The following is a 71,475-nucleotide window of genomic DNA, read 5'->3' as shown; positions in this document are numbered from 1 at the left end:
ACACACATCTTATAATATTTATTATATCTTATTTGATCACTTAATTAGGCCTTCTTGTTTTTTTTTTTTTTTTTTTTTTTTACAAAAACAGGCCTTAATTCACCTATTTAATTTTATCTAACTGAAAATGTATTTATAGTTACAGTGATTATTTTTAGACTAGAACTAATTTTACAAAATAATACTCGAGTCTATTTTATTGATTTACATTTTTTTATCCACTAGTTCAATTTTTGTGTGATGAGATTAATATACATTTCTTTTTTTCCTAAAAAACTAAGTTTTTACTTAATACAATTAATCAAAAAATTTAAAACAACTTAATTTTATTTAATATTAAATTTTATGTCATGAAAATATTACATTGCAACGATAATATAATCTTAGGTCAAAGTTATCCATCTCCTCTTTTATTTTGTGCTGTCCCTCCATATCAACATCTTTGTCTTCCACCAGATCTAATAATTTTCTTCAAAAATTTTCCAACTCGTATCATATCCTATTATTGATTTGCCATGGTCATGCACTAAAAAGTGTGGTGTAAGTGCTCCCTCTTTACTAAGAAAGTCGGCAAGTTTACAAACATTGTTAAAAACTTAATAAATAAAAATTAAATATATATATATGGACTGTGCTCAGTAACTAGCTTATATTATGTGAGCAAAATTTGATTATTTGACCAACATTAGCTTATTGACTATTAAATAAGCTAATTCAAGGTGTTTGGTAGGAAACTTACTTAAAGAGCTTATTCCACTAAATAAGATCTTTTCCAAAAAGGTCCTTTTAGAAGCCTTTTCAATTATCTTATTCAATTGTTATGGTGAAATGACACTTATATCCCCATTTAATTAAAAATCGTATATGAATTACCTACCCCACAATTAGCTTATTGAATTGATCATTTCACATAATCAATCAGCTTTAAACAAGTAGCTATTTACCAAACACTTTTCTACAATAAGCTAATAATATAAGGGCCTAATTGTTAACATTTACTGAACTGAGCTGAACTGAACTGAACTAATTGGAGCTAAACTGAACTGAGCTGAAATGAATATTTTATGAGAGAAGATAATTAGGAGCTGAACTGAAGTGAACTGATTGGAGCTGAACTGAACTGATTATTAGAGCTGAACTGAAATGAACTGAAATTAAGTAAATGTGAACAAGCCCTAAGTCAGTCAAATTAGTTAATACAATCAGCTTCTTTAAATCAGCTAACACAATCCGCTTAACATTTCAGATTTTCCCCAAACACAGCCATGGGCTAGTTATTAATAATCCATCAATTTCTTTTAAAATCTTTTCCCTCCATATTAAATTTGTTAGATAATTTGTACATCTTACTCCATATTATATTTTGCATTTAGGTATTCATTAAAAAAAATATTATTTATAAATCAAATAAAATAATTTATTAAGAGGTATATATGTATAATTAAACTAATAGTCCAAATTTTTTATTAATATAATTAAATTAGTAAATATAATCATTTTAGAAGTACTAAATATCAATTGCCACTCACTTGTCTAATCAGCTACGGAGTAGTGAATATTGAAGATTGACTTTGTGAGTGAAGAGGGAAAAAAAAAAAAAGAGAGAGAGAGAGAGAGAGACTAATATCAAATTATCAATGTCCCTTTATAGATGTCTTCGGTCTTACCCTCGTAGACTCATAGTTAGATACATATTATTAAGTACGGAATGAACAAACATAATATTGCCATTTGTTGTACTGCCATAACGTAATATTTCTCCTTAACATGCATGTATGCATGTTTGTGCTAAAAAAAATACTCGTATATTTTACTCTCTTTTCTTTAGGTATTTTAAAGTTAAAAAATACGTTTAAAATAATTGTGTTATAGATGATTTAGGTGCAAATAAAATGCATCAATAGTTAACTTATAAAATAGAGCATAGATGTAACAATGTCATCATAGTGTATATAATTTGGCATATTTTTTTGAAAGGTTATGTGAATAATAAACCAATGTATACCACACAAGTCCATTAAACAAATTACATATTACTACCTTTGTTTAGTTTATACTTTAAACGTATTTCCTTTTGTTTGTTTCAAATTAAATTGATGTTAATCATACTAAAGTTTAAGAGACAATCACATCACACGAATGGTTTCTCTCACTATCCCAAAATCTTATCGCATGGATGAAGAATCTATATTAATTTTTTCAACCTCACTTTTCATCACCAGAGCTTTCTGAATAAACGTGTCAGTGATAAAGCTTGAAGTATAAAGTAAAGAATCTAATCTATATCTTCGATGTTTATACTTATTCATTATTTTTTAAAAAATAAAAAATGAAACAATCCATCTTTGTAATATAAACACGTGATTAGTTTGAAACCATACTCTAATAATCATCCTGTTTTATGGTAGATTGGTAGTGATGTAGGTGTAGTAAAATAAAATTTAATAAATAAAAAAAAAATAAAAAAAATTGTTTAGTTTTCTCACTAATGACCACCACAGAGTATCATTACCCAACAAAAGAGTGGGACCCACAATCTCATGTCATGCATATAAAAAAAGAATGGGGCCATCCAAACTTCAACCCAACCCAACGAACATTTTAAGGCTCTTTCTCTCCTCTCTTTCTCTTCTTTTCAACATCATCTCTCTTATTATCAAGTACAAGTACAACCTCCCCTGAAACCCATACAAATAAAATATCACCCAAATTATTATTACACTTGATTACAAATAATTCCAAGTAATCTGTTTGGTTCATATATATATTTTTTGTGATATTATCAATGGATAACACCCACTCACCGGTGGCGGCGGCGGCGGGTGGCGAGCCACAAGAGACGTTGTCGCAGTCGCAGTCACAGCCGCCACCGCAGCCGCATCTACCGCCAGGATTCCGATTTCACCCTACCGATGAAGAGCTCGTTGTTCATTATCTCAAGCGAAAAGTCCAATCTACCCCTCTTCCTGTCTCCATCATAGCCGAGATTGATCTCTATAAGTTCGACCCCTGGGAACTTCCTGGTAATTTCCCTCCCTTTTTTTTTTCCTTATGTTAGATAAATATATAAATAAATAACAATCATGTATAAATGATTGAATCATAATCTTAATTTATTATTATTATTATAATAATAATTATGTTAATAGTTATTCTTTATGTTGTTTGATTAATGAACAGCTAAGGCCGTGTTTGGGGAGCAAGAGTGGTATTTCTTTAGCCCAAGGGATCGGAAATACCCGAACGGAGCACGGCCGAACCGTGCGGCGACATCGGGTTATTGGAAAGCCACCGGAACAGACAAGCCTGTATTAAGCAGTGGTAATCAGAAAGTGGGTGTGAAAAAGGCACTAGTGTTTTACGGTGGTAAACCTCCTAGAGGTGTCAAGACCAATTGGATCATGCACGAATATCGTTGGGTTGACGCTTCTAAACCCAACAACAACAAACCCCCTGGTTATGATCTTTGTCATAACAAAAAAGGCGGTTCATTGCGGGTAATCTATTTATTCAATTCTTACTAATTATGTGCAACAAAGGAATATTATATATGTCACGAATAATTAACATGTTTTCTTTAGTTTATTACTGGAAAGATAATATATGTATATGGTGTTTTTAGACAAAGGTGTTGATGATGTGTTTTGTTATTACATGGTTGTAGTTGGATGATTGGGTGTTATGTCGAATATACAAGAAGAACAATACAACCCGGCCAATGGATCACGAGCGAGATGATTCCATGGAGGATATGATGATGATGGGAGGTTTGTCGTCGTCGTCCATGTCGATGTCATGTAATCCAACCTCAATAAACAACGTTGGACTTCATCAACCAAAGGCAAACACGAACTCTTTAAACTACGGGTCGTTTCTCAATACTTCTCATGTTGTTGATCAACAAGGTTTATTTGAAGGAATAATGGGCGGTAGTCAACATCATGGTATGGTGGATCATCATGGAGCTCCCTCCTCGCCGCTGTTGCCTCTCAAGAGGTCTATGCCGTCCCTATTCTGGGGCGACAATACTGATCCTGAATCGGGATGTGGTGGTAGTCCTGGCAAGAGATTGTCGATGCTCCAGATGAGCATCGACAATAACAACAACAACACTACTATTGTGGGTAATAACAATAGTAGCGAGGAAAGTGGAGCAAGGAGTGATCATCATGACAACAACAACAACAACAACAACCTCAACAACATCAATTCCATGTCTAGTCTTCTCAACCAACTTCCGTCTCAGACAACACCGCCGTTGCACCAACAACAACCGATGCTAGGGGGACTTTCCGACGGGGTGTTCAGGCAACAATATCCTCTTCCTGGATTAAACTGGTACTCGTAATTGCCTCCGAGTTCCGGTTTAAGTAATCATTATTATTGATTATAGTTAAGATATATATATATGATGATTATTCATATCTTTATGATTCTTAACCATGAATTATATGCCTTACTACTCGTATATATTATACACTTAGCTTAGTCATATATATATTATACACTTAGATTAGGCATCATATATGTAGGTATATATATATTGATTAATTTCGAGTTTTTCGGTTGTTGAAGAGAGATTTATAGAAGAGGCAAGGGGGGTGTTTAATTAATTAATGGGCCTCTTATAGTGTTTAGCAATAATTGCTTGATTATCTAGTTGATAATCAAGTATTAACCCCCCTAAACCTCTCTTCTTCACCAGAAACAGGGATTTAAAAAAAAAAACATATAGTTTACATAAAGTACATATATTTGTATACAATATATTCAACAATAGTTCTATATTATTGAACATTATTGTAGAATTAATAAAAGACAATGATAATTTTGATAATTTTAATTTGCATTAAGTTATTACATATGGATCTTTAATTAGGCCTTTTGTGTAAAGATTGTAATGTATCATTATTATTATTATAAAAATAGAGTTAATAACTTTTGTGGCTACTATATATTGTCGAACATATATATAAATGAATAATTTCTTGTTTATATATATTTGGTTAATTGATTATCATTAACTTTGATGTGAATGGGTTATTTTATGCTAATTCGAGTTCAGATTTCTTGAAATGGTATTGGGTGCAAGCATCGTCTCATCATGCAGCTAGCGCAACATTCACTTAAGAAGTTTTAATTTTCTAGTCCCTTTTAAAGATTTTCTCTCACATATTAACAATTTTTTCATCAATTATTAAAGGTAACATTTTATATATTTTATTTTATTAATCATTTACTAATTTTTTTTGTAGTATTTTTATTACTCCAAAAGTTTTTAAATGAATTTAAAATTTGGTATCACAAAATATATCATTTCTTTGAACTGTTAAATAATCACAATTTGTTTTAAATTTTTATTTACACTCTTGTAATTTCTATAAAAATTAACTAATTACCGTTTTTAAGTTTTTGTTCATTATTTATTGAAAGCTTTTGCTAATTTATTAAATGAGGATGTCCATCTTACATTTGATTAGACGTGAATTAAAATCACGCTTTCTTATTACATCCACTTTTCTACACCAATTAATATTTTTTTTAACTCTGTATAAGTTTGTGATTGAATTCAGAATATTTTTTTTCTACTTGATTTGTTTTTCCGTTTTGGAAGCATACGTACAAAATAATTATCAATTATTTTGAAATGAATAAGTAATTAAAATTTTATTCAATAGCAGATGAAGGGTTGTTAAATTAGTGTTAAGTTGTTGTTGCATGTGTGATTATTGTACCCCAACTCTTTGATTTCTTGAGCTATACTCTTGAGCTTATTATTTTGATCAAGAATTATATATTCAAAGCTTGAGAAGATACATGGAATGTAAGAAAGCACCATGCAATTTGCCTTAAATTTGGTTCTTGTGATTGAAAACCAAGCATAGCTTTGGCCTCTCAATTATGGGAAACTTTATCCCTTCAGAAACCCTAGAAAGGTAAGAATCTTATTTCTATCTATATGTACATGCACTTTGGACCATAAAGTCACATTAGCATGATTAAAGAATATGTCGATAAATTAAAGATAATACTAACTATTAATGTCCGTGACTAATGTAATTAGGCAACAAATATATCCAATGGAAATTTTGAAACCCGTACTTTAATTTGATGCATATAATCTTCGATCACAACACTAATTTTACATTTCTACCTAGTTTTATATATAAAAAAAGGTGGTAATTAAATATCTTGTTGTCTCTTCATGAATAATGATACATGTGAATATTGAATTATCATCACTCTATTATCTTTTATTTTTTAATTTTCTTGAAAAGAAGTACGAGTTTAAGGTTATGTTTGGTTGGGAGGAAAGTTACTTTCTAAACAAGTAGCTTTTCAATTTCCTTTGTTTTCTTTGTAAGAGGGTGACTATAATTTACTTTGGTTGAAAAAACCTCAATTTTGAAAGAAATAATGCTCCATTTTTCTTCTTATCCCTCATCTCCATTGTCTTCATCATATCTTCATCTCTCCATCCCTTCCCTCTATTTCACTTTTCCCTTTTTTATCTTATCTATCTAGCAAGGAACTAGATAAAAAGGAAAAAAAATTCCAAATCTTTGGTATAATAAGAATTACATATAATATTAAAATCAATCATAAGTTTTTCTCTGAACAAAATACAACGTAGTTACTATTCCATTTTATTTTTATTTTTTTGTTTAATCTGTTTTCTTTTTTCACAATTTTCAGTTCAAACTTCAAAGTAATTATCTTTAATTATGAGTTTGCAAATATTAAACTCAATCCAATAAGATGATATTTACAAAAGTAATGCAAACTTCAATTATTCTAATCCTATCTTTAGTAATGTGTTTGCAAAATTTAGAATCAATCCAATAAGTTGATAATTACAAAATACAAATTGAAATGAATATATTCCAAATAGAAACAACAAGAAAGACAAAGCTATAATTTATTATTCTCGACAGTTTTATAGACTTATAGTAAGCTATAAAAGAATTTTTTCGTATGAGCTACAAAAGTATAAAATGATGTTGCAAGTTATATCATAATAAATCATTTTGTGCAATTTATAAATTTAAGCATTGTACAACATACCTGGATCCTTTAATTTTCTCTTCTCCCAAGATCAATAATCTTTGAACACTTTTTACTCTGTATAATCATAACTGTTAAAATTTGATTAATAATTTAAATGTAATAATAAATACTTGTATTATTTTAATAATATTTTTACTTGGACAAGTACTAGTTTTATAATTTTTTTTTTAAAAAAAAATTAATACTGATTTTTTTCCCTTATAATTACAGAGTATTTGATAACTATTACGGAGCACAAAATATAAGCATATTCATGTAATTATATGTGTAATATTGTTATATGAGTCTCGATATGTAGTATTGAATGTGTATTAGAGCATACTAGTATTAATTTTCAAATGTGTGTAATCGAAATTATGAAACATATACAAATGAGATAAATAAAAAGGAACAAATAATAGGAGTTAATATACGTATTACTCCATGTTACTGTACATAAATACGGAGCACGTACTTCATATACAAAAGGTTCAACATCAAAGTACAAATGGGAGGAATATATTTGTTTTTAGGGTATAATAAAAATAACTCAAATTACTACATAAATTTGCATGAACAGCTTTCATGCCTTCATTAGTTTTGTCGAATGAGAACAGGTGTCGAGCTGAGAATCGACGATGGATGATTAATGATATCCATTAGTTTTATTGTATGTGTCAAGAATCGTAATTAAGGCCTTATCTTTGACTATTTTATGAAAGTAACAAAACAGAACGAACGTATCCATTTATAATGGTACTCGTATTAATAATCACATCATTTAATTTAATTTAATCTAATTTACAGCTATCTTCTATTCATCAAGATATTTATGTTGTTCATCAAAAACTGACAAAAATCAAAGTATCTAACCTTTAAGAATTGAAGTACTGAAAATGACAAAGATTTTATACCCTTACAACGATTATATACTTCATAGTCCGTATATAAAGGCTGTCCTACAATCTTGTAAGATACTTTTTCTACCCATAAAAATAAAAAATAAAAAATAAAATAAATAAATAAATAAATAAATAAATAAATAAAACGGATGGAGATTAGATCAAGATCATATTTCTTATCGTTTAAAAAATTATCTAAGAGAATCGGAAATGAAAAATGCAAATTTAAAGTGTAACGTAACTGTTGCCCTGTTTATTTTATGTGTCACATCCAGCTAATCGCGTTTAAACAGTACAAGAAATCCTATACAACTAATTGTACCATACGTATGTTAAACCAAAACCAATTTTACAACACTAGTGACATTATCGTTGTATCATGCGTATTATATAATCGGTTGTACCATAATTACCCTCCTAACATAGTGCAATTGTTAAAAAAACCATTAGCGGATAAGCCGAGGAGGTAATTAAACTCCTAAGCACGCAACTCTTAGCTTGTTTTTATCTTTGTAGTATAATGTAATATTTTAAGTTATTTGTGGGAAAGTTGATATCTTTCTTCATCAAACAATAGTACATAAGAGTAAATAGTAGATTTGTACTTTAAAAAATCAAAATTGAACAGCGAATTTAGCCTCAAATGTCATACTTGATACTTAAGTGGGAATTCAAAGAATCCATCAGTATATGTCTCATTTATTTTATCATTCTTTGTCATGTTTTATTCCTTTCCATTAATGTATATACCATGCACATTATTTACATATCGCCTCAAAATCTTACATTTGCTAACAAATGCTTAGACAACAACTCATTCCCTTCAAAGTACTTATAGATTCTGTACTAGGATTTATATATATGCATAAATTTTTTAAATAAAAAAATAAAAGGAGTAAGAAAAGAAAAGTGTTGTCGATCACCTGCCTTAGCCTTTAAGGCCACTTGCTATTAAAAAATATTTTTGGAAATCATTTAATAACTTTTACTTTTTATGTTGTGATACTATCTATTTAGGGTCTGTTCCGATTGACTGAACTCAGCTGAACTGAACTGAGCTGAACTGAACTGAACTTATTAATTAGTGATTTTTAACTACGGATTAGTGATCTTTGATTATTTATTGATTATTTATTACTATACATATGTGTATATACAAATGTACATATTATTATTATTATTATTATTTATTACTTATTGATTATTATTATTATTATTATTATTATTATTATTATTATTATTATTATTATTATTATTATTATTATTATTATTATTATTATTATTATTATTATTATTGTTAATAGTATTATTATTATTGTTGTTGTTGTTGTTGTCGTCGTCGTCGTCGTTGTCGTTGTAATAAGAGCTTAAAAGAATGAAATTTGGCTTTATATCATTAGCAATATAATTAGACGTAAATTAAGAGCTGAACTGAACTGAACTGAATTGAACTGAGCTGAACTGAACTGAATTGAACTGAATTTCAACGGAAAAGAATAGGCCCTTACATCATTAACCTTTGCAATTTTATGTGAACAAAATAAAAAATTAAGGGCTTCTTATTACATGCATTGTGATTAAACTTTTGAATTAGTTTGGTGGTCAATTCAACATTAGGAAAATGATAACATAGCCCTGATAAATACATATAAAAACTAAAAGGCTACTCTTTATGTATTACAAATAAATAAATAAATATTAATTATATCAATTTATACGTATTTTACTCATATAAAAATTCATCAGTAAGCTATTCATCTTATATTTAGACAAACAAGCAAAATATAATGGTTGATACTTTGTACTCCGTAATACATTGATAATGAGAACATTTATGTCATGTTAATTGACTTTAAAAATAAATAAATAAATAAAAAGGCTATATTTATCAAAATTGATTTTACATATTTGCTACGCAATCACTATTATTTGTTATGTAAAGTGACAAATTTAAAACTAAAGCTTATTTTTACTAAATATTTCTCTTTATACATAGGTAGGAGTAAAATGAAGAGAGTACTCGGACAATTTAAAAATAATACCAGTAAATAAAATGGGGACTAACAATGGAAGACAACGAGTAAGGGATATCTCAATTGGTTAGAGTTTCCCTCTTGATCGGTCACAGGTGATCCTGGAATCAATTCTCATCATCTGTCCTTGTGGCTCTCTAAACACCCAAATAAAAAACAATGGAAGACATCCACTCTTTTTTTCATACCAAATTAGAGTAGCTTGTATATCATTGGACTAATTATGCTTATTTATAGAATATGAATCTGGCCGGATGCTTCCTCCCCCATAAAAGACATCAAACTTTTTAATCAAATATAATTAACTCTATATTTATGTTTATAACAATGACTTAATGCTCATCAAAGTGTTCAATTTTGAAATGATTGGAAGTTTATTAAAAAGTACAGTAATTTACTTAGTATGCTAATTAACACATTACTTATAGATTGTCTATGAATTTTGTATAAATTTAGCAACAAATCATTTAGAAAAACAAAGTCTCATAAACATTATAATTAAGGTTTTCTGTTTGAAAGGAACATGTTATTTATGGTTTATCTTTATTGGAAAAGCTACCACACAAATCGTTAAGTGATTGTGAAGAGATAGGGTGTTACTTGAAGACTCTTGAAAGAATGGTACTAAATTCAAGTTTTGATACGGTTATTTATTAAAGAGAATGCAATAACCTTAAGCTTGAAGGGTTACATCTATTAAAGTTTAAGAAAATGAAACTTTTATTTGTTTTTTCTAACAAATAACCTTAACTTAAGCATATCTTTGATGATACATATAAAAAGGAATACATACACTTGGTTTTCTTTCATAAATCATGGATTTTTTGTTTCCTAAGATGAAGAACTTGATCTTTTTACACTGTTCACACAATCTCTATTTTTTGGTTAATTTAATTTTTGTGAGGAAAAATGATCAATGTCATGTAAGGTCTTGTACTGTAAATTCAATTCATCTTGATTATATTTATTCATCTAAAATATCAACAATTTATAAGTAAATATATTAATGGTTGAAGGTATATTGAGGATGTAAAAAGTGCATGTAAATAAAGTTTTATCCAAAAAATACAAAGGAAGTATGTCATATTTCAAAATTAAATTGCTTACATACCACTTTCTAAGTTTATAAACTTTTTTAAATGTTGTAAAATCCTTTTCACCCAAATAAAACAAAACTAATTCCATTATTAATTATAAATCATACCAACATTCACAATTGAAAACTAATTCTAATAGATATATAACTTCACCCCTAAGCATCATCATGAGCGTGCACTCGACAACTGTTGATTTTTAGCTACGTGGATTAACCATGATTTTTTAAAAACAAATAATTTCCCCACTAAGCATCATCCTGAACGTGCTATCGACAACTGTCGAATTTTCAATGTGCGATTTTATAATAAAATCTGAAAGCATCAATAAATTCAAAATGACCTATAATCAAATGATATCAATTAAACTGAGACGGATGGAATAATAAATCGTCGTCGAAAAGGAGATCCTAAAACTACTTGAGAGGTAGGGACTAGCAGGGATCGATTCTCACCCAAGGGGTAGGGGGTGGGGAATGACTAAATAAGGTTGATGTGGAGTGACTAAATAAGGTTGATGTTACATCAACCATGAAAAATAAAATAAATCTAAATTGTCTATGAATTAAAAAAAAAAAAAAAAAAAAAAAAAAAAACCAACACGTAGGATAATTTGATCTCCAACCAAATCATATCTTTAGGAAGCAAAATTACTTTATCCTCCCTTTTGTGTTAGAATATGTTCTGATTAACTTATGAAAGTTGACGGCCTTTAATCTATCTGTCTATATACAAATATCTATCCATGAGTATTTAATTAGCATTGCCTTTGCTTTTCTCTTCACCATCCTCTACATTTACATGTGCCACTCAAGAAAAAAAATTACTTATCTATTATTTGTTGAGCGTAACACAATTTGACTTTTATACTACTGTAATTATATACACCATATTAATATTGACCAATATTTGACTAATGTTTGAATATCTATCTTATCTTATTAATATACTCCCACCTTTTCATAATTGACAGTTTGAGAAATTAATAATCAAACTTGCGTGCTTTCTAATGAAATGTTGAGATGGTGGTAATATTAAGGAGACGGTATATATTTTTATTTGTAGATATTTACGTGGGGTTTAAGATATTTACTTGATTATGAGCTTTTTGCTTCGATCTTTAACTCTTAGATATAATGGTGAACGGGGTTTATAATTATACAAATGCTAAAAGTAGATTTTATTGCGCTTCCTTGTCTTATTATTAGTCGTTCAAACCGTCTGTACTTCATTTGAAAAGTCGATTTAAATTTCCAATGAAGATATTTATGTAAGGTATGCAAGTCCTTTTAAATTTTATTAGCTAGGATGAACTTGATAATTCATAGCTTTAAGTATATTCCATGACCAAAGAGATCATACAAGTTGACAACAACCAATACAATTGGCTTTACCCTTTGCTGACTATATATAGGTGGGTCCATCTCACTATCATAACCAAGGAATCATTATCCTAAAACCACACAAATTAATTCAACTTTAATCACCTTCCTTTCCTGGGAAAATGTACAAATCAACTTTATCATTTTTCGCATCATTTATTTCTTATTATAGTAATTCATTTTCATTAAATGAAATGCACTAATTTTTTCCTTTTTTCTTTTTTCTTTCACCTCCTCTTGTGGAGGAAGCTTTTTTCATAGCCTTGTATTATTTGATAATATTAGAATTTTTTTAACAGGTGTTAGTTTTTTAGAAGGTCTAGAAATACATATGTTATACGTATGTGACTACATCATAGATTATAAATAGGGTTATATACGTAAATTTTGTATTTTTGTGACCACTAACCTTGAATCCATAAACGTTAAAGTTGTTAACAAGTTCAATTTGACTAGTTTATTAGAAGTGCTATTTTTTTTCCTAGTTTATCACTAATGTTATTTCTTACAAACTAAAAGGGGAAAATACAAGTTAATCTGTCAGATAAATGAATTTTTGTTAATCTGATGACATTTTTGTAAATATATTGAAAAAGCAGGGTCATTTATTCGGTACTTTTGGTGAGCTGTCCAATCACTATTTGCCTTTTGCTTTTACTGTTTGGTGAGGAAATTACACATGTACCCTTTAACTAGTACATGAAAAGACGCATGTACCCCTCCATTGGTAATTGAAAAGACAATTATACCCCCAGATAAACAAATTTTGTTTATCTGGGGAATTAACCGGGTATAGCCCAAATAAAAGTAATAGTACAAAATGAGATAAATAAAAGAGGAAAAGACTTAATCAATTGGTATTGGTGATAAAAGTCAAAGTACTAAGGATCAAGCATGGTATGATTCACCAATAAATATTACTCAAAGAGCATCATTATAAATCCAACAATCCATGTATATTTGTATTATCATATCTATACTTGTATATCAATATATGGCACCTTGTTTGTCCATTTGTCAGATTAATGTTCCATAATTAACTTGCTACTAGCTAAGAACCCATGCAATGTTCGAGTTTTTGTAGGGGTTAAAAAGATCTATATATATACAATAGCTTTCTTTAAAATTCATTTCATATAACTTGTAAATTAAACATACTAAAATTGAAATTATATTATGTATTGATAAATTATATAAGTTGTAATACCTTAATTGAAAATATATTTTATATTAATAAATAATTAAATGATACTTTAAGTAGAAAAATTGCAAACGTAAGAGAAAATATATTTAATATAGAAAACCATATATAATACGAGTACTGTAATTTTGTAAATTGTATACACAAATAGGCTTATTTCATCAACATTATTGGTAAAAACTTTTGGGTTTTTGAAGTTAATTATGTTCGTTTTTGTTGTGATAAATTATACTCCGTATTACAACAAATATTTTGGCCAAGCAACCACCAATTCAAGCTTGTGCATTGCTACAAGTATGTCTAACACATCGTTGCTTCAATTCAACGATCAAACTAACACTTATAGTGTGACTAATATCGAGCTCAATAAACTCTTACTCCTTTATAAATATGACCCTTTTCTCGCGTATTTATAAATAGTAAATAATGTAAAAACACTGTATTCTAACTTTTTTACGTCTACACCCTACAAACCTCTCTTTCAAATACAATATAACTCTTCAAGCTATTCAAAAGCCCATTCATGATGTTTTCTTGAGTTAAATGTAGATTTTATAGACCACAGGGTGATAGGGATACTTCTTCTGACTTTTTTTTTCTCTAATTAAAGTGTAAGTAAAAAAAAAAAAAAAAAAAAAAAAAACTCTTCTATCTCAAATACTTCTAACCATTTCAAAGATACAATGGTCGATCAATTTTCATGTGTGTTTCTCGGTTCCTCGAAATTTCATCATAATTCATGTTATTTGTCAATTACACAAAAAGTTAATAGTATATCTTCCCTCTCTTAATTTTTTTTTACTTTTTTCTATCTTTACTCTCTCTACTATTCCTCTTTTTCACCCTAAATCTATAATTAATCAAAGTAAAAAAAAAAAAAAAATTATTACTATCAAGATCTAATTAGACTTCAAGACACAATAGTTGTATTGAATTTAAGGGAATAGTCAAAGGTAAATTTTCTCAACTTTTTTTAATAGTTCTTTTTTTTACATTTTTTTTAAGAATATTTTCATTACATTTATATTGTATTTTATTTTACTAAAAATTGTAATTCATATATAATAGATTTTGATTTTTTTTTTTTTAAAAAAAAAGAACAAAGAACAATAATCCAAATACACAATAATAATATTATCCAAATACACAACAATAATCCAAATATAATAATAATAATAATAATAATAATAATAATAATATATAAGCTAAAAAATAAACCTTATTGCATCGTGCTATTCGTAAGGGCTAAATATTACTAGTATGTTTTAAATATCAATATTTTATATGGAGTGTCTATTATAGAGATAGACGAGACATAAATTGTGAAGCATATATGTTGAAGATCCGTACATAATGCAAGTGTAATGACCATTTATGAGGATAGGACATGGTATACCCGGCCAACAACTAATAGTCTAGATTAGATTTGAGGATAAGACATGGTTTATACCCACAATTAATAGTCTTTAAGAGATGGGGATCCAATATTAACATCAACAACTAATGTTTGTTAATTGTCTAATGTATGCAATGAGTAGATGTATGTATCTATGTTGATATATAGTCCACGTCTCTACTACAATAACTAAATTTTATGACATTGATAGCTTAGTACTTCCTTGCCCCCAATATATTAATTATAATATCTTTTTTTTTTAATCAAATATGTTCCAACAATAAGCACGATTAAATACATACTTATGCTAACTGTCTCTTCAAAGGTATTATCTAGGCAAATCAACTTAAATATTCTCATATTCTTGTAAATGTGGTCTTTATAAAACCTGTTTTTCTATGTTATCTTTTGCAAACAAACGATCAAAATGTAATAAATGACAATATGAAAATAAAAATTTAATTTGACTAAGGGTCTGTTCTCATACAATTATTTTCAGTTCAGTTCAGCTCCAATAAGTTCAGTTCAGTTTAGGTTCTAATTTCCTTTTCTTATAAAATATTCTGTTCAGTTCAGTCAATGAGAACAGACCCTAAGAAATGATTGTCTCGTGAACTACATGTATTATTGTTAATTGAGGTATTGCCTATTCCAAATAATACAATGTAGTTAATAATTTAAATTTGAATTATTTAACATTCAAACAAATAAAATTATCTAAACATTGAAACAAACAATATACCAAACCAAGTATTTTCGAATCAAACTTTAATCGAACCGAATTTTGAAATATTCACTAGCCAAGTAGCCAGTCTATTCTTGTCCACCATATTTATTTGGAATAAATAAAAATGAATAAATAAAAATAATACTGTAATAATGGATGAAAAGTTAGTACTGACAAGTACACAACAAACAGAAGTGAAGTAAGGGAATAATTGGTAAAAAGTAAAGTCCATAAAAAGCTGCAGCTGTCGTAAACATGTACTTGGGATTTCGTAGCCCGGCCCTATTTATGAGGCTTTAAATATTATTCTTATTCTCACTTTCATTTCATGTGTCCACCTCCGAGTATAAAGCTCATTTGGCCCATTATTATTGCCTTTTTGTCTATTGGATCAGAAATTTAGCCCATTAACTTAAATTATGTAATACTTTGTTACATATTAGGGCCTGTTCTGATTAACTAAACTGAATTTACTGGAGCTGAACTAAATTGAATATTTATGAGAGAAGGAAATTAAGAACTGAACTGAACTTATTAGAGCTGAATTGAACTGAAGATAATCTGAAGAGAAAAGACCCTTAATTATGGAATACTTCGTACAACTTTAGAATATTTTATGTCTGAGAGTGAGGAATAACTCAAATGGTTAGAGCTTTTCTTTTGATTATAGGAGGAGATATTGGAATTAATTCTCACCCCCGCCCTTGTGGCTCTCTACACACCAAAAAAATAAAAAAAAATAAAATAAAAAAAATAAATAAAAAAAAAAGAAAATAATATTTTATGTCTTATAATAAATAATACCTACAATTGCAAATACGGAGTAATATATCACTGAGATAGTAAAAGAAGTTTTGAGTAATGCACATTTAGCGATTAGTGAGTGGATCACAATTTAGTACATAGGACATAGGGTGATTACTAGCACATTATATTTTTAGTCCCAAAGAAATCAAGAAACCGTTCCACTCCTTTTAGATTCAACTCGATATCAAACCAATCAGAATTTTGTTAAATTATACTCTCTCTGTTTCGTAATCGCAACACTTTAATTGGCACACATGTAGATTTTAGCAGAGTAGAACAACTCTAAACAATGAGGCCTAAGCGTATAAGTAGTACAAAAGTCGAAGTGTTGCAATCATTACGAAACGGAGGGAATATATGACAGCTCGTAATCTGTTATGCACGGATTGTTTACTGCTTGTGATTTGTTGAACTCAAAAGTTTACAGCCTGAATTTGATTTAAAGCTGAGGAAATGTAGAATAGACATACCAGTTTCAACCCAGCCTAAGCATTTACAATCCATTATAAACTAACCAGAACCATTTACAACATGAAATTGTTTCTACCAATATTCAATAAGCATGCCTTCTTATTCTGTTCCGTCAATACAAAAATATATCAAATTTTGAGTGACAAACGAGATTTATGCAAACACTAATGAATCAAACTTGAAAGTATTTGTGTAACGCTTGTTTAGTTAATGGGCCGTAAATGCTTGCTTAATGAGTAAAGCTAGCTTGTTTTTGTTTAGTGACCGAGCAAAAATAGTGGGCCTTCTTTTCATTTACTACGTATAATTTTAATGGCCGATTCTTTTCTCTTGAAATGATGATATGACCTAAAAATGCATTGGCATCTTTGAAATAGAGCTACTAATTAAGTTAAAAAAGTGGTATATATGTTTGTTTATATGTCAAGACTTGTTCACCAAAATTTTAATTTATTATGTAAAAATCTATGATGATTTTTTAATGTCACAAAATTGTCTAATAGACTATGATACGAATTCATTCATATCTTATCTTGTTGGTTTGAGATACTCTTAATTGAATTCAGTTCATGTCATATTTATTGTACACTGTTAGCTAATGTTATCTCTACCTTGAAGTTTGCTCCTATCATACAAACCAATTGTGGCCAAACTTGAAAGAATAATATACGACAGATATTTTAGATATTTTTGTTATAGAAGGATATTGTTAGGTGTAAGTGTGAGTAGAGTTTGTCCCACGTTGAAAAAGAAAGCAAAGAGATTTCACTTTATAACCCAAGTGGGCTACTTCTCCTATGCAAATTAGTTTTATGATGGAATCTCGTTGTGGGCTCTAGATTTCTTTCCCTTGTGTTCACCCCCATCTGTTATATTCCAAATTAAGGAGTTTAATATTATATAACATGGTATCAGAGCTTAGATTTAGAAGCTTAGAGCTTTCCTTTTGACTATAGGAAATCATGAGATCGATTTTCACCCCGCCCTTGTGGCTTTCTAAACACACACACAAAATGTCTTATAATAAATAATACCAACAATTGCAACTAGTTTTGAGTAATGCACATTTAGCGATTAGTGAGTGGATCACAATTCAGTACATAGGACGTAGGGTGATTACTAGCACAATATTTTTTTAGTCCCAAAGAAATCAAGAAATCGTTACACTCCTTTTAGATTCAACTCGACATCAAATCAATTAGAATTTTGTTAAATTATATTTCTGTTTCATAACAATTGCAACACTTTGACTGGCACACATGTAAATTTAGCAGAACAGATTTCAACATAGCAGAGCAGCTCTAAAAATCAAGGCCTAAACCTATATATAGGGTAAAAGTTAAAGTGTTGTGATTATTACGAAACGGAGGGAGTATATGGCTTGTACCAGAAAATGAATCAATCGACCAATTTCAACTCGTAATCTGTTATGCACGGACTGTTTATTGCTTGTGACTTGTTGAACTCAAAAGTTTACGGTCGAAATGTCGAATAGACATACCTTTTTCAACCCAGCTGAAGCATATCAAGCATTTACAATCCATTAAAAAATAACCAAAACCATTTACAAGCTTTTTTTTTTAAAATAATAAAACAAAATAAACTTGTCTTTTTAAGGTATGTTCTATTTGACTGAAATGAGGTAAATTGAACTAAACTTATTGGAGATGAACTAAACTGAACTGAGCTAAACTGAATATTTTATGAGAGAAGGAAATTAAGAACTGAACTGAAGTGAACTAAACTTATTGGAACTGAAAATAATTTGAAGAGAACATGCCCTCGTTCAGTTCCGTCAATTCAAAACTTTATCAAATTTTTAGTGACAAACGAGATTTATGCCAACACTAGAAAGTATTTGAGTAATGTTTGTTTAAAATGGCTCGTAATTGCTTGCTTAATGAGTAAGTTGTTTGTTGAAAGCTAGCTTGTTTAGTGACCGAGCAAAAAAGTGGGCCTTCTTTCCAGAACTCATATTTTTAATGGCCGATTCTTTTCTCTTGAAATAATGATATGACCTAAAAATGCATTGGCAACTTTGAAATAGAGCTACTAATTAAGTTAGACAAGTGGTATATATGTTTGTTTATATGTCAATTTCGACTTGTTCACCAAAATTTTAATTTATTTTGTAAAACCTATGATAATTTTCTAATGTAACAAATTTGTCTAATAGACTATGATACAAGTTCATTCATATCTTATCTTGTTGGTTTGAGATACACCTAATCGAATCAAGTTCATGTCATATTTATTGTACACTGTCAGCTAATGTAATCTCTATCTTGAAGTTTGCTCCTATCATACAAAACCAATTGTGGCCAATCTTGATAGAATAATATACGATAGATATTGTTAGGTGCAAGTGTGAGTAGAATTTAATTGTTTCAGTTTTTTACCCAAGTGGAGTACTCCTCCTATTGTCAATTGATTTTATGATGGAACTTCGTTGTGGGCTTAAGGTTTCTTTCCCTTGTATTCTCTCTCCATTTGTTATAACAAACTGGTACCAAAGCTAGGTTTGATCTGGTCACACCATTTGCGTTAGGTTTTATGGCGTTAAAAACACTATGTCGGTACTGCATTGCCTTAGAGCTGGGCTATGTAGGTTTTGGGTTGGGTGTACTTCTGTCCAAGGGGAAGTGTATAGTCTCACAGTTGAGGGGGGAGATTGTTAGGTGCAAGTGTGGATTGAATTATTTTTCAAATTATTTTTCCCAATTTTTCTTTAGCATTTAGCCATAATAATTACAGCATCCATGATTGTGTGGGATGGAATTTTGCCAACCAAAATCTGTGGGGCAACTTGGCCTTACTACGGAGTATTATGTAAGTCGTGACATAATATACTCGACATTTAAAATTATTTTGGAAAGTTTTTAGATTGAGTTGTTTAAAGTTGGTGTAACTGTATAAGCCTATATTAATTTTTAAAATATACGAAATTTACAAATAAAATTTGAGTATGTACTTTTCTAAGCACTTCACTAACTCATAACAAAATTAAACGAAAGATGAATTTAATCAAGTACTCCGTACGTTTGTTTTTATTCTTTGACTTTTAATTTTCATCTGACTCATAAAAAAATTTAAATTAGGAACAAAGGTGTCAGGTGATATATTACCTCGTTTCATATTTTTTGCAACGATTTGACATAATGTAGAAAGAAAAAAATGTCTAAGGACCTGTTCACATTTACTGAACTGAGCTGCGCTGAATTAAACTGATTGGAGCTGAACTGAACTGAACTTATTGGAGCTGAATTGAACTGAACTGAACTAAACTAAACTGAGCTGAAATGAATATTTTATGAGAGAGGGAAATTAGGAGCTGAATTGAACTAAATTGAACTGATTAGAGCTAAAGGCCCTAATTGTTGCAATCATATGAAACGGAGGTAGTAGTTGAAAAACCAATCACATAATTTAACTATAAGCTTTACTTTCAAGTAAATTATGGAAGGCTTATACTGTATGTATCCATATTTTAACTTTTTAAGTACAAAAAGCTCTATTATTAACAAAGTGTTGACTCACTTGTTAAAATTTATACTTCATATCCTAAAGATATGGGATTCGAATCCTACCAAATGAAGGCATTTAGGGATAGGGATTCCCTTCCCTCCCCTCTACTTCCAAATGAGACCAACAAATATTGACCAAAAAAACCGTGAGGATTAAGGTCTGTTAAAAAAAAAGGTCCAAAAAACTTCATCTTATATAAGATGATGTAATAGAATATAAAAACCATTTCTTTGACAAAGTTTGTGATTTTAATTGAGTTGGTCCTTTAACACAAGGGAACACTATGGGCTAAGGGTCTGTCCACTTCAGCTTAATTTCAGTTCAGTTCAGTTCAGCTCCAATCCGTTTATTTCAGCTTCTAATTTTCTTCTCTCATAAAATATTCATTTCACTTCAGTTCAGTAAATGTGAACAAACCCTTAGAATCGCTACATCTATAACACGTTTATGGATTAGAAAGCTAATTGTTAATTAGAAGGGATGGAGATCATAATGATAGCATGCGTTGGCAAAGTCCAGTTGTCAACCACTATATGAAGTGAAAGACACAAACTGGCAAAATGGGCCCATAAAATTTGAAACTGTAGCATATGGATGGGGTCACCATTTTTGGTTGCTGGAAATGTGGGCATCTTATTTGTGTGCTCCTCTTACCTGGAACCAGCTTTCAGCCTTCATTTTATTTGCTTGGACTATATTTCTACACCACTACATACTCAAACCTTAAGTAACGCTCACGATATGCCTCATCATACATTCAATATTGTTATATTAATTATTAAATAATTTAATAACATAGTCTTATATAGTTACACCCACTTTAATCAAGGTTGTGTGATTAATTAATCAAGTCAATAACTTAATATACTTCATCCTAATTCTTTCGCTATCTTATATGTGTCATTAGAATTAATTTAATTTGTTGATTCATACAATCAGCAATGATTCGTTACTTTTTTAACGTATTGCTTACAAATTTACGGAGTATTTTTTAAAATTATGTGTCACTTATTTTGAGTTTCCAGCATTCCCTTAGAAAAAGTTAAATCATTATAAAAGAGGTCACAATATTACCAACTATAATGAACTCTTTTTTTTTTTGCTGCTTTCAGGCTTAAATATAGGCATGAGTGATGCTAATTGTGATATCTCAACTAAAAACTATTATTACACACTTCTTTGATCGTCTTTTATAATTTATGCATTGGAAAAAAAGTATAATGATGTAGGATTTTGTTAGATTTGCCTGGTGATATATATATCTTCATAATAAACTAACTTTTTCGAATGTACAACATGATTTAAGATATTTAAGTTATAAAATGGGCATTGACAAAATGACAAGTATAAGATCCATAATCCCAACCGAAAAAGGAAGAAAATTATAGCATAAATAATACTAAAAAAAAAAAAAAAAAACTTAGGCAAACTAAACTGTTTTATGTGGCCATATTTTATTTTATTAAAAAAAATGTAAAAGACCATTACCAAACTCTGCGTTACTCTTCTGGAGTCTTCTAATCCAATAATCCCTATAATTAAATACTGTACAATCTCAACTAATTACAAATCACCTGCCTAAGATTTTCTGACAACTAACTTAAGCTAGACAGCTATTTTCCACAAGCGGAAAAATTAATAAATTGATAACTCAAAGTCAAAAGTGGAAAAATATCTGAATTTCATTACTCTGTAGCTGTATACTTTCATGTACCATCCGATGTAGACCATGGTAGGCATAGTTGGTGGACCATTAGCAAAAATTTGTACTCACTTTAGTATTTCATACACATTATCTGCAACGATTTGACATAAAGTAGAGAGAAAAAATGTCTAATCGTTGCAAATAATGTGTAACGGAGGTAGTATTTGCTTCATTTTTTCATGCACGGAATTTTTAGAAAAGAGTACTAGAAAGTAATGAAATACTCTGTATAATAGGAGTGGGTTGATTACAAAATAATAAAATCTAAAAAAGTAATGTAGAGAGGAGAGAGAATATGAAAATATTATATGAGGGAACCACTAGTGGGGAGAAAAACATTAAAATATAGTTAAAAGTTTTCAAATAGAACAAGTAATAAAATATAGCCGCAAAAGAAAAATGAAGCAATTAATAAAAGGATCTTGCTAACGAGCGCCCCCGAGACGTTAGATAAACATTTAAAATATTTAAAGTGGTACGAAGTATTAATTTGGGAAAGCATGACAAAATCACACGTCAATCGGTGTAATTAATGCTAATTTTAGTTTAATCTTTCTAATTTTAGCTAGCTTATCTAACGCCCCGAGACGTTCGTTAGCTTTTGCCTTAATAAAATAAGGAAGAGTAATGTTTTATCATTTTATATTTTTATGCACTTCAATTTAATTATTCCAATTGGATTTATATATGCTAATATTGTGATCGTGATTATGTAATAACATGTTTTGCATGAAATTATGGTGTATTTGAAATGCGTTGAACATAATTTGAACTAAAAGATGTATGATTAATTTTTATTAGATTCAATTGAATTTATATATGCTAATACTATGATCTTGAATATGTAATAGCACGTTTTTCTTGAAAATATAGAATTTGTTATATTACCCAGTTGTATCGTACTAAGGATAGTTTTTGTTTTTCATTTTATAATCATAAGATTGAGAACAAATACTCATAGGTGTATGGTACACCCGGGTGTATATAACAACCGCTCTTGAAAATATGGAGTATTTGAAATAAGTTGAACATAATTGAATTTAAAAATGTAGAATTCAATTGAAAAAAGAGTTTTTTTTTTTTTTTCCATTCCAAACAACCCTATTCGGCTATTCATGACAGATTTAGCCTACTTAGATGAAAGTTGAGCCGAGTTGACTTGTATAAAATATGGGTCAAATTAGACGCATCTCCCTATCTTAATAGAAAAAAAAGAAGTATGGAGTAAAAAATATGTTGAATCTCATTCTTCTAATATCCGTCAAATGTAGTGGCTTCGTCAATTAGGTGTTGAAAACTTCCAAATGTAAATTACCAAGTGGATTCTTACCTGTCAAACAAGCTACAATCTCCCAACTTTAATTGCATTCAAATCTATTTCAAAATCTTCTTATTTCATGACTTAGTCCTTTTGCATTTAGCATGCCTTACATACACAATTTCTCAACCAAAAAAAAAAAAAAAAAAAAGAGATTTTTTTATTAAGAAAATTGAAAAATCAAAATCAAGCATATAGTCATATACACACTCATATATAAAGCAGCCCAACAAGACCGAAAGAAAAACCCAACAACTCAACAACAACAAACCAAAATCAAAACCAAAACAAGAAACACAACATCAAGAGAATATGCAACACAAATCTAGGTTGCTATCAAAGCCACCAGTTGGCGGAGGAGTACAAATGCGGATCAAGAGAAGAAATATACCGGCCGCCTCGGCCGCAAAAGGAGGATCACAAGCACCCACATCAACCCCTTCTCCTTCATCAAAAGGGTTGGCATTATTATACTATGGTAATCAAGATTACTCTACTTATGGAGACAAGTTGAGAAAACAACAAATGATGAAAGAGATGTTGATAAGAAGAGCGTTATCACCGCCACCGAGACGGCTCACGTTACGGTGGCGGAACTTTCAGCCTACGCCGAGCCGCCTTTCGATGATGTCAACGGCCTCATAATATAGAAGAATTCTATTAGTTAGTTGTTCATCATTCATAACATGTAATTTTATTTTATTTTTCAGATTAGAGGTAGGAAATTAAACATTGTTTGTTTTACAGTGTATATAATATTGTACCAACTTTAAGTTAAGTAATGTCTTATACTACCTCCGATTTTTTTTAGTTGGAAACCAAAGTTGCAACTAAAAAAAACGGAGGTAGTAGTTCAGATTTTAACAGAAAACTACAAAATTTTCTGAAGCATATATATATATACAGATCGGTTAGGAGAAAATTATACAATACAGACCTTGGTGCATCTAGTTGTGCCGCCGGCGGCTCGGCCGTGGATCAAGTACGATCATTGGGATTATTGATGGATATCAACAAAAAAAACTCCAGGTTTGATCATAGATTATTACAGGATTTGTTAATATTATGGTGACGTTAATGTTTGGAAAAAAAAAAAGCTAATTTCTAATGACTTTAATCTGGAAAGTTAACTGGTTGATAAGGGGTATACTCGAATATCAATTTTATTATACAGTAGAACCAAATGGTATACAAAATCAAATTCTTTTAGACAATTCTTCGTTTTTTTTTTTTTAAAAATTGATGATATTAATTTATTTGACTGTGTATCTTATTTCATCTCTCTCCCTAGATTCCCTCCGTTACATGAAAACTATGTACCTTTCTCGTTGCAATTAATTGACCACAGAATTTCATAAGATTGTGTTTTTGTACTCGAACTTTTTCTTTTGCAGCCGTATTTAAATGAATAAAATGTTTTATTTAGTGACTTTTCTCTATTTTTTTTTAAAAAAATTCTCAAAATTCTCTATTTTTTAAAAATAATACTATACTCCGTACTAATTATTTAATTAATGGTATCAATAAACCCTCTTATTTTCTTCTTTCTCTTCAAACTTATACCCTCTTACCTATTACTCGTCTTTTATTAAATTAACTAATTAACCTTTTTAAAATTCCGTGAAAGTCAAAACCTCATTTATTAAAACATGGAGGGAGTAAAATGCATGATATGGTTGTTGATTTCTTTTTTTCATCATAAATCAGTGAAATTAATAAAAGAATGATTTGGGAAGTACATTAAAGTAAAAAATAAAATAAAAATGAAGAGTTTTCATGCTATATACTTGTATAGATGTACATTATTTAGGCAAATTAATTGTCAAAATTTAGAGGAAAAGTATTTATGATATGTCTTGTTATATGTCTTAGAAAAATAATTGCTAGTGTTAACACGATTTGGAAGAGGTTACTTTTCTTTTAAGATTCAAGTTGTAGTTGTTCTTTTCTTTTCCTAGAATTGTTGCTTCAAGTGTTTTTACAAGAGCAAATTATGAGTCACGTCCTTGCCAATAATGAAATACTACTATAATGTACTACTTCCATTCTCGTTCTTTATTTATTTGGTTAATGATTGATTTAGATTTGGGTAAAATTTCTCATCTCATATACTTGTATAGTTGTAATGAAAGCGCTTCAAATTCGATCTCTTTAATACTCATATCCAGGCTATTGTCAAAAATCATAAAAAACCAGTTAATATTAGTCATATTTCATTGAGTACCTTAGTTTCGAATTAATTTGGGTCAAAATCAATTTATCTAGCTTCACATATAAGGTGGCATCGACTGTGTCAGATCCGCGGATGAAATACCAAACAGATGAATATCAGCAGCAAAAATGTAATGTAATCTTGTAGAAGTAACTACAATTATTTGCATACTGATGTATGTAGTCTACATACCATTCAATGAGTAAAATAGAACACAGGATTAGAAATTATGTTAATGCTCTTTTACTTGTATATGTATGGTTATTTACCTCAAAAAAAATAAATGTAAATATACAGGAATAGCTATAGCTGAAAATACCAATCGGTGTAGAATGCTACGTATACAGAAGCTATGTTGTCGCTTATACTCCTTTTGTACATCTTATATGTTATGTAGAAGCGACGTGACCACAATTATCCTTTACAACTAGATCTGGCAAGCGTTGCAACACCACAATTTACCAAAGCCAAAACCCTACCAGCTCACCATACGACTTGACAGATTCAACCTTCATTAGGATCACTAATAGTAGGAAAAATCTCAGACTGTTGTCCTCAATGGAGTCACATCTTCCTCACTCCTGGGAAAAAATAGCACATTAATAACCAGAAGATTCAGATCACAGGTTGCCTCACAAGATGATGATTCAGATCCTTGATTATCACACAATTATCATTTATTAGCTTGCAATTGGTAATATTATCTCAGAATATATTAAGCAATGGAATGAAGGGAATGCAAATAAAGATTTCATGGAATTTGATATCAACACAAACAGATCATTTCTGCTAATAGCCAGCTGCCATTTACCAACATCTAACATAAATCTGGATCCTTAGCAACCTATTTGGAAGAAAATAAGCACCAAGTGCAGCATATATAGACCATTAGACACTGTCATACTTCAAGTTTAGCATATTTATAACTATTGAATGTAAATGATAGAAAGGGCAATTGGTATATTTAGGAACAGGATTGACAACAGACACAAGTGTTATTGTTCACTTCATGAAAAGAGCTGGTTGGGGGTGCGCGTCAAAAACAGAAGACAAAACAACATTCAGGATAGCAAGTAATTCTTAACTTACGTCGATAGTATTGTCACCCATATGAGCTCCACACAATCAACCCAAAGCAGTCTTTGTTCTATAGGAATGACGCCATATGTCACAAGGTGTGCAAAAGGCCAAAGCTTCCATCCTGCCTGCAAAGCAATAATGATACAATAATTATTAAAAAGTTATTTCCAATAAACGGTTCTTACAGTTATAATTAGTTATCAAGAATATCAAAGTGACTTCACAATTTCAAGCACTCATTCTCTTCCAAAAACAAATCAATAGCTAACAGTTCAGATTTTTACCCACTTCTAGTAGACCTTCTACATCCTCAAAGTATGGTTATAGTTTTGCCTCTAATTACCTTTATGTCTCAACATGGTCCTAGATGTATTACTTAACTTTCTTACGCCCCATATGTGGCTGCTCAACTAATCAATTCAAGAGGGCCTCAGAAGGCCTCTTGAAATACAACATCGTAGAAAGGGGGCTGGAACTGTAATGGATCTTTAATGTAGGAATGTCAGTTCAAGACAGGTTTACCTCATGGATAAGATAAGAAAGACAAGGCAAGAGGAAACTGAGACATTGGAATGGAATGCAAATTTAGAATCAGCACACATTTCCTAAAGACCAGACACTCATTCTGTAATGTTTTAAGGTCAACCCTTGTACTCTGTATATGCAAGTATCAAATGCTATGTTCAAGATAGAAAAGATCTAGAGAAACTACTTACAGTGAGCATAGGCAAGAATGTTCCCTTCAGTTCTTTGAATATACTAACGGGTGATTCCAATCTCAAGAGCCCCAGAACTACAAAATAAATACTATTCCATATTCCTGACCAAATAGTTTGATCAAAGGCAACTTTAATAGGAACTGCCCACCAGTCTTGGAATGGAAATAATGCCTGAAAGAAACAGACTAGTTAAGACTACAATCATTTAAGGAACAAAGACAATAACTACAACAAAAATATATTAGAACAGTGGACAGTATTTTCAGTAAAGAATACCTCACACAATTCATAATAGTAATGAGAAAGAGAACCATGTAAAGCGAATCCAGCAAGTCCAGATCTCAACATGCGGGTACGATCAAATTCAAAAAGTGGTTTCCCTTCATAGCACTGCAATTAGATAATGTAAGAAATTTATAGGAGGCATATTGGAAGCATCCAATTAAGAATAAACAACAATCACCACAGTGGCTAACCTGCGCTATCCAATCCCCTATTGAGTACACAACTCCACTAATCACCATTTTTGCTAATACAGGATTGGTTTTAAGAATCTCTTCATAAGCACTCCAGTTGTGTTGAGGAGCATATCTCAGTATTTCAAAAATTGTCCATCCCTGAAAGCAAAACACAAAGGTAGTGAGCCAGAGGTTTTTAGATTCTACAATTTTTTCTCGATAAATAGTCCAATGTATATGACTTCAATGGAAAACATATATCAAGTTAAATAGCAAATGCAATTCAGCAGAGTTTCCATGAACTATATGACATGTTTAAATAAAACCACATATATGGATTACTGTTTCAAAATATGATTCAATTAATTACACAGGTGGAAAATATAGCGCTTAAGACTTAACCATCTTTTTGACAGGAAAGCATTGAAACAAAGCTTAAAATCATAGAAAAAGTCATGTAAATAACCAGCAACCAGTAAAAACACAACTATTAAGACGTGATTCGTGTTCAGCTTCAGCCAAAATCAGTATAAGGCTATATGCAACCGAGATGCCATATAGCTACTTGATAACTGTTCATATCACAATCTCAATTTCAGCAAGAATTAAATTCACATACACTCAACCCAATTTTCTCATCTGTCATGAGCTCATAAACAGCATATATGAACAAAACTACAATTTAAAAATAAAAAATTCCCTATACTTCCATAAACAAGCTAATGAATTTACTAGTACAGTACTACAATGGCTTTGTTCCTCCCACCATAAAGCCATAAGTTCGAGATAAAACAAGTTAACAATAGTTCCTATAAGTTCAAATAACTGCTACCTAAGTTCAATTCATAACTAATTAAGCTCTAATGAGTTCAGATAAGTTCCGTAAAGTTCAGATAAAGATTTCCAAGACAAAAGAACAACATATAATTACTAATTACAGCTCCATAACCAGAAATCATAATTCTTAGTCTTAGAATAGTTTTTTCTTAGGTTGAGAGCTTCTCTCTCTAGATTAGGCTAAATTAGGAGTAGTTTTAGAGAGAGAAAGTGAAGAATTTCAATGGTGATTGAGAGATTGAAGATACAAGGGTGACAATTGTGTTCAAGATCTTCTCTATTATCAATGAGCATTCTTAACTCTATCTCACCTTAATGCTTTGTTTAATTTCATGTTTGTTTGGATTTATTTTGATGTTTGATGCTTAATTAGTGTAGTTATTCTTGATATATTGTTGATTCTTGATTTCCATAGTTGTTAGTTGATAGATGATGATTCTTGAATAGTTGTTTGGCTAGGAATTGGGTGAAACTTGTATGATTGATTAATTGTGATTAATTTGGAAATTGTTTTGATTGATTGTTGAGATTAAAGTGATTAGTGAAGGTTTGCATGTGTGTAATTCAATAAAGCCCTGAGAATTATGCAAGATTGCATTGTAATTGCTAATGACATGAACAATTGATTTAGGAATTGCAATTATCGATTGGTTTTGATTGTGATTCTCTTAGTTTGTTATTCGTAGTGAAACCTAGCTTAACAATTAGGAGATAGCTCTTCGATTCCTATTGATTGCTCTTATCATTAGTCCTCACAACCTTTGATTGGCATGCTCTTCCCAAGTTGTTGCAATTGACATGATTACTTGTTGATCCCCGTTCCTAGTGTTTTATTTCCTTGGTTACTTATTTTGTTAGTTGTTAGTATTCTCCCTTTACCCTTTGATTTCGACCTAGTTTAGGCGCATAATTGAAAGTGCTTGAACATTACCGTTCCTTTAGGTTCGACCCTTGACTTGCCTCTATACTCGTATTTAGGTTTGTTAAGTGTTTATAAATTTAGTTTGACCGAGGGAAGATTAGATAATGACAGGGTAAAGTCGTATCCCCTAATAAAAAATAAATACCTAAATCACTAACTAAGGTAGATAGGGAAGTAAGGTCGATCTCCACAGGGAAACAAGTCTTTTTACTTCCAATTAATTATTATAATCTAAATTATTTAAGTAACCAATATTTATAATTAAGTATGAGACTAAACAACAAAGAATAAGAGTAGGGAGAAAACAATATATAAAGGGATCTAGGGTATAGGTTCACCAATAAATAATACTTCAGGGTAAAATAGGGTATCAATCATTGACATTGCATAAATAACATGATCAACAGGCTCTCGCAATTTATTAATCAACATAGATCTAACAGGCTCTCGCAATTTACTAGATCTAAGTCCTCATTGAAAATAGCCTTTAATATCAAATTAACATCTGCTCGATTCATCAATTTAATATTGCTATACTTTTACAAGCCGCAATTGTAAAACATTAAAACAATCCAATAAGAAATTATCATGCAATACCAATAATCAATAACAGTCAATCATCAATGCATCAATTAACCAGATTGTAAAGGGCTCTCGCTACTTATTACAATCACACAATTAATTTATCGGTATTAAATCTCATCTCTCAAATCTTGACTTAACCATTTATAAATTAACTTGCCTATTGAAACTAGACCTAAACATTAATCCTCATCTCTCGATTCTTGAATCAATATTGTCAAACTCATGCATAAAAGATCGGCCTAATCTAGTCACAGAGCATTAATTCAATCAATAGAAAATTAATCTAGCATTGATAATCAACAACAATAATTTACCCCTTCATATTATTTATTAGATCCCCATAAACCCTAGAAATTGAACTACTCACACATACTAAAAACTAAACTAAACAAAGCAATAAAATAACTCATGATCAAAGGAATAAAATAAATAACTAAGATTAAGGGAAAAGAAATCGTTACCAAAATAAATCTGAAATTAATCAAAGAAATAATAACAAAGGTTTAGAGAGAGAGTTTAGAGAAAGAAGTCTAAGTAGAGAGAAAAAAAACTAAGAGAAAAGATTAAGAGAAGAAGAAGAGGAAGAAGATAGATTCCTAAAAATCCGTACAAAAACGTATTTAAACAAAACTAAGAACAACTCCTAATTAGAAACTAATTGCTCGTCCAAAAAACACCTCTCCAGAAACACGCGCCCGATCGGGCGCGCCTTTTTGCCAGTACTCCTTCTAAGTTGTCGCGCCCGATCGGGTGAGCCCGATCGAGCTAGCAGCTCACCCGATCTGGCGCACCTTCCCTTGATGGCACTCCCACACATCCGCCCGATCGGGCGATTGCTTGCCCGATCGGGCCCGGTCTTTATCTTCAAGGCTTTGGACTTCGATTGGGCTAGATTTCTCGGCCCAATCCATATTTCCTCTCGGGTCTCGAATACATGGTCCAATTGCCTCGCGATCCAAATAACCGAGCCCTTAATCACCGCTCGATGGCTCTAACCGGCCTTGGGCTCCATAAGTGGTCGTGTTCTTCCAATGCTCGTAGTCGCTTCATAAAAATCCCGGGAAAATGCTCCAAAGGTGCAATTCCCTGCAAAACTCAACCAAAACTACGAAAACACTAGAAAACACACATTAGTAATAAAAGTGGCCCTAAAGAGCCAAAAACACTACTCATTATGACCAAGGGACGGGGGTAAAACATTATATAAAATAGACATATCAGATAACGACCTAGTTTTCCCCTCGTCAGAATGATTGCTTGAATAGGGGGGTATCGCTCAGATGTGAATATCGTAAAATGGTACTTTTTATTATTTGTTGTACCCAAATCTTAAACACACCAGTATTTGTTCTTGGTACTCAATCTTTTTGTTCTTGGTAGGAAAAATCAAAACGAGATCCAACTGCACGCGAGTCGAAGCTTCTCAATATTTTCAGAATGCCCCCCCGTTTCCCAAGAGGGTCGTGTGTAATGAAGCCTCTTAGGGAACAAGTGATGGAACTTCTTGAGGGAACCACATCCACCAGCAGCGGGAGCTGCTCCCGGTTTAAAAAAAGAACGCCCAGGCGTCCAAAACAGAATGCACCCCTGTGGAAGTCGAAATTAATTGATGCTCTCGTTTACTTGGTTGCTGAGCATCGCCTCCGTATTGAACTCATGGGTGAAATATGCAGGATGTTCCATGCAGAGATGGTGGATTGTTTTGTGAAACTACCTTCATGCAAACAAATAGAGCAGCTCAAAATTTTGGTGGGCGATTGTAAGCAATATTGTGTTATCTTAGCTAATGAGTTTGATGATGATGATGGGTTTTCATCTTTCAGTTGCATGGGGCAGTCACTAACTGGTATAACTGTTTTTGGTTTATTTATTTATTTTGTGCAGGTACTTGACCACTCTCTCGTGAGGAGCAAGACCTCAACCGGACCACTCAGCCTAATCAAAGAAAGTTTTTTAATTTGATTATTGAGAAACTATTTTTCAGGAACTTTTTTAATGTAGTATTTTGTAACTTTTTTATTTATTTATTTTGTGCAGGTGCCTCTGCTCTCCTTACCACTCAGCCGTTTCCATTTTCGCCACCGGCTGATTGCACTCAACCGTTTCCATTTTCGCCACCGGCTGATTGCACTCAGCCTTTTCAATTTTCTCCATCGGCTGATTGCACTCAGCCTTATTGATTGAACTATGTGGGAAAACAAGGTATTTCTTATTTCAATATTTCCTGTTTTTTTGGCTTTATCTATTTCGTACAGATGCATTTATCAAGATGACGAAAATGCTGATGATGCTCAAAATGGTCATGCTCACTATGCAACATCTAAACAAGAAAGAATGTTCTTTTCAGTTATATCTGTTATCGCTGCTGTTGCTCTGTGGTTTGTTGGTTGATTAAATGGTTGGTCTTTATGTTGGTTATTAATCTTATTGTGCTGGTTGTTCGGCTGGTATTTTGGTTATCTGATTGGGAATGTGGTTGGTTTTTCGGTTGGATCTAATGACTGCGTTGGGGAGATATGTTTGATGGATGATGATGTAGCTTTGAATATGATTCACACCTTCTCATTTTTTACCCCATTGACCACTGAAAGGGGTCATTGCTCTACTTCCTTCTAGTTCCCCAATTAGGTCCTCCTTCTACTCCTTGTGAGTCCCCAGCCCCCCTTTCTTTGCCTAATGTCCACATGATGAATGGACTTCACCCATGAGTTATGTGCTATGATTGTTGGATTCCATTAGTGGTTTCATTCTTCACCTGGTGATGCCACTATACCTTCCTTAATGGATGGGTTGTTAGCATTGGATCTCAGAGTTTATTTTGGTGATCATGTCGAAAAGCAACATACCATAAAGAAAGGTTTAAGGCATTAATACACCATTAGATATGGAAGCCCTATGTTGAGTTAGATAGGCATTTCACTTATGACAGTAATTTTCTGCAAGGCTGATCAGAATTCCTTAGTTTGATTAAGTTTATCTTACCAATAACAATTTCACCATATCCCTTTATATCCCATTGGAGGTTCTGATGTTTAATTGTCAATGGCATTACAATGTACAACCAGCTAGTTATTTTCGAATTGAATTTGAGTTTTAGTGGTTATGGAAACGTTTTGAGGGGCTATACTTGAATAACTATTGCATTGTGATTGAATCTTGCTTGTTATGTCTTTTTCTATATGTCTTCTGCCTGTTTGAGTGGATTCTTGTTGACAAGAATATGGGATAATGCAGGCTTATATTGGCAGGTTGCTGGAGGGCGTTACGATGATGCAAAATTAGCTAAGATGATGCATTGTTGCTTGAATTCTTGTATTGCCGCAAAAGTGGAGGTATTTAACTAGCTTTAGCAGTTTTAAATCCCTTTTAGTGTGCTGGGTGGTTTCTTCTAATAACTTGGGATAATTTTTTACTGCTTATTTTGAACAATGAATAATAGGACTAATGCCTTTTAGATTAGTCAAATATTTGCAGAAGGTGAGTACTCTAATCAGTTTATGTGGTTTCTATCCCCCTTTCTTGTTTGAAGCTTTTACTACAACAAAATAAGGCATCGGTAACAACAAAAAAGTGTTACCTAATGTTAAAAAAGTGTTGCCTTGTATCTAAGGCAACACAATTGAGGCGTAGCATTTACCTCCGTGGCCTATTCTTTAGGCAACACATTTTGATACAAAGGCAACAATTTTAAAAACAAGTCTAAGAGATACCTAAGGCAACAGTTTTACAAAGGCAACATGTTATAATTGTTGCATCCTTTAGTGACAATTTAAAACTATCACCTAATCTCCAATATGCAACAATTATTTGTTTGTCGTATATGTTAATAATTAAAAGGGAGTGTTGCCGATTGTTTCAAATAATTATTGTTTATTATGATAATTGTTTGAATTATTCTTAAATTGAGCACCATATGCGATCCCTGTGAAATATTCATTGTGATGTTAATAATTTTTTAAGACAAATTTGTTAATCTCTAGGTAAGAAACAATTATCATAATAAACATTTTTACAATAAACTTCAAAGATTCAAGCAAATATTAGCATCCATAACTACATAAATTTTGATCCCCAATTAGATTCACATAGTGCAATAAACTTGATGTCTAAGATTGTACATACTACTTATAAATATATATAACAAAATAAAGAAAATATAGACAGTAGAGTTTATACAACTCCATGGAGTGACAATAATGGACTAGCATAAGTGTCAATCATGCATGATCAAATTAAGTCTTCATCTTCGTCTTCAATGACTTCTTCTTCTTGTTCATCAGTCATGTGGTTCACCCCCTGTAAAATAAAAGGAAATAAATAATTCAACAACATTCCTAAATAGGAATTTTCGTGATAAAATTTTATTAGTGTTTTGTTAGTGTTGTATTATAGATAATGGAAATTGTAGTACATGAATAAAAATATTTATAATTTCAAATCAATTCCTGAAATAGAGTTGCCCATTGAATAATCACAATTGGGATGATTTCATTACAAATAATCTATACAATGTCAAAACTAACTTCGCTCAAAATAACCTCCTCTCCAACTAAGTATTTGAGATGATTATTACTGATTAGGTATGTCTTAAGTTGGTATTAAAACAGTCCTCAAATTCAGCATTACACTATTAATTTACTCTTTTTAAAAACATTATGTACCTGATTAGATGTAGATGCAGACTGAAGTGGAAGCATTCCTTCCATATTATCTTGAAAATTAGCATCCTTCTCCGAGTGATCATCAAGCAATAAAGAGCCAAACACACCAAGGTCAAAAGACGTGTGAGGAATTTGTTGTTGAAGTTGAGAGAAGAGGGATCGAAGACCATTGGCTAACTCCACTCTATCTTGCTGCCTCCTATCTTCATAATATTTTTTACCCTCAATAGGAACTATGTAATGTTTCTGCAGCAATACAAAAAAAAAAGTAAGTAATACTAAATCTGAACAATATAGAAAAAGCAATGTTTCCAATTCTTCAAAATTATTCAGAGATCCTAGTAGAATTACTTATTAAATGACATAAAGGAGTGTAGACTATTTGCATAAAAAATTGCATTGTGTATATGTTGGAAGTAATGAAGTTTGTTAATTTGATGTTACTAGTAATTGGACATATATTTATAAAACAGATATAGTATGACAGGTTATTTAATGCAAAGAACTGGACCAAAACAGCACTGGTGTTTCTAAGTTACATGAGAGTTTGACTAATCAGAAAAGAAACTATAGGAAAACTGGAGTTACTTCATGCTTCTGGAGGCAAGAATTAGCTCTTACTAGTAGCTACTAGCACGTAGAATTGTTTTCTATTTATTCTTTTTAATTTTGTTTGTAGCACATTTGAATGCTCAAGTCCATTCTTTTACAGGTTATTTTATTAAAACAAATTTCATTGGCTACCTATTTGAGGGTAGACTTGTGAGAGTTCTTAAAATACACTACTGCTGCACACACATAGTTGGTCCTCTTCTAGGCTTATCCATTCCACCTAACATGAACAAAGATATTCCAAAATTATATAAAATAATGATTGATCATATGTAGGTATACATTTTATAATTTTTAAATATAGAAAAGAAAGAGAGCTTGCCATTTTCTTTATCATTCTCATTTTGATCTAAGTGTCTGACTTCCAATTCTAGTGTTTCAACAGGTTCTCTTCTTATAACATGATGTTGTGATGCATGACTAGGGGTAGATGAGCCACCAGATGAACTTTCTGTCGACATTTCTTAAAAGCTGAAGCAATTTTCACTGATTTTTGAGTCACAGCCTTCATTTTGCGAATCTGTGAATGTGAAAAAAAAAATAAAGAAACAAGTACGATACTCTAACATATATAAATACATTATATGAAAAAGAACAATGTCTATCTAATTAAAAAAAAGTTCCACACTCAATATTAAATTATCTTTGACCATGCTTTATAGCTTCCTCAATCTCCATGGAAGAATAATTAAATAGTATCAAAATCAAGATAAGACACAACTCTTATTGATATATTCTTAGAATATTTGATCAGATTATTTTGAGGTGTATTCATCTATTCTTTGTTTAAGTTTTCCATACCCTAATAATCTCTAACCTTCACAATATATATAATGCATACAAACAAAACAACAATAAAACATTTTCATGGCCATAAGGATGGGAATAGTGCACACATTAGAAACTTTTTAAGCAACTACAATTAAAATGCACATAACATCACAACACTTTATTATTTAAGCAGCATTAACAAGTGTAAAGAATAGAGACATGCTAAGATAATTCATTTCATGAATATAATTACCTTCCATGGAATAGACTTGGACTTGAGATTACATTTAGAATGTGGAATAGGTAACTCTTCACCGCAGGAAACAAGCTCATGCTCCATATCAGAATCTTGGTTAGGCTGATAAATCTCATTATCCTCTGAAACCTTTTTTATTTTAGCCTTACTACGACTGCCTCTATTGTTTTGAACTAGTGCCATCAATGACTTGGCCTGATCCTTCAAACCTAGCTCTTTCATTTTAGACCCATTTTCTTTGATCCTTTCCATTCTAACTCTCTCATATCCCGGTGTTCTTGGTTCACGAGTCTGATGCTGATCACCAGAACCTCTTATAGCTCCAAGCTTAGTTAATTTTTTCTTTTCCATACTTGAAGCTAATAAAATTTGAAAATAAATCCAATGAAACAGAAGAAAAAAACACATATATGTACATATATAAGCTGTCACAAAGCAAGCTTGTATAAAATAAAAAGCAAAAACTAAGCTAAGGGGTAAATATATGTAAACTAACCAACAAAACACAAATAATTAATCAAAGAGAAAAAAAATAAAGCATCAAGTTGATGATTTTTATTACGCAGTAGTGTTAAACCGTAGTAAATCAGGTTTCTGCAACTGCTAGTCTCATGCTATGTGGGTTTGAACTTTATGCACTATCCATAGTATTTCAATCTATTTTTCAGGTCTGGCCCGGAACCGGACCTGTTAATTCAGGTCCGGTCCCCGGTCCTCATAATTACCCAATTCAGGTCCCCGGTCCAAACAGGTCCGGTCCAGGTCCGGTCCGGTTTTGGACCGGTGTACACCCTAATCCATACGCCAAATCAAACCTTTATAACTCAATTAGAGTTCATCTACAACATTATGAAAATAGAAATCCTCGAAGTATGAATCAAACTATAAGTGGAATTTAAATTTATGAAAAATAGAAGTACACATAAGAAACCAAACGAAATTAAGATTGGATTAGAGCACTTTGTTATTGGTCAATCAATTGGATCATGAATTATTGCATAGTCAGCATCATGTGTTGTTAGTAACTAATACTAGTCCTCAACTTCTAGTTTCTCAATTTCAATTTAAATTTTGGTAATGTACAATAGTACATAATAGAACCCTGTAGCCTACGGCCTACCCATAACTTGTCTTAAACCTCCCCCCACCCCCTCTCTCTCTTTATCTCTCTCACCAATGAATAATATGCAAAATAGAGTAAATGAAAGTGGGTATTGCTTATAGTATTAATATTTGAAATTATACATCCAAAATTAGATGTTTTCTTTCAACGTCACTGTTTGTATGCCAAAGTGCCTAACTTACATTTTTGATGAAATTCCACAGTACAATAAATGAAAATTCAAATTACATGCATATAATACAATCATTAGAGTAAAATCAACACATGCTTTTCAAGTAAAATCTATGGATAGTGAGGGAAGCAGATCAAGAAGTGAAACGTGAGTAACTGTTTCTTAGTGGGAAATTGTTGGAGCCAGAAAAATTTCACCATGTTCGCGAGTTTTGGAGATGAAACCGGCAAACCTTTGTTTTTTTTTTTTTTGGAAATAAATGTCCAAGTTCTATCTGTTATTCTTGTATATAATCTTAGTATGAGCTCTTTCCCAAATTAAAGTCAAGAAGAACGCAATTCCCAAATTGCAGCCAAAGTTTTAAGAATTCCCATTCTACCGTCCACGTAAGCACTGGTTAAAAAACCGGTTTTTTTTTTTTCCGGTCCAAGGTAAACCGCTACTTGAAGTAGCGGTTTCTTTGCAATAAACCGCCACTTCAAGTAGCGGTTTCTTAGTTTAAAACCGCTACTTGAAGTAGCGGTTTGTTTACAAAAAACCGCTATTTAATGTAGCGGTTTATTTTGGAAAACCGCTACTTCAAGTAGCGGTTTACTTTGAAAAACCGCTACTTGAAGTAGCGGTTTACCCTGGACTGGTTTTTTTTTCAAACTTGCATAATCACTCAAAAAAAAAAACCTGCAAGTTGTGTACCTGTAAAATATGAGATATATAGCATATTTTCAACACAACCACCATAAATAACAAGTTTATGAAGATCTAAGGAAGTCGAAATTGCAAAGTCGAATATTTTTCAATTGATTAAATATAACAAAATCCAATTCTAAGCATTTACAAAAAAATTAGTTTAGTTCCAAAATATACACTTAGCTCGGGCGTTGCTTCTTCCCATGAGGTGACGATGAAGATGATGCAGCTGTCTCCTCTGGAATGTCATCCAGGCCAACTCCAACCCCAGACGTAGTGTTGCTACGCCGTCGGTTTCTCTGATACTGGCGATGCACTAGTGGAGGAGATGTCATGATAGTATGCTGAGAAGGAGTCGGTGGACGGAAGGCACGTGCTGAATGGCCTCCACGATGAGGTGGTGGTCTGATCGGCATAGTGTGCACAGTAGAAGATGAAGACGTGGACGGTCGAGGCTGCTGAATAAGGTGTGACTGCCCCACCCTAGACAAGGTTTGGCCACAAAATGATGTAAAACCCTGCATCGTCTGTATGGCAAATGGTATAGCCGTCTCTGGTGGCAAGTGGGAGATGGTCTCAGTAGCTCCCGATAGCTGGACGTGCAAATCAGCAAATGCATGTGCCTACATTTAAGTGTAGTTTTAATGTTAGTAAAATGAAATCAAAAACGTAAGAACTAGATTGAAATGAAGTGAAGTTCATACAAGCAGGAGGTCCGAGGTAGCTGGCTGGTAATGACTCGGGGGGCGCTCCTGCGAAGGTGGAGTAATGACCAGTCTCGTGATGCGACGGTACCAAGCCATGTACTCTGTCATGGCCGGGGAAGAAGTCCCAGTGAACGGGTATCCCTGGACGACTAATGCCTCTCGTCGACTCCACTCGTGTACATGGTCTGAATGCCGAATCTCCCAATTACGCTGTCCCCTTCGATCCTTCCTGTGTAGAGCAACGTCCGTGTCTACATCCTGTGGGATCGGCTGGTCTAACCCGAACTGACGAAGGACTCGGTCTGGGAGGTGGAACTCAACGACGTCAAAGCATATCAGAGGTGCCCGTGAACGCCAAATGTGCATGTCTGAGCGACAAATCTCCGGAAGTCGATCCATCACCGCCTCAGTATATGGCTGCCAAATCATCTAATTCCCAAAACAAGTATGTCAACATGTATATGACTAACATAATGGAAGAAATACAATGCACAAAAAAAAAAGAAACACCGATTGTACCTGGTCCTCGCGCTGATGGTCAAACGCATCTCTGTAGTATGGTAGTCCAGAAGCAGTATGCGCACACGATAGATGGACACGTAACCACCTGTAAAGACATGTTAATAATAATTCTTGAAAGATAGAATTGTAAGAACATGAACTTGAAGCAAACATTGTACCTGCACGCCAAAGGGTCAACACCTCGCTGATGCTGAGTCCCCAAAATGTCATCCTCATCCTCAGCCTCAGGGTCCTCCTGTGGCGGATCTCGAGGCCTCCTAATGTATGGTCGGCCAATAGTAATATGCTCCCACGACCACAACTGTAGTAGGATGAGCGGGCCTCCAATCTGTCTTGAATCTCGCTGACATCCTCGACATAGCTGCCGATACAAAAAACCAAGAGTCGCACTCCCCCAGCTGTAGGTCGAAGCTGTCCCCCAGTCTCGAAGGAACGGCAAGTAGTAGAGTGACACAGCATCGCCACTCTTGTCGGCGAACAGAATAGATCCCATGAGAGTGAGAATGTAAGCACGGCTATGGCGCTGAACTGTCAAGTCATCAGCTCCCTCTGGCATCTGTGAGAAGTGACGTCTGAGCCACGTCAACTTCAAAGTAGATCCCTCCAGAAACGGCTTACCGTTATCATCATGGCCAGGTCGAACTCCCAGCAACTCCTCAACTAGGTCATGCCATCCCTCAAATGGAGGTCCAATGACAGGAGGGCCGTGCACTCTCAGACCTAACAGGACGGAGACATCCTGTAAAGTAATGGTGGCCTCACCTACCACTAGGTGGAAAGTATGTGTCTCCTGCCTCCACCTCTCAACCAACGCCGTAAGAAGAGATCGATCAAGCAAAAACCCTCCTCCCAAAATCCTATGTACACCGTAAAACCCAGCAAGCCTGACGTACTCTAGTACTCCGCCATCTACCCTCCACTCACGTCCCACGCTGACCATATGCTCCCTAACTGAGAGAACTCTATCAGCTACGCCACTCCAAACATCGTGGCTCCTATGGGAAGTCTGCAAGCGTAGAACAGATGGATCAACTGGGCCTGGACGAATCACCGGCTCCATGGGACCTACACGATAACAAAAAATTGAATTAATGTTAAGCGTTCGAGAAAAAACATAAATATTAAACAAGAATATATAATTAATCATGTTACCCAGATGATCCAAATCCACCAATAAGAGTAGGACATGTCTTCTTGTTATGCCCAGGTCGCCGACAAACACTGCATGCCTTCTTCACACGATTGGGACGCTCATCCATTTCATTTCGAATTCTAGTGGACCGTCGGCCAGGGCCTCTTTTCAAATCTGGGTTGGCAATAGTAGTAGGACCATTGTAAGCTAACCAGTGGCAAGGATCAGGAACTGGTGCAAAACACTTCGCGTATGAACGCCTATATTCGGCGGTCATGAAAAAAGAATCCACAAAGTCTGCATGTGATAGGCTTCTATGACGACAAACTGCTAGTACATGAGAGCATGGGAGCTTGTATATTCTCAATTTCTCACAAGTACATGTCTTGCTCAACAGATTCACAGCGTGGGAGTTACCACCTTTACCAGCTTTTCTTCTTCCACGACCGGTCCTAACCTGATACAACCCGATGGCATCATAGTCAAAAGCAACAACCTCATGGTGCACGGCTTTCTCCATGTTGGCTTCTATTGTCTTCTTAGCCTTTTCCGATAACTCATGGCCCTCTTCAAGTCTTCTTTTACTCCAACTTCTTCTAGTTGCAAAATAGGAGTTAACCCGGAAAAAGGTCATTTGCACTAAAGCGGTTATCGGGAGACATCGAGCCCCCTTTAAGACTCCGTTGAAAACTTCCGACATGTTTGTAGTCTTCACACCAAACCTGAAACCACCATCATGATGAATGGACCACTTACTGTACGGAATTTCCATCAAGTACCTACGGGCCTCTACATTCAAGTCACCAATTTTGTTGATGTAGTAATCAAACTTCTTCTTCTGCCTTGCAGTAGCTGCTTTGCCAAAGAGGTTCTTTATGACGACACTTTTAAATTTTGAGTTCACATTAGAAGTCAAGTGTCGTGTACAGTACTTGTGGTAGGCATTGGGCTCCTCCCAATCACTTCCAACTTCTTCCATTGCTGCTAAAATACCAGCATGTCTGTCAGATATCACACATAGCCCTTTCCTATCTGTAACTCGAGCACGAATACAAGCCATGAACCAAGACCAACTATCATTGTTCTCTCCTTCGACAACCGCAAAAGCAAGGGGGAATAGTTGAAAATTGGCATCCGTTCCCATAGCAATGAGTAGAGTGCCTTTGTATTTGCCATATAAATGAGTGCCATCAATGGTGATAAGGGGTCTGCAGTGACGGAATCCATCAATACATGGCTTGAATGCCCAAAAGACTCGTTGAAAAACATGTGTTCCAGGAACCGTACACTCTAACAACCTCCACTCAACAACAGTTCCAGGATTTGATTCCTTGAGAGCTTGCATGTACTTAGGCAACTGTTCATATGAACCCTCCCAACCCCCATAAATGAGTTTTATTGCCTTTTGTTTCGCTAGCCATGCTCTCTTGTAGGTTATTTGGAATCCATCAAATTTCTCTTTCACAAGTTGCACCATTGTCTTGATTTTCAATGAAGGATCAACGCGAATGACATCTAGAAGAGCATTGCAAACGAACTCGGAAGTCAGTAGCTTATGATCTCCCGAGTCGATGTCACCAACACAGTTACTTGCATGAGGGCCGTTGTACCTCACAATTTTAAACGTAGAGAGTGTTGGATCTTTCACTCCTCTAAGCCTCCACGAACAACTACATTGTTCTTTCCTCTTGCACTCAACAACATATTTCTCTGGCTCTGCCTCCACAACTCGAATTGTTTGATTTCTAGCTATGGAGTAAGATTTCACAGCATCTTTCAGTTGTTGCAATGAGTCAAACTGCTGACCAACCTCAAATTCTCCCCCATTGTTATATGTCTCATTTCCTAACCAAGACATCCATGAGTTATTCAAACGAGGATCAACTTGCGCCACTTCATTGAAGTCTGAAGTGGGGGCGCTTCCTTTAATTGCCTTATCACGAGCTTCAATTACCTCTTCATCATCATCTTCATCAGTGTCATTCATCTCTGCATCGCCAAATACATCAACATTGTTTGGGTCAAGAGAATCAAGAATGCCTTGTGGTTGTGTGCTTGTCGAGGTTCCAACATTAGGCGATGAGGCCGGAGACCTAAACTGTGAGAGATGGTCATTGACATAATGTGGATCAACAAGCATTCTTGTGAATGACCCTATGCCCACACTTTGAACACCAGTGGAAAATGGTTGATCCACACTACCAAAAAAATCCATCCCCGAAAAGGAACCAGTGTTAGTTTGCACAACTAGCTCCTTTGGAACTTGTTCAATGAACAATTGCATTGCAACAGAAGAACTCTGAGTCACAACAATCCACATAGCTCTAACAGCGTTGTCGTCATTTAACGGAATTGCAACATATGCCCCAGCCATAGGATAACGCATAACCACCTTCAACTCCACACCTCTAGGATCAACACTCAATTCTTCATATAGCTTGTTCAGAACTTGTGAATATGTCATCGCAGAATGTACAAACACAAATTTTTGATTCCCACCCCTATACGTTATATCGCTATCTTTGTGGACAATTTCTCCACCCCAATAGCAATATAGAGGGTAGTTCGGAACCTCCATGTTTCATTCTAGAAAAGACCATTATTAATCAAAGATATTAGATTGCAAAAATTCATTAACAGTGTGGCAATGTCCTAACATCAAGCAAGCAAACTACACAATTATAGCAACCTAAACTGAGCTATGAAGGTCTTAATACCTCTTGAAGCTCAACATGGGCATAAGTCATGACTACATGTACTTTGAGCTCATGTACTTTGTGTATAGAAGCTCTATTTTCACTTTCAAAATCAGCAATTATAGCAACCTAAACTGAGTAATGTGATCGAAACCATTAATAATTCTACAAGGGTTATATGTAAGGTAAGTAAATCAACAACAACAACCAAAACCAACCACAAACATACATACAATTCTGAAACTCAATAACAACAACAATAAACAAGAACACTAACAACAACAACACAACCAAAACCGAAACTCAATAACAACAACAATAAACAAGAACACTAACAACAACAACACAACCAAAACCAACAACAACAACACATACATACAATTCTGAAACTCAATAACAACAACAAACTCAATAACAACAACAAACCCAATAACTGAATACAAAAAATAATTAGGGCACTTACCACAAACAAGAAGATCAGCACGTTTCTTCTTAAATTAGCGAAGCCGACCACTAAAGTCGAACCCTCGGCGTCAACAGCGGCGGCCTTCGTTGCTGAGGAATGCTCCGGCGGCGTCGGTGGATTCCTTGGCTGCGCCGGCTTCCGTTGAAGGAGGTGTGATTTTGGTGGAAGGCGTGGATGGGATTTTGGTGAGAAGACGAAAATGAAAGAGGAAAGTGAAATCGGGAAATTATACTTGCTAGAAAACCGCTACTTGAAGTAGCGGTTTATTAAACAAAAACCGCTACTTGAAGTAGCGGTTTATTAAAAAGAAACCGCTACCTGAAGTAGCGGTTTATTAGTAAAAACCGCTACTTCAGGTAGTGGTTTTGCTGTAGACCGGATTTAAAATTTCTTCCCCCTGAACCGGTGACGTGGACGGTACTTTGGGAATTCTTAAAACTTTGGCTGCAATTTGGGAATAGCGGTTCTTCTTGACCTTAATTTGGGAAAGAGCTCTCTTAGTATAGCTTAATATATTGTCTAGATTCATAGGTTTCATCACCCATCCAACGGTACTAGTGTACTACTTTTTTTTAAAAAAAATTTATTAATTTATTTTCACTCTTATCTATTCACAAATAAAACAATTACAAATTTTGTACACGGCTGGTCACATGGTGCGACAAGGGTTACTTGTATGGCGTTAATTGTATTTTGGGGTTACTTGTAAGGTGTTACCGATTTTTGTCGGGGTGTTACTTGAAGGTGTTACTTGTATTATGGGGTTACTTGTAGGGTGTTACTGGTTTGGTATGGGGTTTGGTCGGAGGTTACTGATAGGAGTTACTCAGAATACAAGTAACACCTACAAGTGACCCTGTAAATCATTAAATGAAGGGTTTTTATTTTGGTGAAAATAATTGGTACTTTAAAATCTGTTCATTTCAATTCAGTTCTTAATTTCCTTCTCTTATAAAATATTCATTTCAGCTCATTTCAAACTCTTTAGCAATAATGAAACTTAACAATAAATATAATTTATTTTACCAATCTATACTTTTCACTATAATAAAATTAACAGATCATGTGAATATGTGAGTAAAGATTATTTTTGAAGAATAAATCAAGATAAAGACTTTAAATTTAAGATGGATGGGTTAGTTAAGTTGATATTAGTTTATAGTATAGATAGATAGATTAATGAAAAACATGTAGAGATCAAAATAAATATCAATCCTCAATACCTAAGGGTTTCTAATCTACCCAATACCCTATAATCTCAATTCTCATACCCACCTCCCCCCATAAAAAATTTCAATTCATTGTATTAATGAAGAAGTATAGAACCCATTCCAACAATAACAACTAAACAACTATAATTACACTAGTATGATTTATTTCTGGTATGAGATCAATCGATTCCAAGTATATCATTTCGGTACATTTTAATGAACCAAATCAAACACCCCCTAGGTTGAATGGTAAATTGTACTCGATACTTGAAAGTCACTTATTAGTCCCTCGTACGAACTTTTAAAAATTTACCTTTTCAAAACCTTATGTTAACTTATATGTCATAAAATAAGTAAAAATAAACTTACAGTCTTTGGAATATGAAAAAAAAAATATACACACTCAATTACAAGGAGAACCAAAGACCCCCTCTTTTTATGGTACACAAATGAACAATAACTATCAAAATAACCAAATACTACAATCCCACAAATGTGAAAGTAAAATTGTATAGATTGTTAGGAAAATAAAGTATTTAGTTCAATAGTCACAAAATGTCCATGCAATTATATCTAACCAAACTCCATCCATTGTTGTGTTTAGGCATTAGTTGATCAAACTAAGGATTTTCATGACTTAGGGCCTGTTCATATTTACTTAATTTCAATTCAGTTCAGCTCCAATCAGTTTAGTTAAGTTCAGTTTAGTTCAGCTCCAATCAGTTCAGTTCAGCTCCTAATTTCCTTCTCTCATAAAATATTTATTTCAGCTCATTTCAGTTCAGTTTAGTTCAGTTCAGCTCCAATCATTTCAGTTCAGTTCAGTTCAGTTTAGTTTAGCTCCAATCAGTTCAGTTCAGTTCAGCTTCTAATTTCCTTCTCTCATAAAATATTTATTTCAGCTCAGTTCAGTTCAGCTCCAATCAGTTCAGTTCAACTCAGTTCAGTAAATGTGAACAGGCCCTATGCTCAACTATATACTTCTTTCAAAAAAAATAAAATAAAATAAAACTAAACTACATACCGATTTTATTCGATCTAATCAACATAACAACACTTTTATTAATTCATTTTATACTCAATTTGATTAAAATTCGACCTGAAAATATTCAATTACCTGACTTGGTGTTGACCTTATCTAAAATTCGACCTGAAAAAAATCCAATTACTAGACTTGGTGTTGACCTTAACTAAACCCAAAGTTGACTCAAATCGACTTTACCCGGTACTTAGCTATCTAAACCGAATTGTGATCAACACATTATTTATTCAAAACCAATAAATCCCAATGATTGAAGATCTAAATTCAATCTAACTCTAGTTCAAAAAAAATTCGATCTAACTCGAAACTTCTAAAACCATTTTTATATCCAAAACTACTCACGACCCGATTTAACCCGGCCCAAAACTATGGTGCCCGAATTAACATCATGTCATTAATCTTCCTCAAATGGTTTCGTTTTTATTTCATACCTAACTATTCAATTTTATGCAGCAACACTCCTTCTCTTCTTTCTCCTCCATTGAAGCGTACTCTAAAATCTGCATTGAAGCATCTTCTGAGCTTTCTCTCCACCATTGATATATCTTCTGAGGTAAGATTTCATTCTATAATTGCTAGAATGTCAATTTCACAATCTAGGTTTTGATATTACATTATTACCTAATTTTTATTTCAATTGTGAATGTAGTATTAAATTGACAATTCATCAAATTATAAAGTGGATTATGAACTATTGATTATCATTGCTGAAATAAAAGCTTATAGGTAGCTAATTTTGTAATTAGTTTGATATTTGTATCATAGCTCAGCAGTCTGAACTCAGCTCATTTTTATTGTCACAAACATATAAAATGCATAGGTTAATTAATATGGTATGCCAAGTTATATATTGTACACTCATGGACCTTTTCAAGATTAGTAGACAATAGTCGTTCTTGATTTGGCTTTAGCTATTTGCCTACTTCCTCCTTTGGTGCTCTGCTATTCCCTTTTTCCTGTCTAAATTTTTTATTACTAACATAAGCAATCTAGAGAATGACACTATATCATAGTTAACAGTATACGATGTATTGCGGGGGTAACATAAGTAGATGATCCTGTGTTGTCATTAGAATACGATGTATTGGATCTTCTGGTTTTTGTTATTGTTCACTCTGGCTAAAGTTCTTTTCTTACATCCAAGTTTGACTGTGAGCTTTTACATTTTTTATTTGGTACTCATGGGTTTAATTGATTTCCATGCTTATGTTACAATCATAATCGTGTTGTATTCCTTTTCAACTAGCATAAGTAGCTATAATTGTTCTTTTGTGTGTGTCTGTGCTAGTTATCAAATCTTGCAATTTCTCTACTCCCCTCTCTAGCACCTCTCTAGGGGTATGACTCAATTATGGTATTGTAATCTTTAATTAATTTGTAATAAAATATACTACTTTTTCTTTGATTGTTTATCATCTAAGTTTTGATGTGAGTGAACTTTGCTGATCTAACCTTTTGTCCTCAATATAAGATGATATGTTGCTTTTATAAAACTACATTTTGTAAAATAATGTGGCTTTTATTTAAGGTATCAAAGTAGCTTTCAAATAGTAGGGACATTTAGTATGGGGTAGCTATTTCCAGAATTTGTTGATAAAGCTTCCAAATATGCATTTTAATCACATAATTATTGTTTTGTTATTTTGTTTTAGCCTGACCAAGGATTTATTAGTTGTCTCTTACTTTATTACCCTTGTTGTTGACTCTCCTTATAACTTATAGTGTTACAGTCTTTACAGAGTATTAAGTTATGGAAAAATCCAATAAAGATTGGATTGATGCACCCCAAATTTCCGAAGAGTAAATCAAAGGAGTTGAGAATTTTCTTGATTTTGCATTTCTAAATTCAACCATGGACGTTGAGGAAGATGATGAACCAGAAATTTTATGCCCATGTACGAAGTGTGTTAATAGATACTGGTTCCCTAGAGAAGTGGTATATAATCACTTAATTGCTCATAGATTTAACAAGAGGTATAAAGTGTGGAATTTTCATGGCAAAGGATTGACAACAGGGTCTTCTTTAAGCGGAGGCGGGCATCAACGTGATAATCAAAACACATTAGACAATATGGGTGAAATGATTAATGATTTATTCAGAGATGTTATGGGAGGTTCAATCTCCGAAGCAGAAGGGGTTCACAAGGGTCCTGATGAGAGTGCTAAAAAGTTTTATAAACTGTTAGAAGATGCAAAAGAGGAATTATATCCAGGTTTTAAGGATTTTTCAGTGCTTTCATACACAGTGCGACTATATCTCCTTAAATGCCTTAATGGGTGGAACAATTCTTCTTTCGATGAGTTGATGAAGCTTCAGTGTGCTGCCTTTCCATTTGCAAAGCTCCCTACTTCTTTTCATCATGCTAAAAAAATGGTGAAGAACCTTAGACTTGATTACAAACGAATTGATGCGTGTCCCAATGATTGTATGTTGTACTGGAAAGAGCGTGCAAATGACAAGTCTTGCCATGTTTGTAAAGCTTCTAGGTGGAAACTAAATGAGAAACAAAAAGAGGAAGGTGCACTACCCGACGAAGGAGTTCCTGCAAAAGTTTTGCGTTACTTTCCTCTGAAACCTCGTCTACAAAGGTTGTTCATGTGCTCTAAGACGGCTGAACTCATGACATGGCATGAAACTGATCGTAAGAAAGATGACAAATTAAGGCACCCTGCTGATTGACAAGCTTGGAAAGATTTCGATATTACACATCCTCAATTTGCAAGTGATTTTCGAAATGTGAGGCTTGGTCTTACGACTGATGGTTTCAACCCTTTCAGAACTATGAGTGTGTCATATAGCATTTGGCCAGTCGTTTTATCCATTTATAATTTGCCTCCTTGGTTGTATAATAAGTCTGAGTATAATATCATGTCTTTGATTATACCTGGTCCATCTTCTCCAGGTTATGATATAGATGTGTATTTGCAACCATTAATCGAGGAATTGAAGGAGTTATGGGAAGTTGGAGTCGACACTTATGATGTTGTGAAAGATGAAACATTTTCTTTAAGGGCAGCCTTGTTATGGACAATTAGTGACTTCCCTGCTTATGCAATGTTGTCGGGATGGAGCACAAAAGGAAAATTTTCTTGCCCGAATTGTAATCATAAGACTTGGTCCAAATACCTGAAGTATAGTAAGAAAATGTGTTACATGGGGCATCGTAGCTCTTTGAAAGAAAATCATCCATGGCGTCGTAATAAAAGAGCTTTTGATGGTAATGTAGAGACAAGGCCTCCTCCTACTAGATTGTCGGGTTGTGATGTATTGGAAGATTTAGAAGGGTTTGAAAATAAGTTTGGGAAAACTCAAAAGAAGGGCAGGAAGAATTTTCCTTGGAAGAAGAAATCAATTTTCTTTGAGCTTCCTTATTGGGAAACAAATACCTTGCGTCATAATCTTGATGTAATGCACATTGAGAAAAATATTTGTGACAGTGTGCTTGGTACTTTGCTTGATATTCCAGGAAAGACTAAGGACCATGTGGCAGCCCGCTTTGATTTACAAGATATGGGTATAAGAAATGAACTCCATCCAAAGAGAACTAATAATAGAGGGAAGCGTTTATACTCCAAAGCTTGTTTTTCGTTATCTTCTAATGAAAAAGACTTGTTCTGCAGTGTGATAAAAGGTGCTAAGTTTCCTGATGGTTGTGCATCAAACATCTCCAGATGTGTCCAATCCAATGAGCGGAAGGTCACTGGTTACAAGAGCCATGATGCCCACTTTATGCTTCATTATTTGCTCCAAGTTGCTGTAAAGAATACCTTGCCTAAACAAGTAGCATCGACTTTGATTAGGCTAGGTTCCTTTTTTAGGGGTCTTTGTAGAAAAGTTCTAAAGCCTAAAGATCTTGACGATCTTAAATCCGAAATCATAGAGATACTTTGCCTACTTGAGAAGATATTCCCCCCAAGTTTCTTTGACATAATGGTCCACCTTCCACTTCATCTTGTTGATGAGGTAAGGCTTGGGGGCCCTGTTCAAGGCCGTTGGATGTATCCAAAAGAGCGTTATTTGGGTAAATTGAAGTCATATGTGAAAAATAGAAGTCAACCGGAAGGCTCCATTGCAGAGGCCTACTTGGCAGAAGAATGCCTTGTGTTTTGTTCTCGGTATCTTCACGATGATTTTAGTTCAAAGTTGAATCGAGCTCCTAGAAATGATGATGATACTGCATCCAATGAAGATGAAAGCCTTTTTCCAAATGTTGGACGGCCTTTAGGGGTAAAAAAGAAAAGTAAAGGCAAAAAGGTTTCTTTAGATGAAGACACTTTGATGAAAGCTCATCGCTATGTACTCTTTAATTGTGATGAAATCAGTGATTACATAAGGTCAGTAAGTAATTTTAAATTGGTATAATTTCATATTAACTATATTTAATCTTTATTATTTATAATTGACTTATACAATTAAGTTGCTTTGTGATATATATGTAGTGAACATCAAGATTTAGTGAATCGTCAAAGAAGTCAAGGTACACGGAGTAAGCGGAGTAGGTGGGCGAGAGCACAAGAACATAGTCATGATATTGGAGCATGGTTCAAGGACCGTGTACGGGAAGAAAATATTTCCAAAGAAATCAAGGCTTTATCCCAAGGGCCTGACTATACTATGAGAAGTTTTAAAGGGTACCTAATAAATGGTAACAAATTTCATACAACTGCACATGAGTCAAAAAGGAAAACTCAATGTAGTGGAGTTAGTGTAACATCTTCAATGTCGAGTTTTGCAAGTTCTAGGGATCAAAATCCTGTTGTAGGGGACGTCAAATATTATGGCGTGGTGGAGGATATTATTGAGTTAGATTATTTTGGACATTTTAAAGTGGTATTGTTTCGCTGTAAATGGTTCCAAGTGGAGCAAGATGAGTTTGGGCTAACATGTGCAAATTTTAAAAGTTTTTGCTATACTAATGACCCTTTTGTGATTGCTAATCAAGTAAACCAAGTTTTTTATGTGCAAGATTCCAAGGAAAAGCATTTGCATTATGTTATGGAAACTATCCCCGGAGACTTCTTTGATATGAGTGAAGAATCAGATGGTGATGTTGGAGTTTCTTATTGGAATGAATCTACTAGCGATGGTGCTCACCCAGGGGCAACTATTGATGATGACTATGATGTTAGTTGGTTGAGAGAGGACTTGCTTGCCACTACTGTCGACGTTCCAGAATACATGTTAGATATGCAAGCAGAGCCGGAAATTGATGATTCGGATGATGAAATCGAGGACGATACTTTATGGGATTTCATGCAAGCAAGTGAAGATGAAGCTTAGGAAATATTATTGGTCCTTTCTAGTATTCTTTTTTTTTTAGTGTACTATGAAGTAATAAAAGCTTATGGATTTTAGCTTAAACAGTTTTTATTTGGTTTGACTGCAAAAATGTTTTTGTTTTAATGATCAAACGTGTCTTTTTTTTTGGGATTATTTGTTAATCTGTTGATGCTTGATTAGTAATAGTTGAAGATATCATATTGTCATAGGGATATGGTTGAATATTGAGAAATGATTGTGCAACAATGAGGTATGATGAGTTTTTGGTATGGTTTCTTATTATCTTTCAAAGGAAAGGATTACATAGACTGTTTTTGCACTTATACACCTTTGCTGGTTACTGAAGCTACTTTCATTTTATCCAGATACGTTAGTCTTCTACAGCAGGTCCCAGCCACGTAACTGATATAACAAGAGAGGTATAACTTCTGGTATTTTCCTTAAAAAAAATTAGTAACTTGTTGTCTTCAATTTTTTGTTGGCTGCACTGATTTCATTTTCTAGTTTTATTTAATAGGCTATTAAAGAGGATGCCAATGATATAATTTCTATTGGTAGTGATCAAGCCTTGATGAGGTGTGTTTCTCTCTACTCCCAAGCTCTATCTAAAGCAATTGCTTTCAGGCTTGAATAATTTCGTAAAGAAATTTGTTTGAATGTTCTGATTTGCTATTAACTCTAAACACGTACTGATAGCAAATTTGCCACTTCTCTACAGATTTAGAAAGGTAGTGACAAGTTTCTTTTTGTTGTATTCCTTACTAATGGCCAGACCTTATACACCTGCTGCCCTGACCTCTACCTCTCTTTGTTGATGTCTTAGTGTACTGCTGCTGCTTTGTACTGTTGTTGTTACCTGTTGCTGTTGAAACTCTAATTCTGTTGCCCAGTTGATTTGAGTTGTTGCACCCCTAACTATACACTTGCTGCCAATGTGGCAGTGCCACAAGGTTGCTGCTGATGAGATGTTAGCCTATATGGTGATGTGACATGGCAGTATGGCACAATTTTGCGTGTGTGATTATGTATACCTGTGCTTCTTTGCGTGGTATTGATTTAGATTGAAGAACAATACCAAATTGGATTATGTCAAGACACTAACTCTCATAGTAAGGGGCATTGTTCGATAAATCTGGATTATGTTTTGCATAAATACAACTGATTTTTATCCCAACATTGCAAAAATCAACTACTAACACTATTATTAATCCTAATGAGTAATAACCTTTGTTTCATGTTTTAAGACACAAACACACATAATTAGGGGTATTAAGTCATGATTTGATCATTTTTAGGTCTAGTTTTGTGTTAATGAAGCATTTTCAGTTCCAAGTTTACAACCATGTATCAGCTAAATCTCCCCTCGTTCTGCCATTAGCTGCCAAAAAGTTCTCTCTAGTCCTTTACACACGATTTTTGCTCTGAACTGGAGTAAAGCATGAGTTCCTCTCAATCTATTTCATTGATTTTTATGATATGCTTGTTTGCATTAGCTAAGTGATGCATGGAAATTTTATGTATGTAAAATTATGAGCTTTATAATAGGTATAGTGGTACACTTTTGGAATATTATTGTGCTGGTGTTTGTTGAGTATTCAAGTATACATTCATTCATGTGTTGTTTATGTCCTAAGCTGAAGTAAATTTAACAGGAACTTGAAAATTCTTTGCCTTAAGGGAACACTAGCTCCGGAACTTCACCAACTGCTACACATAAAGTCTATGTAAGAATATACGTAGTATTAAAACAAATGAAGTATAATACTGTATATAGTTGTTGTTCTTTTTTATCTTGCATTTATGTCACTCTGAAGTCTTTTGCAGCATATTAAGGAACAATTCCTTTTCTGGATTCATACCTGAAGAATATAGAAATTTGAAAGAGTTGGAGTTGCTAGACTTGGGTTACAATAGATTTTGCGAACCAATTCCACACAAAATTGAACAAAACATCCCAAACCTGTAAGTTGCTGCAACATTTTTGCGTACATACTACAGAGAATATTCTAAATACAATGTTGTTTTCTCTTTAGTCATTACGCCCACCCCTATTTAATCTGCAGTTTATTAAACAACAATGGATCATCCTGCCACGTCTCTTGATGTAGAAGATACAACGCTTCTTGAGGTTCATGAAGATAAGAGCCAGCTGAGTAATTATCTTGAAGTATACCACATCCTAGGTAATGTGGGACATTACACATGACTGTAGGGAAGATTTACAGGTTACTTATTAGCAATACGTCTACAAGAGAATTTCTCTGGCTACATGTTAAAGCATTAAGCCCTTGCATTAATATTCCTCTTAAATGAAACTGTTTAGCTTAGAAATGATCGAGATTAAAGGATGTGCTTCTTTGAGGGTAAAATGTCGTTTTCTTTGGTGAAGTCTTGATGACAACTTGCTCTTAACCTTAGGCAAAATGATCATGCAGAAGAGGTTGTACATTCAAGGATACTACAGGAGCGACTTTGAAGTGAAGCTCATGGTTCTGAGCAACTATTTACACCTGATGAGGCACGTGCAGGTGGTGAAGCTAATCATGATCATTCTGATGCATCTCCAGATGGAAAGATCCTACCACTTCTTAGCCTTTCGCTCAAGTTTTGTGTGTATTTAAGAATTTTATCATTCCTGTTATATGATTTCATTCAACAATGAATTGCATGTGATATGTAGATTTGTAGCTTGATTTTACAATTCTCATATTAGTTTTTGATTGAGAGTTTGATTTGTGAAGTTTTAGGATCAATTTGCTTTTGTTTTATGGGTTTTAGTTTGATTATCTTAATTTGCTATTCAATGTTTGAGCTTTATCAGCTTGATAATGCATATTGATAAGCAGCAGGGAGCAACCAGCTGCCACCAGCAGGCGACTACATCCAGCCAGCAGCTAGCCACAGGCAACAGGCAGCAGCAGTAGCTAGCCACAGGCAACAGGCAGCAGCATGTAGATGTTGGAATAATATCAGTTCTTGCTTAAATCAGGTAAAAATATGCTGAATTTACGTCATGCTTAATTAAGCATTCTAGCTTTAGCAGATTTGGTTTGGTTTGGTTACAAAAGTATTGATTATTTCGGACAAAGAATAAGAATTCGTTTGAGAAAATTTTATTTTGGATGAAATCATGTTGGTAACTAAAATTAGATACTTATACGTACTAGAATTCTCACAGATAAATGGTATATATCCCAATTATACACAAAAGTTATCATATTGTGGGGATTTTGTGAGTTGATTATATTGATGATATTTTTACTGCTGCCATTTTAGATTTTGGAATTATAATTTTTTAGAATTAGATTTTGGGCTGAAATAATGATATATTTATTTTTTTTGTTTAAAAGCTATTTTATAAACATGATTTCTTTAGGATGCATTTCCATGTTTATAAATATGATTTATGTTTTCCGGATGCCTTTATCTTAATCTCACACTGCACATTGTACAAATCAGCAGAAGAAGAGGTGCTGATATGTGGGTGGCGTCTGATAAGTGCTGGTCTTGTAACAACCGAGTTTTCGTCCCAATCAGCAAGCAGCCAACCACAAGCAGCAGCTAGCTGCCACCAACAGGCAATCGCCATCAGCACCAGCTAGCTTCTAGCAGTAGGCAGTCGGAACAATCCCTTCACATCAATCAGGAATATGATTGATGTGAAGGGATTGTAGAGTACAGATAACCTGGAATGATTTTCATATTTACCCTAAAAGCAATTAAAGATGCCACACAATACTGCCACCAAGGGAGGAAGAGGCTATCAGCCTATTTTGCTATAGCAAGAAGATGAATAATGTAATCAAAAGAAAGAAGTTGCAGTTTGTGAAGAGTTCTTGAAAACATTTGACAGTCATTTGAACTGGCAGGAGACTTTAATGATACTTGAGTTACTCACATTCTGTTTGAATCACTAGCACATTTTTTCTCTGAATATGATTAGATTTGTGTTCTAATTTGATTTTAAGAAGTGCCTACTAATGGCCTGCTGCTACCTTGTTGTACTACTGCTACCCGCCTTCGCGCCTTCTACATTGCGCTGCTGCTGCACATTATTATTGTCTTTTTTTTCCTATTTTTTTTTTTTTTACATAGCAGCCAGTTTTTTGTAATTCTTTTTATTTTTAAATTATTTGTATGGTATAATTAACATCAAATTCTACTTGTATGAAAATAGTAACTTTTACATATATATTCTATTTTCTACATTCATTTAGCTTAAAAATGATGTTGTGAAATGTCAAATTCACCAACCATATATGCACTGGCCTGGTTGAATTTGTGAGCCTTTAAGGTTAGAATTACTAGTGCTAGTCATTTTTTTGCACTTGACGTTAACGTTTTCAAATTATTGAATAGTTAATAATTTTGTTCCTATTGACAATAATTTGTTTATTATTATTATTTTAAAACCAATGTTCTAAATAATAACATGTATTATGCAAGGCAATGAAAACACATAAAACATTCGTTGTCTTAGATACCTTGAAAAACCATTTTTAAAATTATTGCATTAGCAAGAATTTAATTGTTGTGATCTTTTTAGACAACATTTAAAATAATTGTTGTCTTATGTAAAAATAAATGGCTACATTTTACATATTGCTGTCTTACATAATCTAAAGCAACACTTTTTAAACCGTTGCATTGTCATATAGTACAGATTGTTCAAGATCAAGGTAACAAACAAGTATTGTTGCCTTTTACTACCAAAGGCAACGTTTGTCATTTTGTTGCAATTTTGTCCGTTGCCTTTTCTCATTTTTTTTGTAGTGTAATTTGTGCGTTGTTGAATTTTTGATTCCAGGATTATGGTTCTGTTATGCTAGGCATTATTTCGCAAAGATGGAAACATATGCTGGCGTTTGTGCTATAATTTAATGATCTTACATATGTGGCTCTTGAGTCAAGTTTATTATATATTATCATCTCTAGTTTTGAATATGGTTTCTTTCTTCTGAACCGCTCACAAGAGTATAGTGATCATTGATCATTTTTTTAATTTCTTGCTTTAATTTGTGTTAGTGAACTTGAGAGCAAAAACAATTATTTGATTTTAAACTCAATAACTTACTCTGGCCATCTAAGTTTTTATGAATAATATGATTTTGTTGTTTTTGATATTTTTTTAAGTAGGTGATCATTGTAATATATTCAGTGTATGCTTTTGCTTGGTGTGAAATATCTTTTAAAGTGATTATGTTTTGAGGGTATAATAATACCATCTTACTTGTGTGATCAATCATGTTTGTTTGATTGGTTGCTTAATAAAGATACAATAGAGTGTTTATACTTATTTGCTATGCGTTCTGTTTGTTGTGTAGTGGGTTAGCTTTTTTTCTTTGAGAAACAGTGTTTTCTTTAGATTTCTGTTTGTTGAGTGGTGCCTGTTGTTGGGTTTCATCTTTTGGAGTATTCGTATCCTTTTAATTACTATCAAGGTTGTATAACAATATGTTTGCTTTCAGTTGTCCTGAAGGTATACATAATTACTATGTCCTAGGACAACTGAAAGCAAACATATTGTTATACCTTGATACATAAAAATACCTTCTGGAGTATTAGTTATTGTCAAATTGTTCAAATCATCAAATGGTTATTTGCGAATTGAATTCTGATATTAAGTTTGTGCTATAGGCAGCAACAATGATTTCTACTAAACCACACCCTCTCATAGTCGTGGAAGAGTGTAATACCCAGATATTTTACGATTTTATAAAATATATTTTATGGAAAAATAAATAAAATAATTTTTAATTCCTATTTTATGTCCAGTAGAACTCTTATTTACGAACTATAAATTATCTTAAACCCTAATAAAGTTATTGTATTTTAGAAAAAAAAAAAAAAGGGAGCAGTGGTTTTCGTTTTTTGTGCGTGCTTTATGTTAACTAATACCAAAACTTTGATTCTTCATTAAATTTTCTTTTTCATTCAACAATTTCCATCATCCATCATATCAATTGTTTTGTTTGATGGTTACATCATGATGAGATCAATGGAGAAGCCACATGATATTTTTTTTTTTGGTAAAATCAAAGCCTATGATAGCCTATTTCTTGCCGTAGTCCGAAGTGAATTCATCCGTATGGTAATCACACTAAATTATAGAGATGTTTGTATTATATTTTGTACTATTATTATATGTGATATGATTTATTAATAGTACTCCTTGTATATATGATTAATTATTATGATATTGTATGATTTGATTTGATTTAAATATTATATTATTTTTGTTGTATATAATTGATTGTACAATTATTTCTAGGGTTTTAATGTTGTTGTTATAGGGAGTATTGTTTTATCGAGGTTTTAAGGTTGTTAATGCAAAGTATTATTTTTGAGTTGTGAGTTAATTATAGTTGGGAACTAGTATTATTTTCCTAAGAGTTAAGAAGTTTTTGAATCGAATTCTTATGTTTTTTTGGGAACCTGTGCCATTATTGAGATATTATTAATTAATTTGTAAATGGTTATTTGATCGATGTATGAGATCAAAAGGTTGAAAATTATTTTGTTATTGGTTTGAGGCTCGGCGTTATAGACCTTAGTCCTTGACATGTTGGTAATGAGATAATGATCATAAGTTAAGAATGAGGTACAATCTTTATTAATTATTTTTCTATGGACCCCTACAGTGGGAATTGGCCCGTATGTGGTCTGGTTCAAGGTGTTTTCTGGTTATTGGGAGTATTCAAGTTTTTATACTTGTTGGTTTGTTATTCGAATTACCCATGTCCAAGGCTAGGTATAAAAGAAAGAGCATGACACATTAATTGGTTATGAGTTAATTGAGTGAAGGATTGTGTTATTATTCGAGGTTGAGTTGACAGAGGTTATTTTCATAGTACAATGAGTAATGTAGTTTCGAACTACATTATTTAATTGATATATTAATGTTAATTATTATATTATACACTATATTCTGATATGTGGTGATTACTCAGTTTTTGCTGACGTGTGTGTTTGTTTTTGTTCTGTTACTTGTGTTTGCGGCCATGTCTTTTTCTTATGGTGGTCCTGCAACGATCTATTTTGAAATTTGTCCTAATGGTGAGCAGTCAAGTTCGTCTAAACAGGTTGAACAAGTGATCGTAGCTAAAGGAGCTCAAGTGATCGATTAGTTTGTTTATAACAAGTTTATAAAGTTGTATAAATAGCTCACCTAGTTTATTGAGTTGTAATTATTGGGATTTTGTAAGCCTTAACACTTGACAGGTTGTCGAGTGTGGCGGTAATACCTCCGATTTAGGAATATGCTTCCGCAATTTTATTTAAAGGTTGTTTATTTTTCCTTTATTTATTGTTTATTATTAGCTAGTAAATCGGGGGTGTTACAAAGAGGTTGAACCCGTGGAAGAGGTTGTGGTAGACTCTTGAATTTGCTATGCTGGAACCTATGTTGCTGCCGCTATTGGAAACTATGCTGCTACTGCTCACTTTGATCCTTAATTGTTTAGAACTTCTGTTTAATTTGTTGTTCAGATTGGACTTTATTGTGTTTGTTGAGATTTATGTTGTAAACAATATTGTGTTTGTTAGACTTGTAGACTTGTTATTTTAGTATTGTAACTCTTGTTAGACTTGTGTTTGTTAATGGTTCTGAACTTTTGATTTAGTATCAAAAATAAAAATATTGGAGCATAATTTGGCCCAATGTGTTTTCTCTGTTGAGAAGAAAGTTAGCTTATTTGGTTAAACAGGTCGGTTTTAAGTCAAGGTTTATTGTTGGGTAAGGTTCATGTCAAGGCTCTTGACCCATTTAGTTAAATGGGTCGTGTTTCGGGGTTTTCTGATGTCTTGCGGGAGAGTTACAATTCCGAGACTGGAACCGGACGCCTGTACCTGCAAAATAACGGAGACTCTTGTGAGCTCCGCCTCCAACGGTCAAGTTAGTACCTGATTAAGGAGTAATTAATGCTGAAATTAAAGTGATTTGGTCTCTCTAGGGGAGAGCGTTTAATGTAGGTAATCTGCTTTGTTAGCGAGATCAGCCGGTTATTACTGTGTGTAATTAATGTGTTTTTCCGTAATGTTTCTGTTCTCTTTTTGTAATCCCCCTTAATGAGGATTAAGGGAGGTATTTATAACCTTGGGAAACGTGCCCATCCTAGGTTTAGGTAAACCTAGGGCCGATTGGGCTTCCCTCGGAAGTTGGGCCTGGGTGGCCGGTTTCTCCATTAGGCATGGAGTATGCCACATGTCTTGACATAACAGGTCCAAGGTGGACGAATAAGCGCGTGCCACGTGGGAAGCCCTGACTGTTCCAACTGGGGGACACTTGGCAGGACCTGATTGGTCCACGTGGCGCATTCCGATTGGTGGGAGCAAAATCCCCTAATCATTTGCCCCTCACAGGTGGCACGTGATTGGTCACGTGTTACCTGTGACAGGTGTCGCACTGTAACAGGCGACGGCCTGCTACAGGTGTCAGTCGGCGAAAGGACGAGAGATTTTCCCGCCCAAATTTTGAATTCTGAAAGTGACCCTTCGCCTTCTCACTTCGCCTATATAAGGGAGAGTTGTCTTGAGTCATTTTCACACTTTGAGAACTTTTTGAGAACATTCGGACCCCTGAACTTGCTCTGACATTTTGGACCTTTTCAGCCTACCGCCTGTTCTGACAAGCCGACTGCACAGGATTTTCAGAACTTCATCAACCGTCACTCGTTCAGGTAACTCAGTTCTCTTACTCTTAATTTTCTTTTTATTTTCTGAAATGGCACCACGGAAGCACACGACACGACCTAGGTTAGTGATCAGCCGGTCACCGGGGACGGCTGAATCTAGGACTAGGAGTGCCGCCTGCCCTTTTCCGGACCCATCTTTGCCCTTTATACAAAGTCCGACTGTATCTGTGTCTATGCAGAGCAGGATGGCCAGAACGAAAAAGACAGCTAGGATCTCAAATTCAGACGGCTCCTCCCACAGGGTGTCGCTTAGTGAAACATCTGACCAGGCGCCAGATGTGGAAGTGAAACAAGGCGGCCTGGATGCCAGCAATTCTGTGGGGGGAGTCATAGTGACCCTTTCCCATTTAACAGTTAACAAATCTTCTCCTCTTCAAAGAGAGGAGGCGGGCCCCTCCGGGAGAGGGGAGGAGTCGTCCTCTTCGGACTCGTCGGAGGACGATTCCGAGTCAAGCTCTTCTGGCCATGCTTCTTTGGGTACAGAAGAGAAAAACAGCCGCCTGCAAGAGGCGAGACTTTATCACGCAGTTGAGAAGGGGGACAATTGGGCGGAACCATCCGCCTCTTACCGAGAGCTAAATACCCCCTACTACTGCACGGTACCTCGGGGCCGAATCACAGCCATGAAAGAGAAAGTGGAGAGCTTTATTGCAAACCACACCATGGGCCCCGATTTTCTAGTGTTTATGCCGGATCCAGAAGACACAGTCGTCTGGCCGGCTGGTTCCAGTTATGATAGCGCCTGCTTTGGCTGCTACGAGGCGGCCATCAAGGCAGGGCTTCGCTTCCCATTACATCCGGCTGTTCAGCGGATTTTGGATGGGTATGAGTTGGGGTTATGGAAGTTAGCCCCAAACTCCTGGGTCAACGTACTCGGCTATGTGGCCGGGTGCGAACTGCACGGGGTGGAGCCGAGCTTCGAGGCTTTCACCCATATGAACTATCTCAGCCGGACCCCTAAAACAGGCGGTACCGGCTGGTATCAATTGACAAGCCACAGGGGCTACCTCATGACAAGAGGTAAAGCAAACAAGTGGAAGGACTGGCGGAGCACCTTCCTCATCATTGAGAGTTCAGACATTGAGCTGAACAAGCGCTTCAATAGGTGGAACAGGAATCCGCCCCTTCTCGCAGGCGGCCGTAGCATGCCGCCTGTTCCCCCCAAGGCTAAGAAAGAGATCCTTGATAAAGGACTCTTTAAAGTAGAGTCGAGGGTCGACTCTACTTCAGGGGTACGAGAGCAAGTACCCCTGCACTGCGTCCCAAGCTTCAAGTGGCTCTATGACGAGTACTTTTTGGCCGCCTGCGGCCTCAGCAGTCGGTGCTCAAGAGGTAGTCGGCCTGTCGAATACTCTGTTGTTCCATACATTTGTTGTTTATCTTTTATTAACTTTGCTGTTTGTTTTTGCAGCTGACGCCATGAGCAAAATCACCGCCTCCAAGACTGCGGCGGCCATGTTGCGGGCCTCTATTATGCAACAAGCTTCAACCGACTCCCCCAAGAAGGGGGCACCCTTGGTGAGCTCCGAACCTTTCACCCTCTTTTTGGAGTGTTTATGCATATACTGACTTTTTTCTTCTTTTTTAGACGGGTGCTCCAAGAGCTTCATCTTCCCAACAGCCGGACCCCAAGGCCCGGAAGACGACTGTTGGGAGCTCTCCTGGTTCTGCCAGGAAACAGGTGGCGGCTGAGAAACAGCCGGCCACTTCTTCTAAAACTCCAACTGGGCCGCCTAGAGGTATGAAGTTGTCCTTGTAAATTTTAGACTTGCTCCCTTTGTTACTAAGTCTAATCCGTTTGTTTATGCTTGATGCAGCCGGCCCCCAGGAGCCTGACTTGGTAGAGATGGCCAAGTCTATGATCAGGGCAGTTCCTCCAGCTGAAAGGGAGGCGGTCAGGGGTGTCGGCACCCTTGACCTTGACGGGATTGCAGGGGTCCTTGCTGAGGTATACTTAGCATATTTTTGAGTATTTGAATTTCTGGACGCCTGTTTTCTTTTTTGTTTGGAAACTGACGCCTGTTTTTTTGTACTTAGGCCCTGCTCCGAGTTAACGGCCTTCGCAAGCCGCTTGATCGGAAGAACAAAGAGGTAAAGGCTGCAAAAGCTATGGCCGCCTCTGACTGTGATAAGGCAATGTTTCAAATTGCCCAAAATGAAGTACTGACCATTGATATTCTTTATTATCAAGCGCAGGCTACCGCCGCTGTTCGGGCTCAGTTAGAGGCGGCCCAGAAGAAGAATGACGAGCTGGAGGCGATCATCACAAATCTCAAGGCCGAGCTGAAACCTCTTCGCCTGAAAATGTACTCTTACGAAGCCATGGAGAAATCCTTGGCCAGCGTAAAGGAACGCCTGGTGAGCCAGGAGAAGAGTCTTACCCAAGAGCTCTCGGAAAAGGCCGAGCAAGAGAAGAAAGAGCTGGTCCGGGAGATGATGGAAGACTCCGCTCAAATCCAGCGCATGACCTGGGGCCGCCTCTTCCCCAGTGCCGACTTTGCCTCTTGGGAAAGAACGTACCGCCAGTGTTCGGATACATATAATCAAGAGATCCTGGCGGCTGCTGAAGAAGAGGCGTTGGGGGAAGCGTTGGAGGAGGAGGAGCCGGTAGTGGCGCTTGTGCCGCTTGGGGGTAAGGCATCAAAAAAGGATGCAGCTGAAGCCGAGTCCAGCAAGAAGAGTGCTGACCAGGCGGCAGCTGCTAATACTGAACTGCCCCCTTCTTAAGCTTTATGTATTCTTTCCACGGCCTGCGTGCCGTTTGCTTTGTATTTACCCGGCCAGGGGGCCGGGGCTTTGAATATTTTGCTGGTCTTTAATGACCGGCTTATTTTTAATGAATTTTTGTTTTGCTTCAAATTTGTCTAAGTATTCCATATCTAATATCCAATTGTTCACTAGACCGACTGTTTTACATGGCCGAACGTTGCAGACAGGTACGGATAGTTAGTACGCCGCCTATGCCCCTAGACGACTGGTTGTCTGTTTCCAGGATAGACGATCAGTCGGCCATTTATCCAATCAATATTCGAACTATTTTGTCTGGATCCTTTTTAGGAAGGCGGTCCTGTCATTTGTAAATTTAACCAAGTAGGAAAGTGGTCTGACCAAGTAAATAGAGTATTACCTAGTCGCCAAGGAACTGAGTAGTAGAGATAACAAGCGGCGGGTACCGGTTGTTTCCCTTTATTGCCAATGTTGGCTTTTAACTCATAATTTGTTAACCTAGCAGGAGTAGTGGTTGAGAGCCCCTGTTTGTTAAAAACAGGCGGACGACTCATACCTTTTAGGCTCCATACTAAGTTTGAGTGACTATTAAGTTAACATAGGAGTTACTTAGTCTTCGTCACAATCTAGATTGAGTAGTAGAGGTACCAGGCGGCGGAGGCCGGCTGATCCTCTTGATTTGCCAATGTTTGTTGGCTATTAACTCAATAGGTTACCTAGTAGGAATAGGGGTTTGAGTGCCCCTGTTAGCCAAAAAACAGGTGGTCTACTCAAACCTTTTAGGTTTCATACCAAATTTGAGGGAGTGACTATGAGTTAACGTTGGAGTTACTCAGTCGCCGTCACTTTTGCTTGAGAAGTAGAGGTACCAGGCGGCGTAGGCCGGCTAGACCCCTTGATTCGCCAATGTTTGTTGGCTATTAACTCAATAGGTACCCCCTGCATTTATCCCAAGTAATACAGGCGGTCATCTGACTCAGATGTCAACTGCTACCACTTGTTTGGTTAGTGATAGAGTTATCCTTGTCTCAAAAACGACTACGTGGTTTCCCTTGGGGACAGTCGTATAGGTGTCGTGTAATTAGTTTATAGAACAATGTTCCACCCAAAAGGGAGCTGCTCTCTGCGACGAATTTCATCCGGAGGGATGCCGTCGGACGCCTGCTATGATGTTGGGACAAGTCGTATTAGTTTTGTAGATTTGATCAGTTGGCTTGGCGCCTGGTCTGATCATTCGGCCTGTGGCCTTGGTAAGTTCTTGGTGAACGTAGGTGCTAAGTAAAAGGAGGGTAGCCGCCTGTTAGGCACAGGGTCGGCCAGGCCCTAATCTTTTTAGCTAAGTATTAGGAGGGTGGCTATGTGTTTGGAACCAGTCGGCCATCTTCTTATGGAGAGTAGCCGACTATATGCCCAGACGATATGCCCCTATTGTGAGTGAAATACTCAATGGAGAGTAGCCGACTGTAAAGGTACAGACGGCATGCCTCTCTGAAGATAGAGTGAAAAACTCAATGGAGAGTAGTCGACTGTAAAGGTACAGACGGCATGCCCCTCGTAGTACAAAATTGAATAGTAAGTGCAAATTTTTATTAAGTAGCTCTTTACTTTACATCATTCAAAAGAAATATTTCTTAAGATTATCTACATTCCAAGTTCGAGGCAACGGTTGTCCGTCTGGTGTTTCCAGACGGTAGGTACCGTCCCTGACTTCCTCATAGATTCGGTAGGGTCCTTCCCAGGTGGGAGTTAGTTTGCCAGAATCATTAGCCCTACCAACTGCTTCCATTTTTCTAAGTATAAAGTCCCCTACTTTGAGTGGACGCCTGTGTACTTTTTTGTTGTATGATCTAGTCATTCTCAGGCGATAGATCTCATGGCGCAAGACAGCATTGCCCTTCTTTTCAGGAAGTGAGTCTAATGCCAGACGCATGGCTTCCCAGTTTGCCTCTTCGTCATATAGCATTACTCGAAGAGTCGGCTCGTAGTGTTCTATTGGAAGAACAGCTTCCGCACCGTAAGTTAGGAGGAATGGAGTTTCTCCAGTTGCCCCTTTTTCAGTCGTCCTAATGGCCCAGAGAACATGTGGTAGTTCATCCGCCCATAGGCCGCCTGCTCGTTCAATCTTTTTCTTGAGACCGTCTGAGATGATTTTATTAAAGGCTTCTACCTGGCCGTTTGCTTGTGGACGGCCGACAGATGCAAAGTAGTTTGCAATTCCTTGATCACCCAACCAGCTTTTGAGAACAGGCGTCTCAAATTGGGGACCATTATCAAAAACCATAGACATGGGAACCCCGAACCGAGTGATGACGTTTTTCCAAATGAATGAAATTACATCTTTCGTCTTGATTCCCTTTACAGCCTCCGCCTCTACCCATTTAGTGAAGTAGTCGACGGCAACAAGTATGTACCTCCTTCCGCCTGTAGCAGGCGTATATGGACCCAGAATGTCCATGCCCCACTTAGCAAACGGTAGTGGGCTGTGAATGGTAGTGAGGTCAGTAGCCGGACGGTGAATTAGTTTGCCAAACCTTTGGCACTTGTCACATTTTTTCACCATCTCCATTGCATCTGCTTCCAAAGTAGGCCAAAAGTAGCCCTGCCGCCTTGCCCTTTGAGCAAGCATCCTACCACCTATATGAGAAGCACAGTAACCAGAGTGAAGATCGTCTAGTATCTCTCGTCCCTTTTCTGGAGTAACACACTTTAAGAAGGGTTGAAGGTACCCCTTTTTGTGAAGTTCTCCCTTTATCATTTCAAAACAGGTGGCTCGTTTTTTCAGTGCTGCCGCCTGTTGAGTATCATCCGGCAGTGTACCGTTTGTCAGATATGCCCTGATTGAATCCATCCAGGTTGAGCTTCTGTCTAGGATTCCAATAGGGTTTTCCTCGATGCTTCTCTTCTCCATTACTTCCCAAAAAACGGTTCGAGGAGTATCAGAGGAGGCGGATGATGCTAGTTTTGACAGTGCATCCGCCTGGTTGTTTTCTGATCTCGGCACTTGGATCAGATGGAAATCCTCAAGGGAGCCGACTGCTTGTCGGACCGCCTGTAAATACTTGATCATGGCCGGATGGGTTGCTTCGTATTCGCCATTGTACTGACTCACTATCAATTGTGAATCGGAACAGGCGTCTATTTTTCTTGCCCCTGCCGCCTTGCACATGCGGATCCCGGCTAGTAAAGCTTCATATTCTACCTCATTGTTTGAAGCCTGAAAACTGAAGCGTAGAGCATACTCGTACCTGTCGCCCTCTGGCGACTGACATATGACGCCTGCTCCACAACCATTTGAAGTAGAGCTTCCGTCCACATATACCTTCCATACTTGGTCTGGAACTTGAGAGTCAGGAGGACGAGTCATCTCTACAATAAAATCAGCAAAGGCTTGCCCCTTCACTGCTTTTCTAGACTCGAATGTAACTTCGAGGCTCTGTATTTCTATGGCCCATTTGATCATTCGGCCTGACGACTCCATGATGGTCAGTGGCCGCTTGATAGGTTGGTCTGTATACACGACGACTGCATGTGCCAAAAAGTAGGGCTTCAATTTTTTAACAGCCATGAAGAGTGCAAGACCAAATTTCTCCACTAGGGGATACCTCAACTCGGCATTTTTCAGTACGTGACTGACAAAGTAGACCGGGAGCTGACAGCCGTCCCTTTCGGCAAGGAGAACAGCGCTTAACGCATGATCAGAGACGGCGAGGTACATGTAGAGAACCTCTTTGGGCAAAGGGCTGACCAGCCTCGGCAAGGAATGCAAGTGAACTTTTAATTTCTGGAAGGCGGCCTCAGCATCCGGCCCCCATTCAAACCTTGCCTTTTTCTTAATTGCCTGGAAAAAGTATAGGCATTTGTCGCCTGATCGGCTTAGAAATCTTCCCAAGGCCGCCAGACAACCTGTTAACTTCTGAACCTCTCGGATGGTACGAGGCGACTGCATGTCAATGACCGCCTGCACCTTCTCAGGGTTCGCCTCTATTCCTCTCTGATTGATAAGGAATCCGAGAAATTTCCCAGACTCAACTCCAAATACACATTTCTTGGGATTGAGCATGACATGGTGCCGCCTGAGTGTGGCGAAAGTTTCTCGGAGGTCCGACAGATGATCTTTCTGAAGTTTAGTCTTGACAATCATATCATCAATGTATGCCTCGACGTTTCTCCCAATCTGATCAAAGAACACAGTGTTTATCATTCGTTGGAAGGTAGCCGGGGCATTCTTAAGACCAAACGGCATGACCGTGTAACAGTATAACCCCTGATCAGTGACGAAGGCCGTCTTCTCCTGATCTTTCTTCCATAAAGGAATTTGATGGAAACCAGAATAGGCGTCCATAAAACTCATCAAGGCATGGCCGGCTGTTGAGTCGACCAGGTTATCAATTTTAGGCAGAGGGTAACTGTCTTTGGGGCACGCCTTGTTTAAGTCTGTGTAGTCTACACACATTCGCCAGGTGCCATTCGGCTTTTTAACAAGCACCACATTTGCAACCCAGTCTGGGAAGTAACATTGCCGAATGAACCCTGCATCAAGTAATTTTTTCACTTCGGCGGCTGCCGCCTGACTTCTTTCTTCGCCATGGTTCCGTTTCTTCTGCCGTACCGGCTTCTTTTTTGGATCTACAGCCAGTTTATGTACCGCCAGATCAGGACTAATGCCTGGCATTTCATGGACTTCGAATGCAAAGATGTCCTTGTATTCTTTCAAGAGTTTGTGAAACTCGTCACCAAGGTTTCTCAGAGCAGTCGTCCCAAATTTGACTGTTCAGTCAGGACGTGAGTCGTCTAAGATAAGGTCCGCATGCTCACCAGCCGGCTGAGGGCGGAACTCATCCGGCCGCTCCTCTGCCAATGATTGCTATTTTCTTTCTTTTCTTGGCGGCCCCTGTCTGGGATGCCTTTCTCTTTTTGCCGCCTGCTTCTTGAACAGGCGCACTCTCCTTGACATTGTCAAGGTCTGTTTTATCACCGCTTGACCCAGTGGCCATAACAGTGGGCTTGACATCCGAGAGATAGCACTCTCGGGCCATCCTATGATCTCCCCTTAGGGAGCCGACTGTTCCATTATCCCTCTCAAACTTGAGCAACATAAGAGATGGGATTATAACAGCCTTGGAATTATTCAGGGTTGGTCGACCCAGAATCATGTTGTAGGCCGAGAGTTCCTCTACTACTAGGAACCGGACTACCATGTGTCGTCCTTCCCCTTTTTCGCCCAGGCGGATGGGTAAATCTACTCGTCCCAGTGGGTGGATGACTCCTCCTCCAAACCCTACTAAAGGGTGGGAGGCCGGATGTATGCAATCAGTCTGATATTTCAGTTTCGACAGACATTTGCTACTGATGAGATCTGAGGAGCTTCCGGTATCTATGAGGATTCGGCCAACTCTCTGGTTAGCCACTTTACATTCAATGACGATAGGGTCGTCATGCGGCCCTCTTACCCCTCCTAGATCTTCTTCAGTGATGACAATCTTAGGAAATGAATATTTGGACGGCCGTTCTTGGTGAACGGAATTTACATCTAACCGCCTGATATTGTCTTTGTTGCCCCTAATAGTGGGGCCGCCTCCTGAGAAGCCGCCTGCAATGGTGTAGACGACTGCATCATCTGTATCGGAGCTGTCGGCCTGTTGATTCTTTTTGGCCGACTGCTTTTTTGAGGAAGTGTTCCCCGTAGATTTCTTGACATAAGTGGCAAGATCACCTTGCTCAGCCAGGCGGTCCAGATACCGCATGAGACTGATGCAGTCATTGGTGTGATGACCAACATCATCATGATAAGCACAGAATTTATCTTGGTTCCGGTTGTTTGCAGAACCCTTCATGGGGACCGGCTTCTCAATTGAGATCCGTCCCTTGATTTCTTTTAGGATAAACTGGTTATCCTTGTTAAACGCATACTTTGGGGAGTATGGTTTGAATTCTTTTTTCTTTTTCTGGGCCGGCTGTTTAGAGGAATCAGCCGCCCAGACCTCTTTTCTCTTCTCATCTTTGTTTGACGACTGTTTCTGTCGTCCTTCTCTTTTGTCGAACCTTTTCCCGTCCGACTGTTTTACCGTAAAAAGATCAGTCGCCTGTATATAGGCTTCTGCTTCAATCAAGGCCTCTTGAAGAGTCGCCACCCTCTTTCAAACCAAATCAAATTTGAAGGTAGACCCGTCTTTGAGACCTCTGAAAAAGTCAGTATAGGCTACCTCATCCGGTAACCCTTGAATCTGTATTCTCATCAGGTTAAACCGCCTGATGTAGGAACGAAGCCCCTCCTTTTCGCCCTGCTGAATTGTTCCTAAATCAAGGGTTGTTTTCTTCGCAGGGATGTTCATGGCGAAGTTGGAGGTGAATAAGTAAGCAAGCGTCCTGAAGCTATTTACACAACCAGTCGGCAGGTTGCCGAACCATTGTTGTGCGATTCCTTTGAGAGTCGCTGGGAAACACTTGCACCAAGTGGGATCATCCAACCCTTGAAGGTACATCAGGTTGGTGAATGCCATCAGATGGTCTTCTGGGTTAGTAGTGCCGTCATAGGCGCCTACTAGTACATTTTTCACTTTGGCCGGCTGAGCGGCTTCAGTAATTTCCTTGGAGAAGGCCGACGGCTGTTCACCAAGTCTAAGCAACTGTAGCTGCCAGTCCATAGGTTGGACGTTTTTTGCTGCAGGTCCACCAAACGGAGGTGGCTGCAAAAAATACTGTTGTTGCGGCACAAATGGTAAGTTTGGTACCGCCTGGTCGCTATGAAAGCCGGACTGACGGGAGGTGCCGCCTGACTGACTCTCATGATACGACTGAGTATGCCTCATCGAGGCATTTCGCAAACTGTCTTGAAAGTTTGAAGTAGAGGCCGACTCTGACAATCGGTCACTCTTCTTCTGCTCTAGCAGTAGCCGAGCATCTGTGAATGTTTGCTTCGACCCGTCCGCCTGAATATGACGAACATGTTTCCTATTTCCTGTAGGATAACGGAATTTTGTGAAATCAAGGGCAGGTGGCTCCCGCTTCCTAGATTTAGGATGAGGAGTCGCCTCTCGCCCTTGAACTGGCTTCCTCTTCAGTGAAGTGGAGGGTTTCTTGGCCGACTGCTCCTTGACTGGAGCAGGCGGCTTCTTGTTGATCAACTCTTGAATCTCTCCCTTGAAGTCCCTCATGAAGGTCATGAGTTCGTTCCTTGTGATGGGAGCAGACCCATCAGTCGGCTGTTGCCGAACAGGCGGTGCGCCTGCTGGCTCGCTTCCTGTTTGAAGATGCTCCCGTTCCCTCCTTTCGGTATGGCGGGTACGTCGGGCCCTTAGGGTCCCGTCTGAAGCTGTGTGAGCTTCAACTTCAAATTCACTCTCGGTATCATGGTCCGACTGAACTTGAGGGTCGTCTAGGGGACGCCTCTCTTCAGGAGTCGGTACAGACCTGGATGCCATCTCAGAAGTACTCTCCCCACAGGCGACGCCAAATGTTTCGGGGTTTTCTGATGTCCTGCGGGAGAGTTACAATTCCGAGACTGGAACCGGACGCCTGTACCTGCAAAATAACGGAGACTCCTGTGAGCTCCGCCTCCAACGGTCAAGTTAGTACCTGATTAAGGAGTAATTAATGCTGAAATTAAAGTGATTTGGTCTCTCTAGGGGAGAGCGTTTAATGTAGGTAATCTGCTTTGTTAGCGAGATCAGCCGGTTATTACTGTGTGTAATTAATGTGTTTTTCCGTAATGTTTCTGTTCTCTTTTTGTAATCCCCCTTAATGAGGATTAAGGGAGGTATTTATAACCTTGGGAAACGTGCCCATCCTAGGTTTAGGTAAACCTAGGGCCGATTGGGCTTCCCTCGGAAGTTGGGCCTAGGTGGCCGGTTTCTCCATTAGGCATGGAGTATGCCACATGTCTTGACATAACAGGTCCAAGGTGGACGAATAAGCGCGTGCCACATGGGAAGCCCTGACTGTTCCAACTGGGGGACACTTGGCAGGACCTGATTGGTCCACGTGGCGCATTCCGATTGGTGGGAGCAAAATCCCCTAATCAGGTCGAGTTCAGGTCAGGGGTATATGACCCGTTTATTACCGTAGCTCATGACTACAATCTTACGCAAACTTGAATACTCCTACGCTTACCACTACTACAAATATTTTTAGACCTTACTTTTAATGTTTTTATACACTACTTTTAATACTTTAGAAAAAAATAGTCTAATTTGTTTCGCGCGCTTATAAGAATTTAGCTAGTACTACCATGAAAAAACACTCTAGTGACTTATACCGATTAGTGCAAATGCAGGGAGAGTCAAACCGAATATACTT

The 71,475-nt window shown here is 35.6% G+C and overlaps 6 protein-coding genes across 15 annotated transcripts; 2 read left to right on the top strand and 4 right to left on the bottom strand.

The window, feature by feature from the left end:
• Nucleotides 1-2,287: 2,287 nt before the first annotated feature.
• Nucleotides 2,288-4,837, top strand: LOC110723720 (NAC transcription factor 56-like). Its single transcript, XM_021903085.1, has 3 exons — nucleotides 2,288-3,023; nucleotides 3,181-3,497; nucleotides 3,665-4,837. The coding sequence occupies exons 1-3, from the start codon at nucleotides 2,786-2,788 to the stop codon at nucleotides 4,346-4,348; spliced, it is 1,239 nt and encodes a 412-aa protein (XP_021758777.1). The 5' UTR covers nucleotides 2,288-2,785; the 3' UTR covers nucleotides 4,349-4,837.
• Nucleotides 4,838-26,905: 22,068 nt separating this feature from the next.
• Nucleotides 26,906-29,036, bottom strand: LOC110723486 (PXMP2/4 family protein 4-like). Its single transcript, XM_021902841.1, has 6 exons — nucleotides 29,016-29,036; nucleotides 28,544-28,638; nucleotides 28,096-28,318; nucleotides 27,896-28,009; nucleotides 27,617-27,790; nucleotides 26,906-27,025 (listed from the first exon to the last, which is right to left on the bottom strand). Exons 1-6 carry the CDS (start codon nucleotides 29,034-29,036, stop codon nucleotides 26,906-26,908), a joined length of 747 nt encoding a protein of 248 aa, XP_021758533.1.
• Nucleotides 29,037-34,418: 5,382 nt separating this feature from the next.
• On the bottom strand, nucleotides 34,419-36,037 carry LOC110723484. Its single transcript, XM_021902840.1, has 3 exons — nucleotides 36,017-36,037; nucleotides 35,083-35,328; nucleotides 34,419-34,717 (listed from the first exon to the last, which is right to left on the bottom strand). Exons 1-3 carry the CDS (start codon nucleotides 36,035-36,037, stop codon nucleotides 34,649-34,651), a joined length of 336 nt encoding a protein of 111 aa, XP_021758532.1. The 3' UTR covers nucleotides 34,419-34,648.
• Nucleotides 35,878-37,072, bottom strand: LOC110723483. The gene is made up of 3 exons (XM_021902839.1): nucleotides 36,719-37,072; nucleotides 36,017-36,214; nucleotides 35,878-35,914 (listed from the first exon to the last, which is right to left on the bottom strand). Exons 1-2 carry the CDS (start codon nucleotides 37,070-37,072, stop codon nucleotides 36,089-36,091), a joined length of 480 nt encoding a protein of 159 aa, XP_021758531.1. The 3' UTR covers nucleotides 35,878-35,914; nucleotides 36,017-36,088.
• Nucleotides 37,073-38,790: 1,718 nt separating this feature from the next.
• LOC110723718 (serine/threonine-protein phosphatase 7 long form homolog) lies at nucleotides 38,791-44,452 on the bottom strand. Of its 3 annotated transcripts, none has more exons than XM_021903084.1 (5): nucleotides 44,224-44,452; nucleotides 40,091-40,997; nucleotides 39,930-40,017; nucleotides 39,408-39,839; nucleotides 38,791-39,326 (listed from the first exon to the last, which is right to left on the bottom strand). In XM_021903084.1, the coding sequence occupies exons 2-5, from the start codon at nucleotides 40,990-40,992 to the stop codon at nucleotides 38,883-38,885; spliced, it is 1,866 nt and encodes a 621-aa protein (XP_021758776.1). In that variant the 5' UTR covers nucleotides 40,993-40,997; nucleotides 44,224-44,452; the 3' UTR covers nucleotides 38,791-38,882. The 3 variants fall into 3 exon arrangements, with proteins under 3 accessions (XP_021758776.1, XP_021758775.1, XP_021758774.1); XM_021903083.1 differs by lacking the exon at nucleotides 44,224-44,452 and adding an exon at nucleotides 41,085-41,205; XM_021903082.1 differs by lacking the exons at nucleotides 38,791-39,326; nucleotides 39,408-39,839; nucleotides 39,930-40,017 and adding an exon at nucleotides 41,085-43,650 and having other exon boundaries at nucleotides 40,841-40,997; nucleotides 44,224-44,253.
• A 1,954-nt stretch (nucleotides 44,453-46,406) lies between these two features.
• LOC110723717 lies at nucleotides 46,407-55,966 on the top strand. Of its 8 annotated transcripts, none has more exons than XM_021903079.1 (9): nucleotides 46,407-47,032; nucleotides 48,210-50,814; nucleotides 50,920-52,179; nucleotides 52,278-52,336; nucleotides 53,413-53,484; nucleotides 53,585-53,722; nucleotides 53,824-53,943; nucleotides 54,196-54,749; nucleotides 55,220-55,966. In XM_021903079.1, the coding sequence occupies exons 2-3, from the start codon at nucleotides 49,262-49,264 to the stop codon at nucleotides 51,758-51,760; spliced, it is 2,394 nt and encodes a 797-aa protein (XP_021758771.1). In that variant the 5' UTR covers nucleotides 46,407-47,032; nucleotides 48,210-49,261; the 3' UTR covers nucleotides 51,761-52,179; nucleotides 52,278-52,336; nucleotides 53,413-53,484; nucleotides 53,585-53,722; nucleotides 53,824-53,943; nucleotides 54,196-54,749; nucleotides 55,220-55,966. The 8 variants fall into 8 exon arrangements, 7 of the variants coding, with proteins under 7 accessions (XP_021758771.1, XP_021758773.1, XP_021758768.1 ...); XM_021903081.1 differs by having other exon boundaries at nucleotides 54,179-54,749; XM_021903076.1 differs by having other exon boundaries at nucleotides 48,219-50,814; nucleotides 53,824-54,749.
• Nucleotides 55,967-71,475: the final 15,509 nt, after the last annotated feature.

Source organism: Chenopodium quinoa, unplaced genomic scaffold, assembly GCF_001683475.1.
Source record: "Chenopodium quinoa cultivar QQ74 unplaced genomic scaffold, ASM168347v1, whole genome shotgun sequence".
In the NCBI taxonomy this organism is placed as follows: Eukaryota; Viridiplantae; Streptophyta; class Magnoliopsida; order Caryophyllales; family Amaranthaceae; genus Chenopodium; species Chenopodium quinoa.
Note: the sequence above shows the minus strand (reverse complement) of the source record. Positions and strands in the feature narration are given on the sequence as shown.

Coding starts and splice junctions, on each gene's coding strand:
- LOC110723717 (XM_021903076.1), top strand. CDS start 49,262: ATGAGTGTGTCATATAGCATTTGGCCAGTCGTTTTATCCATTTATAAT. Junction 50,815..50,919: donor GAAATCAGTGATTACATAAG/GTCAGTAAGTAA, acceptor ATATATATGTAG/TGAACATCAAGATTTAGTGA.
- LOC110723483 (XM_021902839.1), bottom strand. CDS start 37,072: ATGGAAAAGAAAAAATTAACTAAGCTTGGAGCTATAAGAGGTTCTGGT. Junction 36,215..36,718: donor CCAAGTCTATTCCATGGAAG/GTAATTATATTC, acceptor TCACATTCACAG/ATTCGCAAAATGAAGGCTGT.
- LOC110723718 (XM_021903082.1), bottom strand. CDS start 43,642: ATGGAGGTTCCGAACTACCCTCTATATTGCTATTGGGGTGGAGAAATT. Junction 40,998..41,084: donor GGTGGATTTGGATCATCTGG/GTAACATGATTA, acceptor GTTATCGTGTAG/GTCCCATGGAGCCGGTGATT.
- LOC110723484 (XM_021902840.1), bottom strand. CDS start 36,037: ATGAGAATGATAAAGAAAATG. Junction 35,329..36,016: donor TGAGAATGATAAAGAAAATG/GCAAGCTCTCTT, acceptor GTATTGCTGCAG/AAACATTACATAGTTCCTAT. Junction 34,718..35,082: donor CTGCATCTACATCTAATCAG/GTACATAATGTT, acceptor TTTATTTTACAG/GGGGTGAACCACATGACTGA.
- LOC110723486 (XM_021902841.1), bottom strand. CDS start 29,036: ATGATTTCTGGTTATGGAGCT. Junction 28,010..28,095: donor TAGGGGATTGGATAGCGCAG/GTTAGCCACTGT, acceptor ATCTAATTGCAG/TGCTATGAAGGGAAACCACT. Junction 27,026..27,616: donor CATTCTTGCCTATGCTCACT/GTAAGTAGTTTC, acceptor ATTGCTTTGCAG/GCAGGATGGAAGCTTTGGCC.
- LOC110723720 (XM_021903085.1), top strand. CDS start 2,786: ATGGATAACACCCACTCACCGGTGGCGGCGGCGGCGGGTGGCGAGCCA. Junction 3,024..3,180: donor CGACCCCTGGGAACTTCCTG/GTAATTTCCCTC, acceptor ATTAATGAACAG/CTAAGGCCGTGTTTGGGGAG. Junction 3,498..3,664: donor AAAAAGGCGGTTCATTGCGG/GTAATCTATTTA, acceptor ACATGGTTGTAG/TTGGATGATTGGGTGTTATG.